The sequence below is a fragment of the Callorhinchus milii genome, unplaced genomic scaffold, assembly GCF_018977255.1.
Source record: "Callorhinchus milii isolate IMCB2004 unplaced genomic scaffold, IMCB_Cmil_1.0 Scaffold2, whole genome shotgun sequence".
NCBI classification, from domain to species: domain Eukaryota; kingdom Metazoa; phylum Chordata; class Chondrichthyes; order Chimaeriformes; family Callorhinchidae; genus Callorhinchus; species Callorhinchus milii.
This window is the reverse complement of record NW_024704743.1, coordinates 110,619,626-110,687,966: the sequence shown is the minus strand read 5'-3', so window position 1 is coordinate 110,687,966 and position 68,341 is coordinate 110,619,626. Positions and strand designations below refer to the sequence as shown.

At 42.4% G+C, this 68,341-nt stretch overlaps 3 protein-coding genes across 6 annotated transcripts; all 3 read left to right on the top strand.

Annotated features, from left to right (window-relative positions):
- The first annotated feature begins 16,806 nt into the window (after positions 1–16,806).
- mrpl53 (mitochondrial ribosomal protein L53) lies at positions 16,807–29,638 on the top strand. Of its 3 annotated transcripts, NM_001292872.1 has the most exon segments (4): positions 16,821–16,921; positions 20,489–20,601; positions 29,205–29,325; positions 29,327–29,629. In NM_001292872.1, coding segments are annotated over 4 exon segments (507 nt in total). In that variant the 5' UTR covers positions 16,821–16,832; the 3' UTR covers positions 29,511–29,629.
- Positions 29,639–34,323: 4,685 nt separating this feature from the next.
- On the top strand, positions 34,324–35,792 carry LOC103180750 (fatty acid-binding protein, heart-like). Its single transcript, NM_001292866.1, is given in 4 exon segments — positions 34,324–34,457; positions 35,055–35,227; positions 35,326–35,427; positions 35,582–35,792. Coding segments are annotated over 4 exon segments (402 nt in total). The 5' UTR covers positions 34,324–34,384; the 3' UTR covers positions 35,636–35,792.
- A 5,522-nt stretch (positions 35,793–41,314) lies between these two features.
- LOC103180749 (fatty acid-binding protein, heart-like) lies at positions 41,315–47,028 on the top strand. 2 transcript variants are annotated; one of them, NM_001292864.1, is given in 5 exon segments: positions 41,403–41,466; positions 41,557–41,799; positions 43,795–43,967; positions 46,533–46,634; positions 46,820–47,021. In NM_001292864.1, coding segments are annotated over 4 exon segments (402 nt in total). In that variant the 5' UTR covers positions 41,403–41,466; positions 41,557–41,726; the 3' UTR covers positions 46,874–47,021.
- Positions 47,029–68,341: the final 21,313 nt, after the last annotated feature.

Here is a 68,341-nt window from a genome sequence, read left to right as displayed (position 1 = left end):
TCTTGGTGAGAAACACAGGAAATTGTTTAATTAAATCCACCACCTTTATATCCAAGTGCGACAATTGTACAATTTTATAATTCTATATGCCAACAGTTCTTACAACCGGAGATTGTAAGCAAGCTTCCTAATTACTGCCCCAAACCCAAATTATCAATTCCAAACAACCACAGCAACTCAGATCTGTGTTCCAAATATGTGATTTTCCAGAGTCAGGCACATAATAATGCCAACAAAATATTACTTTCATGGCACAGAACACATGAATGTCATTCCTCAGATGATATCAGCCTGATTCAGTTGGTAGCACTCGCCTCAGTCAGAAGTCAGAATTTTGAACTCAACAGTCAGGATTATCCCTCCAATACATTGCTAGGAGAAATGCTGCATTGACAGAGGTGAATCCTTTGGATGAGGCGTTAAACTGAGTTCCTATAGGTGGATGTTATAAATCCCATTATCGTGTTCGCCTACAAAATACAGTCTACCACAGTAAAATCTTGTGAAGAGCTTTGAGACGTCCTCCCAATGTAAAAGCCCCTATATCAAATGCAAGAATTACTATTAGTTTCCAAGCATCAATGGAATTAGACTGCATGGCCAATTAATCAGTAGCACACATTTTCAGGTAACACTATTAAAGTCCCAATGTAGTTATGCTTCTAACTGCTCATCTGTCTCAGCAGCTATTGAGAAGGGTTTGCAAATTTGTAACCCACATGCTCTGAAATGGCTACTAATTTTATGTCACCTTTGGTGGTGGAACATAGTCAACTGGTTTGTGGTTACGCAAATGTGGACCTAGATGTGTGATGGTTTGGTATTGTGGAGGAAGGGTGTGCAGAAACATGTCAGGCCACAGAATGCTTATGAATGAGGTTAGAAACAAAACCATTGACAATAATAATCCTTGCATTTGATATAACACCTCCTCACATCATTGCGATATCTCCGAGCTCTTCACAGAATATACTGTAAAGCAAGTCGACTGTATATTTTGTGGGCGAAACGCAGAGGCCAATTGCGCACAGCAGTGTCCCACAATCAGTCGTGGATTGAGCGACCAAATTATTATTCATTTTTGAAGGGATTATTGCTCCCAGAAAGCAATCCACCAATTGACAAACAACTGGGTTTCTACTTACTACTAGGTAAACAGAGGCGTGCGCAGTAATGAAACTTGCCTAACTTTTCACCTTGCCCGGGAATCGAACCCGGGTCTTCTCGCTTGTGAGGCGAGCGCTCCAATACACCACAGCACTCCACTATGAGCAAGAGAGAAGAAATCACCATTTCTCTGAAAAAGCGTGACAAGATAGAAGCCAGTCGTTATTAGTGAAAGGAGTCTAGAACTCATCCCTGAGAGGTGTCAGACAAAGCTCATCATCAGCATAAGGGAAAAGCAATGTGGGAAAAATAAAACTGGTCGTTCATTTCATGGCTGTTTGTGGAACACTGCTGCATACAAATTGGCTGCTGAATCGCCCACTAAAATACACAGTCACACCACTTTACAATAAATCCTGCAAAGCGCTTTAAAACATCCTCCAGACGTGAAAGGCACTATAAACAAATGCAAGGATTAGTATGTTTATTTTAACATGCATTCTCATCTGCCAGAAATCCAGGTTTAATTTTGAACCTCTTCAAGGAAAGGATTTTACAGTACTGTTTTAAATTTTACTTCCCATGCCCAAATGCATTGTATGCACAGTATGTATTCATATTAGATTTGCAAGATTACGGGAACATTACACAATAAAGTCAATAGTTATGTTTATGGCACTGGAGGCGCAGTGCAATCTAACGTGTCTAACCATCTTGTGTTATCACAGTTTAGAATTGGAACACAATTTTCAATGTGCACACAGCATTCTCAAAATCTCCAAGGACATTTCCTTATAAAGTTAAAGTAAGTATTCCCACCTTCTAGATATTGCCTCCAACTCCCCCCACTCCCCCCACCTACCCCCACACACACAGCCTACAGATGATTATTTCCACAGTTATTTCCACAGCTTTTCAGTATATTATAGGTGTTGCTAGTGTAAAACATTTTTGGGGGGTCAGTTGAGTGAGTAGCACATGTGGAAATCCATTAATATACTTAGAAGTATTGAAACCACACGGAGCTTTATGAACACACATGGACATTTCCCTGTGAATGGAATGCACACACTCTCTCCCTGGAGAGGCATACTCTGCTCACTTTCGTATTAAGTGCAGCCTGGCTACAAGCAAAGGCTTGTGGTCCACAGGGTGTGCGTTGGGGTACTGCTGGAGTTCAACCAGCTGAAACCGCATAGCTTGTCATTGAAAAAACTGTCTGCCAACCTTTCCTGCTGCTTGTGCAGCCAGGACCATCCTATTCATTAAGGCACTGTTTTTCAGGAAGAACAGGAGCTGGGTGGGAAGAATTTCTGCTCATAATGACTATTCTGCCCCCTCCAAGTCTGCTGATGACCCAGGCTGGCAAGAGTATTGTCATTTGATACTGTGGACCTGTCTGGCTCAGGAACGATACTGAGACCATCACAGAGAGTTGACCTGATTCCAATATTCTGTTGCCCAGCTCTAAGGAGACTCTGCTTACCTTCCCCCCAACCCACCCACTTTAGATTTCTAACATTCCCACCAAGTAATAATAATCCTTGAATTTGATATAGCGCTTTTCATGTCTTCTAGACGTCTCAAAGCGCTTCACAGAATAGACTATAAAGTGAATCGACTGTATATTTGTGGGCGAAATTCAGCAGCCAATTGCGCACAGCGACGTCCCACAAACAGTCGTGGATTGAAATGACCAATTTATTATTGTTATTTTTTCTTGAGGGATTATTATCAGGCGTGTGGAGTAAAGAAACTTGTCCAAGGTTTCGCCTGCCGGGAATCGAACCCAGGTCTCTCGCTTGCAAGGCGAGTGCTCTAACCACTGAGCTACAGGACTCCACAAGTAATAATACCTCCTCAGGCATTAAAATGTCCTAAATAATGTCATCAACATGATACAGTATTTATACTGCTCTTGTCTCTTCTGTTGCACTATTTTCACTGTCATTTATCAACACATTATCTTCTGGAATTGTGATCTGTTGAGAATATTAACACTATATATATACACACAAACACACTTCCTGATAATTTCCTGATAAACCCACTGAAAATGATATGACTACTACAAACTTACATTTATATTGCCTTTATATAGACTAGGAGACTCTCTGGAATTTCATCCCAGAGTCCCTCCATCTCAACCCCTCACTTCTTTCAAGGTCCGTATCAAGAACCTACTTCTTTTACAGCACTTTCAGTAGTTTATCATTGTTGTGCTTCAGAGAGGAAGGAAGGATATTTGGATCCATGGTCACAATAATCTGAGTCCTGTAGCTCAGTGGTTAGAGCACTCGCTTTGCAAGCGAGAGACCCGAGTTCAATTCCAGGCAGGGCGAAACCTTGGGCAAGTTTCCTTACTCCACACGCCTAATAATAATCCCTCCAAAACCAAAAACAATAATAAATTGTTCATTTTCAATCTACGACTGTTTGTGGGACATTGCTGTGCACAATTGGCTGCCGCGTTCGCCCACAAATATACAGTCAATTCACTTTACAGTGTGTTCTGTGAAGCGCTTTGGGACGTCCTCCCGACGTGAAAAGCGCTATATCAAATGCAAGGCTTATTATTATTATTTCAGACATATTCCCTCTCCCCATCCCTAACCCCAGCTCGGGTGCTGAGCCAGTGCCTTGGGACAGCCTCATGACTTGAAAGGCATTACATGAATGTAAATTTGTGTTGTATTGTATTATCACTATCTGCATTTAGCATGAAATAGTATGCATTTCCAATCTCTTGTTCCTGAATTGAACTTAATTTTCATGAATCCTAATTTTGACTGAAAATATATGGAAAGAGACTAAACAGAATTTCTTCCGCATCGCACTTGGAAAGTTTCGTGAACAAACTAAACTTTGAAAAAAAAAGTCACTCTCACTACAAAAGGATATGCTGTGAAGTTCATGTAAACATGTATACTTTCAGCATCTTTGTTCTGCAAAGCTTTGCGGTTAGAAACAAAATATAAAATACTTGAATCAAAATATTAGAATACTATTGGGTTTCAATCATGTAAACACCACTATGTGAAATAGTTTGAATTCTGCTCCATCTCTTGCTTTGCAACAACTTTTTGAAATGTTCTCCAAAGAATCCAAAGCCCTCTCATCAATTCATGAGCTGACTAGTAAGCCAAAGATGTAGCCTCATGACCAGTCAATGCATGCCAGCAGCAGAAGGGGACCATTGATGAAAGCTAATGCACTGTGAAAAATCATTGAGGCCCCAGTCCTTTCTTATTGCTCTACTTAGCAGTGGAAGCACTGGCCTTGTTCTGCTGGTTTAAGCCTGGCATGTCACAGGCAGCTTAAGGCTGTGGAGATGCAAAGCAAGTAAATGCAACCGGCCTAAAGTGAAATACAATGAATGAATAAATCAGCACAACAGGTTTGTCGCTGTAAACTAGACGTCAAAACCACAGCATCGTCTGAAGCATCATTCCTGTGGCTTCACTGCTTTTGTTACAAAAAAATTCAATGGACCAGTATCGCAAAGAGCAATTTCCAGGCACCTGGAAAGGAATAAAAGGCTAGAATGCATTTCAGGAGATCTGAAGATGTAATAAACCATGTGTTCATTTCAAGCAGTTTATAAATGCCATCAGAACCCTGAGATTGAACAATTTCCTTCATCTTCCCCCCAGGTATAATGGAACCTTTTTATATTTAAATTTTGTTTGCCACAAAAATGTCACGACAGCAGGAGCTGGCTGATTAAGGATTGCTGACTGACAGGTTGAAGAAATGGGGAAATCAATTATTCTGCAAGCAATTACGTATTGGAATTGTACACATTTATTAGCTATTGCATGAACTCGCTTACTGCAGACCTTTTTCATGTTACAAGTCTGAGCTACATCATCACAAAAATTATTTTGATTCTGGAGTTTATTTTCAATAATGCTGAATTGGATACGAGATTCATTTTGGAGGTGTGAAGAGGCCATTGTTATTTTTTTTAAAATTTGCATTGATGCAGTACTACATCGTGTTGAAATATGTCAAAAGCACCTCACAAAATGAAGTCTACTGGTGATTATATAGGCATTGATCTGGGAAGTTCATTTCCATATTAAATTCCTTCATATTAAAAATAATTCTTAGATTTGATATTGCACATTTCATATTGGGAAGATGTCTCCTCGGTTTTCATGGGACTTAATGAAAAATGAAGTAACTGTATGTTTTGCAGGGTACTTAGATTTTGTTGCACTGTCTGATCTAAACCCCTGTGGACGATCCATTCAATTACTTTTTACACGGTCGTATCACACCACCATTAAAAGCAAACCTTAATGACTGGTGAGGAGGAAAAATATTTTATAGTGTGTTTACTAGTCTATAACAAGGAAGAAGGAACTTGAATTTTAATAGCGCCCGTAATATCAAATGACTCCGAACAATTCAGTTAACAGCACATCCATTCGCTGTGTATTTGTTAGGCAAACGTGGCAGCCATTTGAGAACAGCAATGTTCCACAAACAATCAGGAGGTGATTGACCAATTAATCTAGGCACTGGTCCAGATTAATTGGTTGCTGGTCAGCACGCTGGGAGATTCTCCCTTCTCTTTTCAAATAATGCCAAGGGATCTTTAACATTTCCCTGAAAGGGCAGACAGGATTGTTCTGGAGTGTCAGCCTCAGCTATGTGCTCAATTCTCAAGATGGGGCCTGAGTGCATAATTTAGATGTGCTGTATATCAGAATATAATTTGTGCATGTAGATTAGTTAACCACTTTGACACATAAAGTGACACAATTCCATTGTAAAGCTGAGCCTGAGAGTAATTTTAATCAAAACCTAAAGAGTACAACAGCAAATTGGTGGTTGCCGTGTCAAAAAGAGATCCTTCTCGCAGAAATTCAAGATGATGTTGCACAACCTTTATAAACCAGTCCAAGATTATAAATGCAAATGCTTTATAACTTGTTTGAGGAATAACTGGATTTGAATTGTCACCTCCCATGAACTGGACACCACTGAGGGCACATTTCAGACCTCAGTTAAAGCAACGAGCTGTAAATAAACACTCCGGGACTCTCCCTCCCCCCCCATGAAGGGCACTATATAAATGCAAGTTGTTGTTATTAACGAGTTAGCACTGTACTGTCACATATTAAGTCACTACTAAATAAACCAAAAACACATTGGCATTCGTTGATACAACTGATTTCCCCAATCCGTTACACATAATCATGTGGCTTCAATGAAGCTATATAATGCTCTGATCATGCAGCATGAGAGTATACGCATACAGTTCTCGTCACCGTGACTTTAAGGGTCTGCCAGGCCCTAGAGGCAGTGAAGAGGCGAGCAACAAGGATGATCCCCAGTATTACGGGTAAAGAACTATGAACAATGATTGGACAAGCTAGGGCTCTTCAGTCTTGAGAGAAGATATTATAGAATCATACAGCACAGAAGGAGGCTATTTGACCCATGGTGCATGTGCTGGCTCTTTTAAAAGAGCTATCCAATTCAATCCCACTCCCCCACTCTCTCCCCCCATAGCTCTGCAAACTTGCCCTCCCCAAATAATCACCCACTTGTCTCTTAAAAGTTGTTATTGAATCGGCTTCCACCACCCTTTCTGGCAATGCATTCCAGATCCGAACAAATCACTGCATGAAAACATTTCTCCTCACCTTCTCTTTCTTTTAACAACTATTTTAAATCGGTATCCTCGGGTTACCGACTCGCCTGCCAGTGGAAATAGTTTCTCCTTGTTCACCTTGTCGAATCCCTCATATTTTTGAAAACTTCTATTAAGTCTCCACATAACCTTCTCTGCTCCGAGGAGAATAATCCTAGTTTCTCCTCGTAACTGAAGTCCCTCATTCCTGGTACCATCCTGGTAAACTTCCTTTGCACCCTCTCCAATGTCTTGACATACTTCCCAAAGTGCGGTGCCCAGAATTGAACACAGTACGCTCGCTGAGGCCTCTCCTCATTCTTCCTCCAAAAATGCATCACTTTGCATTTCTCTACATTAAACTTTTACCAGTCTGTCTATGTCCATTTGCAGTCTGCTAACTGTCCTCCTTGATGTTTATTACTTTTCCCAGCTTAGTATCATCTGTAAACTTGGAAATTGTACTTCCCTATACCAAAGTCCAGATAATTTACATAGATAAAAAAANTTAATCATTTATATAGATCAAAAACATCTCAGAAGGGATCTCACAATGTATAAAAATTTAAATACGATGGAGAAAACAAAACCCAGAACCATACATTAGGATGCACCAAGTCAGTAGAACAAAAGGACATAGGTTTAGAGTTGCAAAGGGTAACTTCAGGATGTTTTCCTTCATCCAGAGGGTAATCAATGACTGGTTGCCAGGAAGGGTGGTTGAAGTCAGATCACTGGATTCACTGAAAAAATAGCTTGATGCTATGATGGGAAGACAGTAGGATGGGTGTGCTGGAGGGATGAGATCAGATGGGCTGAAGGGCCTTCTTCATCCAAACATCTCTTAAGATTTACCCATTCATGTGTTCTGGTTTTAACGTGGCATTTACCTGAGCAAGAACTGTTCTCTCTATCAATGTGCAGGTGGTATATGGTGCCAGGAAGGAATCCCAGAAAACTGCTGCGACATATTTATTCCTTTCACTTTACGACGAGATTCTGTGATTGTCCTTTGTCCATGCCATCCAAGGCAACGTTCACTCTCTCAAACAAGCCACAGCCTCGAGCAACAAATCATTACAGCCACAAGCATGGGACAGGTTTGTTGAGATTCTCGTGACCACAGGATAATCAGCCGTGTGTGTGTGTATGTGTGTGTGCATGCCTCCAGAGGCACAATTAGTAGTATTGGGTTGTCTGTAAGACATAAACTTGGGGGATGGATTGGCTTCATTGCGGCAGTGACAGCAGCTGTAGGCTGTCTCCCTCATGTCCCCTCCTGAGTTAGCTCATTATGATCAGGTTGGATTTTCACAAGTGAAAACAGCAGGATCAGATGCTGCTGAAGATTAACTCTCTGTGGTCGGCCCTGCACACATTATTGTTCGGTTCACAGGCACCTTTATTCCGGAGAGAGCATTCATACTTGCCTGCTCGCCTTGGGCGTTGAACCAAGAAATCAAAAAATGTGTTACAATGCTCAGATGTGACCCATTTGTCCTGCAGCGCATCTAAAAATGAATTTAATCTTTGATATTTTAACAAAGGTTCTCCAGTAAGTCTTTTGATGTGAAACTGCACAACCTCTCTCTCTAAAAACTCTGATTATGAATCAATAATTGGTGAGAAGTTTCAGCCTGCTGTTCAGTACATCTGATTATATATTTAAACTTGAGTTTCCTACAAACGCTAAAAATGTATTGGATTTTGATATCTTTTCTCTTCGCACACATCTGCACTTCCTTATTTTCTGTTTCTAGCTTAAAAAATTCTGGATGACTTTGAAACACGTTGACAATACAGCTAATGTTTCCAATTTTAGCTTGGGAGGGGTCCACATACACCACACGCACGCACTTTTATATTTCTTCCCAAGTGGGTTAAGCTTGCAAAATATTTGGACTCCATATGTCTCTGTTTTCCTAGCAGTAAGTAGAAACCTGATAGTTAGTCAATTGGCAGATCGCTTTTCCGGGGATAGTAATTCCGTCCAAAAAAAAATTAATTTGGTCACTTAATCCACTACTGTTTGTGGAACACTGCTGTGCGCAATTGGCTATTGCATTTCGCCCAAAGAATATACAGTCATTTCACTTTACAATATATTCTTTGAAGCGCTTTGAGACGTCTAGAAGATGCATTAAGGCACTATATCAAATGCAAGGATTATTAGCTTTTAATGATGTATCATCCAAGAGGGGATGTTCAAAAACACTTCTCACTTGGCTTATCGCTATAACAGGCATTGACATCAATGTTCTGCAGGAAACAGAGTCGCACAAACGCAAATATGCTTTGAAGTTGTGAGTACAAATGCTATAGTACTTGTGAGATACAAACCTCCAACCTATTGCACCACAAAAGTGTTACAATGCTCTCAGTCATTTGAAGAGAAATAAAAGAACTGTAATTATTTGAATGATAAATGTTGATGAAAATTCATTTTCCTATTCAAGTATATCAGAGTGGCTAAAAGGTTCATTGTGCATTAAATATAAGCTGCACTTTTTGATAATGGAATGGATGCAAAAATATTCAGTATGCAGTATGACAAAGATCAAAATAATTGATTCCATTATCAGCAGTGCCACCCATAATTGAAAACACATTAGCATAAGATGGATTCTGAGGAGCAATTTATCATCACAGTTGTAACCAATTTCAGGCAGATGTGTAGATGGCAATTCAGATATTAAAATTGCATTCCCATGCATCAGATTTGCTATGCAAATCTTCCCTTTTCTTTTTTAAAATACAGCTTTGTGCTCCACCTTTCAACGTAACATATGGGTCATCATTCACTGCAGTGATCAATTTCCACTAATTGAGTCCGAGCACTTACACAACTATTTACCTGATCCAAAAATGGATCTAGTTTTCAAAACCCTTTGAACTAATATTGTTCTCAATTCACATGTTCCATCATGCATGGTTTTAAATGTTCCTTATTCTGGAAAATGCGTATGAGTGGATTTTGCTACTGTTGCAACAGTACCTCACCTTAAAGGATAAGGCAAGTTAGCTGACAGACATTAAACATGAGTTGAGAGAAACATCGATAACAATCTAAAGTACTGTATGTGCAGAGAATGTAGGGAAAACAGCCTGTGTTGAGTACCATCAATAAAAAAGAGGCCTTCCTCCTCAGGGAGAGAAACATGACACTCCAGCATCGATTTCACAGAATAGATTAAAAGAATGAATCAAGTGATTGTGCACATGAATTTCTGAGACCAGGAAAAAAAAATGCATCACTGATTAACCAGTACTGATTCTATTTTATGTAAATGAAGAATTCAAATCAATTGTCATTTTAACAAATTGCCATTTCAACAGTTTACTTACAATGCAACCCCATGTATTCTGCAGAAACAGATCTTCTGACTGTATTTTTTTTACCCTACAGATGCTGAAGTTTTGCTTTCTTTCTACTATCAAGTGACACGTTTTTGACAGGTTTCCCAGCAACAATGACCCAAAGTAAGATATTATCCACCTATGTTTGCTAGAACCAGCAGCGAAGCACTCACTACAGCACTTGTGTCTCCAGCCCTGACAAGAATCCTCAACCAGTAAAGTACTGGCAGCATCCAACAGCCTGTAAATGAGCAGCTGGGCTTGCTGTGTTGCCTGCTCACATCGCAGTTGAGTGGGAAAAGGAAGAGCTCAGTGCACTTGTATTCAAAACACATTGACAGAGAAATCGCTCACTATTTACTGCGGATGTGTGTGTCTAAGGATTTAAAAAAATTGGACTATCATAGCAACTCTCTTCTATCATTAGAAATGATTGACAGCACATGAGTGGGCCTGAGGTGCTTTTATACTAATGTTGAAAGTACAGTCTGTGCACTGATGAAGATGTGGGACTAACTTGTGCATGCATTGTCTCAACTGATACCACACTCTGGAGAGATTGTAGTTTGGCAGTCATACACACATTTTTTGCCAGTGTGGCACATTACATTGGAACCAGGAATGCAGTGTAAATGGAGCATTAAATGTCAACTCTGAATAAAAAGTATACATTTTACAAACCATTTGCTCACTCCTATGTTCAATTTTTTTTGTGGTCAGCCAGGTGTCTGACACATGCAGAAACCTATCACCGTGCTTAAGAGTACCCAAACCAAGCTGAGAATTCAATGCATCCCACCTACACATGGAAATCCCAGAGATAAATTGTTGGACTGGAATGCACACTCTCTCCCTGGAGGGACACATCCTAATGACCTAATTCCAGAAAGTATTAGTGCAGGTTGGCAAGAGTCAAGGGGTTCCCAGAGTGTGCGTTGGAGTACTGCTGGAGTCTAACCAGCTAAAACCGCATAACTTACCATTGAGACCACTGCCTGGCAAGCTTTCCCACTGCTTGTCAAGCTAGGACCACCCTACCCGTTAGGGCTCTGGCTTGCAGGCTTAACAGGAGCTGAGTGGGAAGAGTCCCTGACCCATTAGCAATGTGATATTTCTATTGCCTGCATGTTAGTCTTTAAACTAACAAATCTTTAAATCCACAACTGTTTGTGGGACACTGCTGTGCGCAATTGGCTGCCACATTTCGACCACAAATATACAATCAATTCACTTTACAGTTTATTCTGTGAAGCGCTTTGAGACATCTAGAAGATGTGAAAAGCGCTATATCAAATGCAAGGATCATTATTATTATTATACATTTCTGTTGGAATACTTTTTGAAGAAATTGATGTATTGAAAAAACTATATTGCGCTATTTTATAACTGCAAATGTATCTTGGTTTCACATGAAATTTCAGCCCTGAAGGGAAATTTTCTGAACTTGATACTTCTGGTTGACAAGGGAAGGGGAAAACAACGAAATACAGTATTAGTTTCCTATTTCTTTTTACAGTTTTTTTTAGTAGCTTTCTACTGTAATGAAAGAAACCACATAGATGATTAAGATATACAATAATCCTTGCGCACGATATAGCACTTTATTGAGTTCTCTAGACCTCTCAAAGCACTTCACCGGATTTTACTCTCAAGTGTAGTGACTGTGTGTTTGATAGTTGCATTTAAAGTTAAATGAAAAATGTGCAGAAGAATTGTGCTCCACTTACATACAAGATAGAAAACCTCCATTAAATTAGATTTGGGAAATTAGGAGGGGGAAAACCCTTTTCATAAATGCACAGTGAATATGTGGGATAGTTATTGAGGCAGCTCTTAATCTTGTATTCATTTGATTTGGCTGTAATGTACAGTCAGTTTCAGATCTCCTGTTCACACCATGTTTATTTATACATAAACTGTTGGTGTGCGCCTTTCCCAGCTTAGTTTCTGGTTCAGATCAATCTCAATCAATATTTCTGCCTGCTAACACAAACTGATTTCCGATTGGATTTATATAGGCTAGCATTGATGCCCCATTAAATAAATTGTAAACAACACTGTAATGAAATGAAGAAAACAATTTTGGATCATATTTATAATAGGTACTAGGTATAAGATGTTAAAAGTGAACTTTAGCAAAACGTGAAATTTAAAGTTGAAACATTGCTTACTATAAAATATATATTCACTTACCTCTGTATCAATACCACAACAATTTAACAATTTAGTAATAGCATTCAGTAATAACATAAACTGTCACCGTATCAGTGATTAACACAATCACAAAAGCAGCTTTAATGTAAGTTATTGAATAGCAAAACAATTAGTTTTTGCAGCGTCCTTGAATCACTATAAGTTAATGCCGTAAACGCATGTAAATGCAAGCAGATATTTTAACTTACACATGAGTGTAGACCTAGACAATTTGATTTCAATTAAAACAATTAAAGAAAGACTTCAGATCAGTGGAAATTGCTTCCCTTCCACCATTCCAAACACAGAGAATAACATAGATGTTGAAAAATAACGAGAGGTTCAAATGAAGAAGACCCTTTGATCTCATCCTTTCAGATTACACACGCCAAAGTCCTCCCATTACAGCATCCAGCTGCTTTTTAAGTGAGTGCAGTATTCCATCCCACCGCCTGATTGACATCCTTTCATCACTTATATATTTAGTTTCCTGTTCCAGTAAGTTGTTAAAGAGCAAGTCCATAATTTCTTAAATGAATCCAGTGTCCTGGCCTCAACTACTCTTCCTGGTAAACTGTTCCACTTGCTAATTACCCCCCTGGGTAAAAATAATTCTTCCTCACATCTGTCCTGAAATTGCTCATGGCAACCCTAAACCTGTGCCCTCTTGTTGTGCTTTCTTGGTGTTTTTCAAAGTATTGTTCTGGGTTTATTTCACCACTAGAAGGTTTCCTCTGAGACATCGCTTTTCAAGGCTTTGGAGCCTCGGCTGTCAAATCTTTGCTCATAACTTATTCCTCTAAAAATAATGCAAATAATAGCATTTGATATAGTGCCTTACACATTAGGAGGAGATCTCAAAGTGTGTCATAGGATTTACCGCAAAGTGTAGTGACTGTGTATTCTGTATGTGTGTGTGTGTGTGTGGGGTGAGAAATCAAACTTGCAGGTGTGGCAATTGATGCGTTGTCAATTAACACATTCTTCTTTAAAAAAATGTGGACAAATATCTGATTAGGAACCAAATAATAATAATAATAATAATAATCCTTGCATTTGATATAGCGCTTTTCACGTCGGGAGAACGTCCCAAAGCGCTTCACAGAATATACTGTAAGTGAATTGACTGTATATTTGTGGGCGAACGCGGCAGCCAATTGCGCACAGCAATGTCCCACAAACAGTCGTAGATTGAAAATGACCAATTTATTATTGTTTTTTGTTTTGGAGGGATTATTATTAGGCGTGTGGAGTAAGGAAACTTGCCCAAGGTTTCGCCCTGCCTGGAATTGAACTCAGGTCTCTCGCTTGCAAAGCGAGTGCTCTAACCACTGAGCTACAGGACTCCACAGTCAATATTTTTTTAAAAAAATACACATAGGGGGATAATTGTGTGGAGCGTGATGGTTCCTATGCTGCAAATTGAAGAATTATGCTAAGGAAGGTCAAGGATTTGTAATGTAGGACAGGATATTCTGAACGCTTCGTCAATTTATTTTGGCCGGCAGAGGATTGTGCAGAAATGTTGCAGTTTGTTTCCTCAGCCCTATGAAGTGGGTTGGTAAGCGCTCCGGGACGCTACCCCCGCATGAAGGGCACTATATAAATGCAAGTTGTTGTTGTTGTTGGTGGTGGTGGTGGCAGCATTGGCAGATTTTATGCAATATGTGAAAGAAAAGGAATTGAAAGGTTTACAAGTGCACAAAGTAGACCATTTGTCCCATTAAGTATGTACATGTCTTAGCTTCTGTAATACCACCCCTTTGCTCTTTCTGAAATCCCCTTTAATGTTATTTTCTTGGTCAGCGCTTTCTTGGTGTTTAGGTGCGGTGACATACCTTTATAAAAGCCATTAAAACTTGGTGAGAAGGATGACTTTAAAATGTCTTTGGACTCTCCTCCAGAATGCTAAATTTAAAAGCCACACCACAAACTCCCACTGTCATACAGCGAAGAGCAATTTTATAAAGAGAATGTTTTGCATTATTTTTTCTATCACCAAAGGAGCTGCAAAATGTGTTGTATCTCAGAGGCTGTTAAGAGTGAGCACTTAGAATAGAACTTTTAAAAGCCCATGTTTGACAATATTCATAGCAGTGTACTTACTGTATTTGCTTGATCAAACCTCTCTACTGTTCAGCATATTCTTACAGACACTTTGCATTTCCAGCAACTGTTTGAATCCTAAGCCGTCTTTAACTCCCAAACCCAAGTGCACTAAATCTACAGTCATTAATTAAAATTAATGAGGCACTTTCCTGACATTCAGGTTAATACAGTTCCTGCAAACAAACCTCGACAGAGAGCAATTAACATTATGTTTTAGTATAATCCATTCAAGATACACAGTAAAACCACACAAATGATAGGTTCAATAACACAATGAACACACGTTTGGAACTAAAACGTTGGTGTGCAATTATTACTTCATATATATACATATATGTGGAGTCCTGTAGCTCAGTGGTTAGAGCACTTGCTTTGCAAGCGAGAGACCCGAGTTCAATTCCAGGCAGGGCGAAACCTTGGGCAAGTTTCCTTACTCCACACAGAGCCTAATAATAATCCCTCCAAAACCAAAAAACAATAATAAATTGGTCATTTTCAATCTACGACTGTTTGTGGGACATTGCTGTGCGCAATTGGCTGCCGCGTTCGCCCACAAATATACAGTCAATTCACTTTACAGTGTGTTCTGTGAAGCGCTTTGGGACGTCCTCCCGACGTGAAAAGCGCAATATCAAATGCAAGGATTATTATTATTATATATATATATATATAAAACCACCGGAGTTTGAGAAGAGTAAATACATGTGCAGTAAGTCCTGGACCCAGAATTGCCAGCGTTGCCCTCAAAGGTTGAACAATCTGACAATCTGCTGATGGTCTAATCGAAGTTGCTTCACACAACGAAGCTGCTGCTTTAGCGCAGTGGCTGCTGTGGGCAAAGACTGCAGGTAAAAGGTGTGCCAGCAAATTGGGGGGTGAATTACAGAAATTCGTGGGTGGGGGAGAGGAAGGGAGAGAGAGAGAGAGAGAGAGAGAGGGGGAGAGAGGGAATTCTGTTGCAGAATGACCGATGAGCTGAATCGGTGACCAGATATTGCACCGCACCCAGAGATCAATAAAAGGAAGTCGGGATCGATACAGGAGGGTCGATACCTGAAGGAGGTGCATGTGAACCCCATTCATTTCAGATCCAAAGGGGTTGCAAACCCCTTTGGATCTGAAATGAATAGGGTTCACATGTGTGTGTGTGTGTGTGTCCCCCACACACATGTGAACCCCATTCATTTCAGATCCAAAGGGCTTTGTGCAGTCACCGTACGGAGTCGTTACAATACTGTCGAGAAGGGGCTACAGTTGTAAAGGACACTGACCCGAGCAGATCGTGTCTTCGAACGGCTACAAAGTGCAGCTTCAGCTTTCGACAAATGTTTCCAAACACTGTGCACGAGTCCCAGAGACTCATTCATTCGGCGTTGTCGAACGCTCCGAGTAACTGACTCGAGGTCGAGTGCAAAACACTCCCGAGGGAATCTGCATTAAAAGCTCCTGCAACTCTCGCCTGTGCACAGATTGTAAAATATTTAAGGCCATCTCTCTCTCTCTCTCTCTCTCACACACATACACACACAGACACACACACAGACAAGTGTGACAGTTCCAGGTCAAACTCCTGCCTGCAGACAAGGTCCTTTGCTGATGAAACTGCACACTGGAAATTGTCCCCTTTTACTGCACAAAGAAGGGACCATTTACTAAAAGAGAGCAAAGTCAGTAACGACACGAATGCAATGCACGGAATTACACTGCTTTTACTCTGGGTAGCAATATTACTCTTGGGAATAACTATAGAATAATCTTACCGTGGGACATAATGATGTGATGGGGTGCAATAATAAATATTACTCTGGGATTACTCAAAAAACAAAACAAAAAAACAAAACTAAACAAAAAAAAAGAAAGTCCTGTGCAAGAGAGAGAGAGAGAGAGAAAAACACGAGACAGAGAGAGAGAAAACTTACCATGAAGACAGATGGAAGAAGCGAACAACCAGTCTACGTTTTCCACCAACTTAATGTAACATTGGGAGGGAGGGAGGGAGGGAGCAAAAAAAAAAGAGGTGATAACGTGATTTTCTTTTTTTACTGTGGACTCCAGGAGACAGCAGCAGCAGCAGCTTGTGGGGCAAGTGGACAGAGTGACAGTGGCGAGGTGCAGGTTGCAGGCAGTGGCAGTGTGTGAGCTGCAGACAGACAGACAGACAGTGTGAGGCTCAGTCACTGCAACACTGTCACTCACTCACTCACTCACTCAGCGTTCCACGAACAGCTGGTAGAGTCCCCCCGCCGGGCGCATGCGCGGCTTCGCTCCACCCCCCCCCCGCCACCCCTCCCACACTCCCGCCCGCTGCTGATTCTACGCATGCGCACCTCGCTGTAGTTCAGACTTCACGGGAAACTACACTTCCCGGCGTGCCCCCCGCCCCCCGCCCCCCCCGGGCCGCCGGCAGCGCAGGCGGGGAAACATGGCGGCCGGGCGGCGGGTGGCGCTCAGAGCGGTCAGGGACGTCACCGTGCGGTTCTGTCCCTTCGACGGCAACGTGCGGTCAGTCAGGTCAGAGGGCAACCGCGACGGCTTACGGTTGACTATCGCGGCCCTCACGCGGCGGCGGTGTGTGTGGGGGGGTGTGTGGGGGAGTGTGTGTGTGGGGGGGAGGAGGAGGGGAGGAGGTGACCGCAGCCACGATGGAAGAGGGCGGTTTCCTGACCTGAAGATGGGGAGGGAGAGGGTCAAGGCGGAGGGTCAGAGGCAGAGTGTCCCCGGGGTGTAGTGGCTGAACGCCCGGACACCGCTGGCGGATCAGGGGCCCCCGGGGCCACCAGGCGCGTCCTGGTCCGCGCATTCGATACAGCGCCGCATCGCGCCTTCGAGACGTCTCAGAGCGCTTCACTGAGAGCCCACCCGCTGACCACACGTGTGGCGGCTGCGTATTTTGTGGGCGAAACCCGGCAGCCGACTGCCCGCAGCCCCGTGCAGTCCCACCAACAGCCGTGGATTGACAGTCGAGCGGAGGCAGCGGGTGGTGGGTTGGGGCAGTGAGCAGGTGGGAGAGGTCGGGAGGTCGCAGGGCATTGAAGGGATTTGACTGTGAGGATCTTGACATCTGTCGAGAGAGAGAGAGAGAGAGAGAGAGGGTCTGTCAGGTGATGGAGGAGAGGTTGAGGGTCGGTCAGGTGAGAGAGAAGAGGCTGGGGATCCAACAACAACATTCTTACTTTTGTTTAGCTTTCATGTTGGGAGGACGTCCCAAGGTGCCGGACAGTCAAAGATGTGCACCCGAGCTGGGGGTCGGGATCAGGAAGTGTGGAGGGTAAGGGGTTGGTGGGTAGGGAGGGTGACCGAGGTGAGAGAGGAGAGGTTAGAGAAATCTGCCTGTGGAGGGGAGTCCGCCTGATGAGAGCCGGGAACGGGATCCAGCGTCCAGGCTTTGTGCAGCCTTCTTGACAAGCTCCGTTGTTAGCCTTAGGACCCACAAAAAAATTGTGGGTTCAAGCCCCATGTCATGGTCCAGGCTGACACTCCAGTGTATTTCTGGGCAGTCTTACATTGCCAGAGGATGTCCTTTGGGTAAAATGTTAAAGTAAGGTCTTTTCTGCCTGTTTTTGGTGGACATTTAAAAGTTATATTACCTGTGTCTTGGTCAAGAATTCTCCAGACTAATTGTGGTTCACTGTATGAGTGTTTTTCGAAGACTCTTGAGACTGTACCCCGCCTGAAGGGGTTATATAAGTGTAAGTTGTTTTTGTATTTGGATACTTAGTGGCATAATTGACTGTCATGTTTTTCTACCCAAACTTTGTTGACAGTAATTATTTATGAAATGCTTCTGTTTGTTTTGATATATGACACTATAAAATGCAACTTTCAAACCTGTTACAGTTACTGTAGAGGCTTGTAGCTCAGTGGTTAGAGCACTCGCCTTGCAAGCGAGGCACCTGGGTTCAATTCCAGGCAGAGCGAAACCTTGGGCAAGTTTCCTTACTCCACACACCTAACAATAATCCCTCCAAAAAAAATAATAAATTGGTCATTTTCAATCCAGGACTGTTTGTGGGACACTGCTGTGCGCAATTGGTTGTCGTGTTTTGCCCACAAATATACAGCCAATTCACTTTACAGCGTATTCTGTGAAGTGCTTTGAGACATCTAGAAGACGTGATAAGGTGCTATATCAAATACAAGAATTATTATTATTATTATTGATAAATATCTGCATAAAGAAACTTATTTGTGTCCTTCTTTGCAAACAACTCCAAACTTGTTATCCTGTTATCCTAAAAACAGCCGTCATCACCCCCATCTTGAAAAAACCTTCCCTGGACCCATCCCTTCTCTCCAGCTACCGCCCCATCTCTACCCTCCAATTCCTCTCCAAGGTCCTGGAACGAGTCGTCGCGTCCCAGCTCCGCTCCATTCTTTCTCGCCATTCTCTCTTTGAACCCCTCCAATCCGGCTTCCGCGCTGCCCACAGCACGGAAACAGCCCTGGTCAAAGTCACTAATGATATTCTGAACATCTGTGATCAGGGCTCCCTCTGCCTCCTTGTCCTCCTCGACCTCTCTGCCGCCTTTGACATGGTCGACCACTCCATCCTCATACTCTTTATTTAATCTTCGCGGACATGCCCTTGCCTGGTTCGATTCCTATCTCTCTCACCGTGGCCACTTTGTTGCCTCTAACGGTTTCTCCAGTCCCCACACTGTCACGTCTGGCATCCCCCAGGGCTCTGTCCTTGGTGCTCTCCTCTTTAATATCTACATGCTCCCCCTTGGTGACATCATCCGCAGACATGGGGTCAACTTCCATATGTATGCGGATGACACCCAACTCTATCTCTCTGCCTCCCACCCTCAACTCCAGGACCACTACTGTCCTGACAGACTGCCTGTCGGACATCAAGTCCTGGATGAGGGCAAATTTCCTACAATTGAATGTGAACAAGACTGAGGCCCTCCTGATTGGCTCACGCCAGCGCCTTTGCACCTCTGGCTCTGGCACCATCAACCTCCATGGTTGCACACTTCAACTCACCAAGCCAGTCAGGAACCAAGCTGTCTTGTTCGACCCTCAACTGTCTTCCCCACTCTGCCTTCCCTCACCTCCGTAACATAACCCGACTCCGCCACTACCTCACCCCTCAGGCCGCTGAAACTCTTGTTTATGCCTTCATCACATCCAGGCTTGATTTTGCAAACGCCCTGCTTGTCGGCCTTCCCAACTCCTCCCTCCACAGGCTGCAGATAATTCAGAACTCTGCAGCCCGTGTCCTCTCCCGCACCAAACTCCGTGACCCCATCTCCCCCATTCTCACCTGAATCAATTGGCTCCCTATCCTTCAGTTCTATCCAGTTCAAGATCCTGGTCCTCACCTACAAAGCCCTCCACGGCCTCACCCTACCTCTGCGACCTCCTAACCCCCTATCAACCTCCCCGCTCCCTCCACTCAGCCGGCTCCGGCCTGCTCCACGTATCCCGACCCACCCATCCCACCATTGGTGGGAGAGCCTTCAGCCACTCTGCCCCCAACCTCTGAAATTCCATCCCCCAATCACTCCACCTCACCCCCTCCTGAGCCTTCTTCAAGTTCCGCCTCAAGACCCTCCTCTTCGACCATGCCATCAGCCACCCCCTTCCTTTCCCCTCCCCTCCCTTCTCTCCCCTGACCCCAGCTCGGGTCTTAAATGCTGTTACTGTCCAGCGCCTTGGGATGTCCTCCCGACATGAAAGGTGCTATACAAGTGTAATCTTGTTGTTAAGCCAATTCCACACAGCCAGCCCTCTTGAGATGGCTCTTTAAGAGGCTAACAAACCTGTGCAGCCTATCCTCTATGTGTGACACCCAGAACTGTCCAGATATTAGTCTGGTCAATTAGAATATTAGATATTCATGACCAGATATCAGTCAGTTCTGGGTGTGCTTCCCTCCTGATCAGATCTTAGTGAATACTCCGGGTTTAGGATCTCCTTTGTTAGTGCACATCTAGCAAACCTTGAAAGGAGAACTATGTGGATGTTAAATAATTCTAGTTCTATCTAGGTTACAAGGGATAATATGTGGTTGACGAGACCTAAGAACCTTCAATTTATTTTCTTAACCAATTCCTGTTGCTTTTTTTTTAGAGAATTTCTTGCTGCAATAGGAACCGAAAAGGCACGCCTAACCAATTCCAACTGTCAGATTGTAGCAGATGTAAGACATGATACGTCAGAGCCCGTTGTAAATGTCACTTTCAGTGAGTATTGAAATTGTCTGAAATTTCCTTTCTTTCTCCAATTGTCATCTGTGATCACTTTGGAACCAAAAATAACAAAGTGAAGCTGATCTGATGGCAGATAGTCAGAATCTTATTGCTGCTAAGAGCAAGTTTATAATTGTTACATTGTTCGTGGTTCGAATTGTTAGAGATGAGCAACTTTGTTAAGCCTTTATCTGCAAATACCTGGAACCCGTATTGTCGATGCTAACACTGGAATACAGTTCTGGGGGTGTCCTCATTGTCGATGGTGTCAGCCTTCGGAAGAGACATTAAACAGCGGTCTGAGCTTCTGTCTTTTGACTGAATCTGATAGATTTTTAAAAAACAGAGGGATTAGGGGATATGGGGATAGGGCAGGTAATTAGGGTTAGGTCTGAAGATCAGCCATGATCTTATTGAATGGAGGGACAGGCTCGAGGGGCCGAATGGCCTACTCCTGCTCCTAATTCTTATGTTCTTATGTCCCATCTGCCTGTCCAGGTTTCTGAAATATCTTAAAATAATGACCTTTTAAGACATTTCAGATACCCTTTTGTCTAAAACAAATTATCTTTTCGACAAAATAGAATCTGAAATGTCTTATCACTGCTAGTAACTTTAAAATTAGAGAAAATATTGCTAATGGATTCAAATATAGCAAAAGTGCAAAATCCCTGTATTATCCTGTAAGAAGATCCCTGTTAGACAATTATTTGGGGAGGACAAGTTTGCAGGGCTATGGGGAGAGAGAGAGAGGGAATGGGATTGAATTGGATAGCTCTTTTCAAAGATCAGGCACAAACACGGTGGCCAAATGGCCTCCTTATGTGCTGCATAATTCTATGAAGAGTGTAAGGCTGATTGCACAGCAGCCAAATTATTTTAAAACAATTCGTTTTGAAGGGAAGGGGGAGCGTTCAGGCCAGTGATAGTGTGCTACTTTGTTGGTTCACATGGAGAACAGACCCAAATCACCATTTGTTTACATTCACAATTTGTTTCCAACTTCACATTTGGTATTGGTAAAAAAAACTGCAATGTAATGTAACTTTAAGGCTGCCAGAATGAAAGAAGGTAAAACTCACATTTGTTGTATCAGTCATTTTAATATTTAATATGACTTGCCCAAATTGCAGCAACCTTGAATAAGTCATATAAAATCAGCTTTAATCAATAATCTCCCCTCGAATGTGTAATGCAATGCAGCCGGTAAGTACATGTGTGGTGGTTCATTAATGCAGCTGGTAAGTGCGTATACTGTACTTTGTGACTGCAGCCAGTACGTGCAGGAGTAATGGAGGACAGAGGAGAGGCATTACAAGTTAGAGGATGATTGATACAATGAGTGCAAAGAAATTAAGTAGTTTTGATAGGAAACTGAATGAGACCTGTGTGCATATCTGATTTAGGCAATTGTATGATTTATAAGACTTATGTGAGTTTTACTTATCTCAGAATCTTGTTTTACTTGAGTAATTTTACAAACACTGATTTATTTTTATGGAATCATAGAATTATAGAGCACAGAAGGAGGCCATTTGGCCCATCGCGTCTGTGCCAGCTCTTTAAAAAGAGCTATCCAAATCAATCCCACTCTCCCGCTCTCTCCCCATAGCCCTGCAAACTTGTCCTCCCCAAATCATTTTCACTTCTCTTAATTTCCACCCCCTCCAAGAAAAAACATCAGAATGCAAGAACCTTGCTAAAAGTCAAAGAATGACAGGCAACTCCTCTTCAAAAATAAAAAGTAGCCTAAGGTTACAGTGGGATACTTATTTGTATATATAGAGTCTGACATCTCAAAATCTTGAGCAGATGACAGGCTTTCTATATTTCAGATGCTGCTCCTAAATTGAACACCATCAATGAGTGTTAGTACAGCTATTGTACTAATATTATGCTTGTGTAGCCTGTTCTGTTACAGCTGCCTGAGGTGAATTCTAAGCCACTGATCCATTCTACTTCTGTTCAGATCCATCACCGAAAACTAATTGGGCCCATTTTGTAGACAATATAGTAGGATTTCCATCTTGTCCTGCAGTATTTCTGTAAATGATAAATATTTAACTGCAATTGGGTTGACCTTTTAACACAACGCACAGATGATGGTCATTAAATGTTGGCAGTATTTTAATTTTAGGAGATTTAAATTATGATTGATCCAGGTATTTGTTAAGGTTTGTTAAAGTTTCATTTCAAAGCTGTCTAAAGCTTTTATTAATGGCTGAAATGAATTTTTCAGTGAGGGTTTAAATGCTTTTTCATCTATAATTCTGAATCTGCAAAATGTATACCCTCGATTGTATTAGAGTTCTCTGCTTTTCGCATGTAGATTTTGTTCTATAAAGCAGAAAGGCACCTGCACATTGTGTAATTCTGCAGTTCCCCTCTGTCAGTCATGCAGCCGCTCCATGAGATCATTCTTTATTCATCTGTGCTGGAATATGTCACTCTGGGGAAAGAGTGCGCATTCCATTCCAATAAATATCGGGAATTTTCATATGTTGGGTAAATACATGGAACTCTGTTTATTTTGGGTACTCTTAAACATGGTGATGTGCTTCCAGACACCCGGCTGATCAAATAAATCTGTGACGGATATCGCATGGATGGAGTGAAAAACATAGATGTGAATGTGGCAAGTAATCATGAGATTCAACTGATGCCCCAATTGTTAATATATCCATAGGTGAAATATTAGATGGGAATGAGAGTGGCACATATTCTTCCTGTTCACATTGCTGCCGATTAAGGCAGAGCTTCCCAGTTAAGTGCTCCAGCACACATGAAGTACTGATTACTTGCCTTTGACCATCAATGATGTTTCTTACAATTGAAAAGGGCTGCTAATCCCATAAGGTTTATTTAATGATTTGGAAATTAAGCGGTGCAGTTTTTTTTTAAGTTCCAGGAAGTGTTAAAAACAGCGGTGGTTGCATCTATAGTTGATCTAGAGCACTCGTGGTACATCTACTGAATTAGACTTCTGGTTTTTGTAAAAGCTGCAGCGCTGAATGGCATGTTTCCATTCAAATGGTGCAAAGGATTATGATGTACTGATAATAATAATAATCCTTGCATGTGATGCAAACTTGCAAACTCTGACTGTGAGGAGGCGCTGGATTTCCTCGAGTCCAAAATCGAGGGGATTCATTCAGCTGCCTCCGCCCTCCCAACCGACACTCCCTCCCCATCTCCCCTTCATGCTCCAGCCCCTACTCGTAAGTTCACACAGCAAGGAAACTGCTCTGGTCAAGGTCACAAACGACATCCTGTCCCTCTGTGGCCAGGGCTTCCTCTGCCTCCTCGTCCTCCTCGACCTCTCTGCTGCCTTCGATACCACTCCATCCTCCTCCATCGCCTCTCCCCTCACCTCAACCTTTAAGGTTCTGTCCTTGAATGGTTCAGGTCTTATCTCTTACACCATATCCAATTTGTCTCTGCCAACAGTTTCTCTTCCAGCCCCTGCACAATCTTGTGTGGTATTCCTCAGGATTCTGTCCTCGGTTCCTTCCTCTTCAACCTTAACGTGCTCCCCCTTGGTGACATCATTCGCAGACATTGGGTCAACTTTCTCATGTACATGGATGATACTCAACTCTATCCCTCTGCCTCCACCCTTGATTCCAGGACAACTGACATCCTGACTGACTATATGTCTGCCAACAAGTCCTAGATGCGAGCCAACTTTCTACAGCTGAATATCAGCAAGACCGAGGTCCTCCTGATTGGCTCATGCCAGCGCCTCAGCACCTCAGGCACTGGCAGCATCAGCATCCACGGATGCACACTCCATCTCACCAAGCCAGTCATGAACCTGGGCGGCTTGTTTGACTCTGAACTGTCCTTTCTCCCCCGTATCCATGCCATGACCCGCACTGCCTTCCCTCACCTCCGCAAAATTGTCCAAATCAGCCACTGCCTCACCCCTCAGGCCGCCGAAACCCTCATACACGCATTCGTCACCTCAAGGCTCAACTACGGAAACTCCCTCCTTGTTGACCTCCTTAACTCTTGCCTCCATAAGCTGCACATCATCCAAAACTCTGCAGCTCGTATCCTCTCCCGCACTAGGCTCCATGACCCCAGAACCCCCACCCTCACTTGGCTCCACTGGCTCCCCATCCCTCAGAGGATAGAATTAAAAATCCTCATCCTCACTTTCAAGGCTTTCCACGGCCTTGCCCCCTCCTACCTCTCTGACCTGCTAACCCCCTATCAACCTGTCCACTCCCTTCATTCAACAGGCTCTGGGCAGCTCCATGTCTGTTGCCCGACCATCGGCAGCTGGGTTTTCAGCCTCTCTGCCCCCAACCTTTATAATATATAATAATAATACTTGCATTTGATATAGTGCCTTATCACGTCTTCGAGACGTCTCAAAGTGCTTCACAGAATATACTGTAAAGAGAATTGACAGCACATTTTGTGGGCAAAACACAGCAAACAATTGCGCATAGCAGTGTCCCACAGACATTCATGAATTGAAGTGATCAATTTATTATTAGTAGTAGTATTTTTTTTGAAGGAATATTAACCCCCGGAAAAGCGATCTGCCAATCGACTAGCAACTGGGTTCCTACTTACCGCTAGTTAAACAGAGGCGTCTGGAGTAAGGAAACTTGCCCAACAACTTGCCGAACCCAGGTCTCTTGCTTGCGAGGCAAGTGCTCTAACCACTGAGCTACAGGATTCCCTTTGGAATTCCATCCCACAGTCCCTTTGCCTTGCTCCCTACCTTGTCTCCTTCAAGGCATGACTCAAGACCCTCCTTTTCGACCATGCCTTTAGCCGCCATCCTACCTCTCTGCCCTCCCTCATCCCAACCCTGCCCACCCACGCTCGGGTCCTGATCCCTTATTGTTCAGCGCATTGGGACGTCCTCCCGACATGGAAGGCGCTTTACAAATGTAATTTTGTTGTGGTTGATATACCGCCTTATCACGTCTTCAAACCAATGATATGGTATAATTGCAGCATATGGTTTTATTGATGCACTGTTTACTATACAATATGTCAGTGTGGCTTTTAGCTCTTTAAAATTTTGGTGATGGGTGTTGCCAGTTCTGCATATTTTTAGTCTCTATATTTAAACTCGTAGTCTTCTTGTGTCCTTCCTTTTGTAAATCTGTTTCCCTTTTCAGCATTATCGTTTGTACTTGTGTAGAATTTATTTCACAATGGTAGAGAGTTACGTAAATATATGAAGCCTGTAATCTGAATACAACCACTGCTACTGAGAAAAAAGATACGGGAATACTTATTTATTCAAAGAATGTTCTTGTGCATGCCAGCCTCCCTAATACCACTCCGCATAAAGTCCAACCTGTGCAAAAGTTTGCAATCAGTGTTTCCCTACATTAGGCTCTTCATCTATAGCCATATTCCACTGCCTCCCAGGAACCTTTATGATCCTTCTCCTTCTAAATCCTTTCATGGTCTCGCTTCTCTCTGCAATCCTAACCTGTTGCTTTTACCCTTTGGTCTTCAAATTCTGGTCTATTCCTTAACTACTGGTGGCCAAACTTTCAGTCAATCATTTTACATCATCTGAACTTCTCTTTTAAAATCTCTTTGCCTTGCTTCCTCTCTCCCTACATTCAAAACCTTGCTTTAAAAAAAAACTTTATTTCACCATGTTTTTGGTCACTACCTTTAAATCTCCATTTGAGGTGGTTAGTGCTCTCCATTAGATCTATTAAGTACATCAAGATTTTCACTCTTCATAAAAAGAATATATAAGTGCAAGTTGTAAAATTAAGTTTTATTACTTCAATGTACTCTATAGTTTAATTTTTATAAGCACTAAGAATGAACATAGTAAATCTAATGATGAATTTTGCAGTAATGAGCAATTAATCACTGCATGTGACAAAGATTTAATTTGAGCGTACTGTGAAAATTCTTTACCATATTTCATTATTTTCTTTCTATATTAATTAGATTATGCCCTTTCTGTGCAATTTTCAGGATTTATCTGGTAGGTTATTAATGCTAGTAATTTTCAGGATATTGTGTTCGGCAAGAGAGGATAATTATGCTTTTAAAGTTTATTATTTTTTGGAAGGAGAAAAAGAAATTGCATTTGTCCATTTCACTTAGTTGAAGTTGCTATCAGTTAAGTACTAAAAGGTTCTGCAGATGAAATCTAGCCTATCATTAGCAATGCTGATGAGTCCCAAAGCAGATTCAAGCTAGTTTTCATTTTACTGTATATGAATAGTTTTCAAGCCACTGTATAGCTGGTTATATTCGTTTATTGATTATTAGTCACTCTGAATGTACAGTGGTTATTTTTGATTGGAAGTGGTCGGAACAATAAGAGACAACAACAAATTATATTTGTATAGACCTTTCAAGACAAACAGAATCAAAACTGTAATACTTGTGCATATTTATGCATGTACTTAATTTATTACCTGACAACAACAACAAGATTCCATTTATAGAGTGCCTTTCACGTCAGGAGGACGTCCCAAGGCGCTGTACAGTTGGGTCAGGACCCGAGCAGGGGGGAAATGGTCAGGGTGAGGGGAGGGAAGGGAGAGAGTGAGGAGGGGGTAGAGAGTCGAGAGGGGAGCCGAAGGCACGGTCAAAGAGAAAGGTCTTGAGACCGGCCTTGAAGGAGGAAAGGGAGGAGGCGGCGAAGGCACTGGGGGATAGAGTTCCAGAGCCTCAGGGCTGAGAGGCTGAAGGCCCGACCACCGATGGTAGGGCGGTTGGGGTGGGGGATGTGGAGCAGACCGGAGCCAGAGGAACGGAGGGCACGGGCAGGTAGGTAGGGGGATAGTAGGTCAGAGAGGTAGGAGGGAGCAATACCGTGAATGGCCTTGTAGGTGAGGATGAGGAGGATCTTGAATTGGACAAGCCACCAGCTAATCTTAGATGTAGCTAATCTTGTTGCTTGATTATAAAACAAGGTCGTATTCATTCTATGTAGGAAGCCAAATATTCTGATGCCTGATTAACATTTGGCATATTTCATCTGCAAAACCATGTGACAAGTGTAGCTCAACCACCCACCCCTTCCCGAGAATGATATTACTCAGTGATTATCTGTATATCAACATTTTTAATAGGAATATCTTTATAGAATTGTGTAATCTCATTAATGATCAATGCTTTTTGATGTTATGCTACTTTTTTTAAGGTGAAAATAAATTCCATTGTCTGAAATATTATGATCAATTGCCACATTAAATCTTCAATTAAATGAAACTGTTTCACCATTTTCAGCTATCTCTTTGAATCCAAGAATTTATTTTCTGGGAACGAATCTCATTGCCTAGTTCAGTGCCTGTAGCTTTCTTTTGCATGATGACTATTCATCAGCTAGTTCAACAGTGAAGGCTCTTAAAAGAGCTATCACAGGCACGATGGGCCGAATGGCTGTCTTGTCTGTAAATTTCTATGGTTCTAATCTGCTTGCACTATGTTTTCAGATCGGTACGCTACTCCTACAAAATGTAACAGGAGGTAGCAATAGTTGGAGGTTTACTAGGTGCTCTGGTGGCTTCATAAAAATAGAATTTTTGACAAATGGATCATCTGGAGTGATCTAGGAGCCCCCACCTCACCAACATTAGTCAAATGGATAACGAGCATGTTGTTTGGGCAGGACATTACAATAACAACAGCAGCAGCTTGAATTTATATTGCGTCTATCACGCAGGGTAGCGTCCCAGAGTGCTTGAAAGTGGTGGAGCATGACGCTGAGCCGGGGTGGGGGAGGGGGTTTTCAGGTAACCGTTAGCACGGTCGAATAGGAAAGTCTTCAGGCGCGACCTGAAAATCGGGAAGGAAGGGGTAAGGTGGAGGGATAGAGGAAGAGTGTTCCAGAGTTAATAATAATGATCCTTGCATTTGATTTAGCCCCTTATTATGTTGCTGAGACATCTCAAAGCACTTCACAGAATATACTGTAAAGTGAGTTGACTTTATATTTATATATAATATATAGATATACACACACGTAAATGAGTTCTGGACTATCCTTGATTAGAGAACTTTGCATCAGCTTAGGCTCTGTGACTCAGTTACTAAAAAACAATAATAAATTGTGCATTTTCGATCTACGACTGTTTGTGGGACATTGCTGTGAAAAGCGCTATATCAAATGCAAGGATTATTATTATTATATGTATACTGTAATGTCTGTAATTCAGTACATTGATTAGAAACTTGTCACTGTGCCTTATATAAGTCGTTGTGCCATTAAAGCTGATTAGCTTGATAATTTTTAGAATTCAAACAAGTTGAATATGCATAGCCTAGAATAATATCCAATTTCACTCCAAAGATAGATAAATATATATTCAGAAAGTTTGTGTTCTGTTTTCTTGCACCTACAATTACTTCTAAGCAGCTTAATTATTGCAGTGGATAAGTGAACACGGTTTGCAATTCAGCAAAACATAGTTTCATTTGATTTTGTAAATTGGAAGATATATTTATGGAACAAAAGCATTGGATTAAATTAAAGGCGATGAAGTGAAGATTCAAAAGTTATAGGAATGTTTGTCTTAAATAATCAGCTTGGCTTTCTTCTTGGAGAATTGTTCTGCAGCCTTGTAACTTTGTATTCTTTTTTTTCTCTGCAGATGATGGAGAGAAATTAACAATGAAAGGAACAAATTTGACCTTCAAGGAGCTGATATCATTTTTCAGTGAGCGGTGCGCTATGAAAGACCCACAAGCACAAGAAACAATGGTCTCAAAGTAATAGTTCTGCACTTATAAAAAAAATTATGTTGTGTATTTATGCACATGTAACACATGAAGTCCGTTCTGCACATCGATTGGAAGAGTTGAATGAACCTCACATTTATAAACAAATTGTTCACTTGCAGAGGAGGTTAGCTGTCCAGCACCTCATTCAACATTCAGCCGTATTTTATTTTCAATAATATTTTCTTTGTGGACTGTGACCTGTGTCAATGCTGTATGCAGTATCCTAGATATTTTGTCAATATGCACCATTGTGCATTCAAACTTACTGTATCATATGAACCATATTAAAATAGGCAATAAACAACTGTGGTCTGACTGAGATTGATCTTGCCAATATAAAATATTGGACAACAATGTAAATGATTATCCTTTTGTGATTGCAAACTGGTGAATCTGAAAACTCAGTAGAAGAACATTAAACATCTTCCGATTGTTTCCCTTGGTATTTAATCTTGGGGGAAATCACAGACAAAATGTGCTCCTATTTCATTTTAGAGCTATTTCTAAGTCAATGACTGACTAATTTATACCTTTTGCTATCTCTAAGTGTCTGAAGAAACACTTAACAGCACTGATTGTACAGTGTATTAGAGGTTTTTTTTGGTTAGCTAGGTGTCTGGTGCTGGTGGAAGCTAAACACTAGGCTTAAGAGTAGCTAAACCAGACAGCATTCCATATCTTGGTGTCACCTACATTTCCCCGTGTTTGAGAACGTGGAACTTCCAACAGTTTGATGCCCAATGGCAGGAAATTAAAATTTCTCACAGCGGAGAGCAAATCAAATGTTTGAATAGAATGAATGAAAAAATGGTTATACACAATGACTAAGTGGAAGATTTTGATAAAAGTATTTGGTAGGAGCATTGCTCTCATTTCAGTGAAACCTTTTCAACTGATGAGTTCCAATCATAATCGATCATTTACCTACAAAATAAACAACCACTACATTTTACAGTAAATCCTGTGAAGCACTTTGAGACGTCCTCCTGATGTGAAAGGTGCTATATCAAATGCAAGGATTATGCTTACACACTGGACTCATTTTTTAAGATTAAGGCTGTTTACCTTTCTTTAGCTGTGGTGTAAATTTAACATAGAAAACATTTTGACAATATTGCTAATATATGCAGAATAGGATATGGAGTTAATTCCACATTAAAGGGCTTAATGGGGTTTGGGTACAATTTCTTAGAGTGGGGTTTTCTCTTTGTACAATCATGTTAGTCTCTATGTGAACATAAGTGTAGTATGTTGGCACATGTGCAGTTTGAGAGCTGTTTCCCACGAGTATATGCAGGTGGTTCATTTGAAATTCTGCTTTTGTTGTGGGTGGGCAGGAGTGTTTGAAGCAATCAGGCTCTCAATGGCCAACTTTTTTCTCTCTCCTGTTGATTAAAATCATCCCAAGGCACAAACTGGGAAAGCTGCCAGTAGGAGAATGAGGCTGAACAGTTTGTTACAACTGCTCTTTAAAGTGGCCCTGTACCGCAATTGCAGTATTACACCAATAAATGTTGTTTGCCTTCCTAGAATACAGTCACTTTGACTCGAATAGGGCAGCCACATTAGCTTCTCTGAAATCTATTTAAGTTTAGCTATCCCTTGCCGCCCTCTGGGAAATTACCACCTCCCACAGCTAATTATACAAATGACTACACTGCCTTTAAAGAAATATATATCTGTAAATGGGTATTTTTTTATTTTGGAATTTAGGGGAAAATTTCAGATTTTACTTTGTCATCAAGAATAATGAAACCCATTCAATGATCGTATAAGATATTTAATCTCAATATTTTATTAAACAAGCCATTAGCACCATCTCCTGGCTGCTGATAGTAAGTGCACTGGATAGTAAGTGGTTAACTGATTACTGTGGACAGCAATGACCACAAATGTGTGGACACTGAAATAAAGAGTTTGCTGTAGTTCATTTATTTCTCGGGTATACAATGTGTGGAAAAGAAACAAAGGAGAAGGAATAATCGAGAAAGTAGGGAAGTTGCCAAACAAGACAGCAAGCATTCACTGTGATTTGTTTTTAACCCACAGATTTTGCTCCCTTTACATCTAACTGCAACGATTTGTTCTTTTTGCTGTCGTTTTGTTCAGCCACAACGTCAAGTGCCACATATGCATGGTAATTTCACTTTGTCTGGAATTGGAATGTGCACTCTCCTCAAAGTGCCTGGCAGTGGAATAACAGAATCGAGTCAGTTCTCTGCGGTGGGTTTGGTAGTCCGGTTCCTGAGCCAGGCAATACTCAAAGGCACTGTTCATAGAATCATAGAATTATACAGCACAGAAGGAGGCCTTCGGCCCATCGTGTCTGTGCTGGCTCTTTCAAAAGAGCTATCCAAATCAATCCCACTCCTCCGCGTTCTCTCCAAGGCCCTGCTAACATGTCCTCCCCAAATGTTAATGACAGACCAGCCTGCCTGGCTCATCAGCAGGACTTGGAGGGGCAGACTTGGGACAGGGATTCTTCACACTCAACTGCTAACCGTGCAAGCCAAAATCCTAATGAATAGAATATAATTAAGAACGTCCAGCATGGATTTATGAAACAATGGTCATCCTTGACCAACCTTATTGAATTCTTTGTAGATGTAACTGATAAAGTAGACAAGAAATGTAGGAGAAAGATTAATATTTGGGGTGTGATATGTGTATCAGATGATAACCCTGTTGTCTGAAACCAACGTGATTCAGTAGCAATACAAATGCCCTGCGGGAGGTGCACTTGTTCAGGTTTCGAAAGCAATTGGAACTCAACCTTGTTGCACTATTTCAATCCTTCCACAATGTAAAAGCAACATGCCCCAGGGTATTTTTTACAATCTTCATTCAGAAATTATTATACATTCATACTTGCAGACTTCATACTTGCAACTTTTTTTGGTCAGCCAGCTGTCTGACACATGCGGAAACCCATTAAGAGTATTCAAACCAAACTGAGAGTTTGATACAGCCCATGTATGCATGGAAATTCCAGAGATATTTATGTGATATAGCACCTTATCATGTCTTTGAGACGTCTCAAAGCGCTTCACAGAATATACTGCAAGTAAATTGACGCTATTTTGTGGGCAAAACGCAGCAGCCAATTCTGCACAGCAGTGTCCCACAAATAGTTGTGGAGTGAGTGACCAATTTATTATTATTGTTATTATTTTGTTTTGAAGGATTATTACCCTTAAAACGATTCGCCAATCGACTAACAAACGGGTTCTACGTATTGCTAGGTAAACAGAGGCCTGTGGAAACTTACCCATCGTTTTGCCCTGCTGGGAATTGAACCCAAATCTCTCGCTTGCAAGGCACTTGCTCTAAACCACTGAGCCTCAGGATCAATATAATACAATAAATTCATGCTTGCAATATTCCTTTCTGCAAAACAGATTGATTGCTAGTGCCATCGGGTTAAGGTATGTTTGATAAAGTGTGCGGGCTAGTTGGCAGGGATGCTTCCTCACAGGAGCACAAATTGTCTACTCGTCATTTGCACAACCAACGCATATGGTAGTGTCACATCTGACTTGGGCTGGGTTTATTCTCCTAGTGGAATGGATGTTTGAGGTCCAAACAGGTATCAGAGCATCATAATCTTGGCATTAGCCATTCTCTCAGTCATTTCAATTATAGTTTTAAATGGTACATTTAGAAACTGCATTCATTTGCTAATTTCCATATCCTCCGGATGGGGTGGGGGGGAGAGGGGGATTATTGCCAGACATTAAAAATTCCACTGTACTAGTTTTGGATTTAATAAAAACGGGGATCAAATGGATTTAATTCCAGTGTTGGATTCCTTGAATTGAAATTAAAACAGGACCAAACCTGAAATTATTTTAGCTTTGGCGCTTTTTAGATGCATTCAAATTGTTTTGATTTGTGACACGTGTTGTCATTGGATGGGAAAAGCTGGGAAACTGAACGATAAACCAGGAAGATAAAAAGAAAAAAAAACTATCAGTGCAGGAAATCTGAAACAAAAGAAGAAAATACTGGAAACAAACAGCGGAAAATCAGCAAATGTAAGAGAAAGATTAATATATGGGGTGTGATATTTGTATCAACTCAGCACCCTGTTATCTGAAACCAAGGGTGTACATTTTGACTGTCCAGGGCTTTGGGACATCCTCCCAGTGTGAAAGGCGCTATACAAATGTAATTTGTTGTTGTTGAGTAGTATTACAGATTCCTTACAGGAGGTGCACTCATTCAGGTTTCGAAAGCAATTGGACTATTCTCTTGTTGGGCTATTTCCATCCTTTCATGGTGTAAAGCAACATATTCAAGGGCTCGTTTCTTTATAGTTTTCATTTAGAAATTGTTACACTGTACCTGAGTTATTCACAGAAAACCTGAGCAGACTCAGTTTAATAGACAATCAATACGTTTTCAATTAAACTAAACATCCAGGATTTGCATTTTGTCCACAAAATATACAGTCAATTCACTTCACAGTATATTCTCTGAAGCTCTTTGAGCTGTGATAAGGCGCTGTATCAAATGCAGGGATTATTATTATTATCGACAATGAGAAGTGCAGACTTGATATTTTAAACAACTTTGGCAGAAACTCAACGGTTCGTACATGGGAATGAGCACCCGTTGCTCTCTTTTGTGAGTATCATTTTATTAATTTTGGATTACGCATTCTAAACTCGTGCATTTATTGCCATGACAATACCCTTACAGAGGCGATTGGTTTTGATACTATGCTAATTCACGTGTGATGAGATAGAGAAAAGTGCAGGGCTGCTCTCTCACGTGCTGCCTTTCTGGCCACTATTCCTGCAGTTACTGGCATTAAAGAGGCATTTGCTGATGCTGAAATATTTATTGTTTTGGGAGGTTTTTTTTTGTTCTGTGTTGGATTCGATTTAATCACTGTTTCGCCTGACCTTCTCAGGCACGATTGGTCTGTGATCTCCACACGTGGTGCCTGTGAGAAGCTTCAAAACGTGGGGAGACAGAGAGGCAGCTGCAAAGTGAACCCAGTGTTGCAGGTGGATCAGGCTCAGTACTGTACATACAGCAAGTCACAATGGCTGCACGTTTCATGGGGACCTGGAAATTAATCCGAAGTGACAATTTTGATGACTATATGAAGGCTTTAGGTGAGCAATTCTTCCTTTATTTGTGTTTTTTTTTGCTTAAAAATCTTGTTTGCAACAACAACAACAAGATTACATTAGTATAGCGCCGTTCACTTCGGGAGGACATCCCAAGGCAATGTTATATTCCGATAGCATCTAATCCAAGGATTGTTGTTGCAATACTCAACAATTTTGTTTGGTGAGTTATAAACTTGACTGCATGTCCATGAGAATTTTTGCCCACAAAATATACAGTCAATTAACTTTACAGTATATTCTGTGAAGCGCTTTGAGACATCTCAACAACATGATAAGGCACTTTACGAAATGTAAGGATTATTATTATGATTAATTGTATTGCGATGTCACCACTACCAAATATTTATGTTCCCATGATTACACTATAGTCAACCTTCCAAAGTGATAAACACCTTTTACTACATTCAAAGGTTCAGTGCATTGAAATCAATACAGTTCTCTTCCTTTATGCAGCGCAATCGATTCATTGTACACTCATTATACTTCCACTACACTGTTGTTATTGGTATTTATAGTTACTGTATCTTCAAATAGACGCTATTTTACACTGCAAGACTTTTAACTTGCCCCTTCTCTTAGGAGTACCATTTACCTTAAGGACCCTGGGTACTTTGACCAAACCCACAACTATCATCTGTGTGGATGGGGACACTGTCACTCTCAAAACCCAAAGCAGTGTCAAAAATACAGAAATCAAGTTCAGACTCGGGGAGGAATTTAACGAGATGACAGCAGACGGCAGGGAAACCAGGGTGAGTAGTTCATGAATAACCACACAAATTATTTTAAAATACTGTATCTCCTGATAAAATTTAAGGATAAATTTTTTTTCCTTGCAAATTTCCAACAGACCACAGTCACTATGAATAACGACAAGATGGTCCAAGTGCAGAGATGGGATGATAAAGAGACAACTCTTGTGAGAGAACTGAAAGATGGCAAACTAATACTGGTAAGAGGCTCTCCCCACCCAGCGGTTGTATCACTGGAGACCGAGTGCTGTGGCTTAGTTGTGTATCTGCTATTTATGCTTTCTGATTTGATTCTCAAAACAAAGCAGATTTTTTTTTGCAAGAATGGTGACACTTTGTCTTTTTTTAACTCAGACTTGCACCATGGGAGATGTGTTCAGCACCAGATATTATGAGAAAGAAGCTTGAAGGCATGGACTGGAGGAGGAGAAGGAAGGGCTCAGTTCAATGAGCCCCTGTCCTTTGCTGCTATTTTGTTGTAGCCAACTTAACACATTGTATTTTGTATAACCAAAGTACAAACATTGCCAAATCTCTGCAGCTTTAATAAAGTGGTGTATTGAGCAAGAGAAGTCTGATGCTGTTTGATGTGCAGAGTGGGTGTGTATGGGTGGGTGGAAAAAAAGCTGAGTTGAAATTGGAATTTCCTAAAACACACTGACTATTGATCAAGCATCTTGTTCACTCACAGCTAAACACAACCTCTGCACATACATCTGGCAGGACAAAGCTGCAAAGGGACCTTGTAGTTCCGATAGAATTTTTTAAAAATGGATCAGAGATTGTCAATTTTTCTCCTTAAAGATCAGTCCTGATAAAGTTGATGAGGATTTTTGAATTTAAAAACACTATTGCAGCTGGATCTGAATACAAATCACATTGAATCTGCCAATTTTCCTAACTTTCGCCTCCAACAAAGACCACATGCAGAGCAGGTCACAACCATCGATCTGCACACTGAAGGTGGTGTTTGGGCATCTGCTGTGCGCAATTGGCTAGAATGTTTCGCCCACAAAAATATACGGTCAATTTACTTTACAGTATATTCTGTGAAGTGCTTTGGGAAGTCTCAAAAATGTGATAAAATGCTATATCAAATGCAAGGATTATTCTTATCATTATCTACTTCAGAGACTTAGATGTCCAAACATCAAATGCTAGTTGTGTTTTCTCACCAAAGTTAGATCAATTGGATTTAAAAGGTTTATACTCTTAAGAAGCTATACACAGAGAGATTTTTTACAAATCCTGTAAGCAGCACTGTACTTTAAACTGATTTTTAATGGGGGGAGTGAACAATGTAAAGGCCTCAAAACTCAACGTTACCCCCAAACCCAAAGCTTGTTTACTTCTTAGGTTTATTTTCGACCGCGCCTTTGGCCACCTTCCTCCCCCTCCCCCGGCTCGGTCCCGGGATAATCGACTGTAAAGCGCTCTGAGACGGCGTCCGGCGTGGAGGGCGCTATATAAATCAAAGTTGTTGTTGTTCTTCTCGACACTATTCAAAATGGTGACTTCCTTGAATGTATCAGCAAAAAGCAAGGGAAGCTTATTTTAAACCATTGTACAAAGGAGCTGTGAGATTCTGGGCATCTCGTAAGGAATCCATTATCATCTGGCACCAGATTGATGGTAATCTAGACGAGGGATCGTTCCAATTTATTTCTCAGTGGAGAAAAAACAAGATTGGAGAAATGCATTGAAGTGGTCAATGGCATTGGATTTAAGTAGTAATCATGATTAGTAAAACATTAGGCTAGGTTTTCTCACCACAGAAGTGATTTCTATTCTGTGTCCCTGCGTGTTTGCAGAGTGATTTCTATTTACTGGGGAAAAAGGTAATAATAATAATCCTTTCATTTGATATAGCGCTTTATCACGTCTTCTCACCAATTTATAATAATAATTAGAGTAATAAGACAAGTAAACATAGGTAGGTGTGGGTGGAAATTGGAAAGGTGTATTTTTCTGAGAGTGAGAAGCTAACTACAGGACTTTGAGATCTCGAGGTGATGAATAAATGTCAGTAGATGAGATATAAGACTTTACAGCAGTCATTTGAGCAGATTCCTAAGAAGGTACAGGCTCCAATGAAAGTTTGTGGGATCAGCATGGATGAGGGTCTCAGGAGCCTGCGGGGAGAGGAGTGGCAGATGGATTCATGTTTTGCATTTTGTCACCTTCAGTTGTACAACAAAATTTGTCTTCAATGATCGGGCTAAGGAGGTATAGACTTAACCAAGTGACAACTGCAGAAGAATCCTCAGATCTGGCTCAGCTCATTAATTCACTGGTGCATCAAGTTGTTTGTTGTCAGTACGTGTTTAGAAAGCTCAGTTATGATATTCCTGTCTGTTATTTGAACTGTCAGTGGTTATATGGCACATAGCTTTTGGTGGTTTATTCAGATTGCTCAGTGTTTCTAGTTGTAGTTTTCCATTGTATATTCAGTAATCTGAGTAGTATGGTTCTTGAGCCAGGCAGTTCCGCAGTATTGCAGGGCATTGCCGATGACAGCACAGCCAGCCTGGCTCATCAGCAGAACCTGGAAGGGCAGACCATTCACTGGGGGCAGAGAGTCATCCCGCTCAGCAACTGTTAATCCTGCAAGACTAATGGGTAGGGTGGTCCTAGCTGGACAAGCAGTGGGAAAGCTTGTCGGACAGCAATATCAATGACAAGCTATGCGGTTTTAACTGGTTATACTCCAGCAGTACCCCAATGCACATTCCGGGGTCCCCAAGCCTTGGCTCTTGCCGACTTGCACCTAATACTTTCTGGAATTAGGTAAGCAGATGCATCCCTCCAGGGAGAGTCTTCCAGTCCAACAATCTATCTCTGAGATTTCCATGTATAGGTGGGATGCATGGAAATCTCAGCTTGGTTTTGCTACTCTTAAGCATGGTGATTGGTTTCCATACATGTCAGCCGACTGACCAAAAGAAATGTCCTTTAGGATTTTCTCTTGGACTGCTTTATATCAGAAAATTGCTAAAATTCACAACATTGGTTCAGATGAAAAAGTCCCTTCTATCCATTTGATCTCATCCTTCCAGAATACCTACCTAACTGTACTCCCATCACAGCTTCAAGCTATGTCTTAAATTAGTCCAGCGTTTTGGCGTCAACCACCCTTCCCATAACCCTTTCCAGTCGTTAATTATCTTCTGGGTAAATAAATACTTCCTAGTACAAAAATAGAAGTCATTGGGAACACTCAGCAGGTCAGGCAGCATCTATGCAGAAAGCAAAGTGAGTCAACGTTTTGGGTCCATGACCCTTCGTCAGAACTGGGCATGTTGGGAGGGAGAGGCTTTTAGGGGCTAACAGGGAGGGGAGAGGCAGGGCAAGTAAGACAAAGTTTCTCATTTTTCCACTTATAAACATTCCCTTGGTGCATCTGAAAGTATTGTTCTGGGTTCACGTTTTCAACCCCATTTATAATATTTTATACCTCAATGACAACAACAAATTATATTTGGATAGCATCTTTCACATTGGGAGGACGTCCCAAGGTGCTGGTCAGTCAGTGATTTTGAACCCTGGCAAGGGGTTGGGATCAGGGGAGCTGAGGACAGGGAGGGTAAGGGTAGGAGGGTGGCTGAATGCGCACTCAAAGAGGAGGATCTTGAGACCTGCTTTGAAGGAGTCAAGGGAGGGAGAGATGAAGGGAGTGTTGCACAGTCTAGACACTGTGTAGTATTGGAGGAGTGCTACAGGGTAAGTCTCATCCTTTGTATAAGACGTGTGGCCAAAAAGAGTTTGATCTGGCCAAAATTCTTTCAAATAAATTGGTCATTCATCTCGTGGCTATTCATAAAATAGCTAATACATTGGGATCATAGTGTTATACATTTCTAATGTTGTGGTATTTAAATGCTCAAAAATGATCAGTGAAAAGGAGCCAAGTATAATAATAATTACAGTTGAACAAAAGAGTTTTACTTATAATCTGGTAGAGATCAAAGCCATACATCACAGGTTTACTACAGGGTGAATTGTAGTATCACAGATGACATTGAGTAAATGTCACCTGTGATACTACAATTTGAAGATGTTTATAATTAAATAACGAAACAAGGAATCATTTGCCTTTATGAATTGTCTAATTGGTAGCTCCCTCTGTTACAGTGAAATAAATGAATTGGCATTTGACCAGTCGTAGACTCACACTGAACCTAGAGTGCAACATTGAATTATTTTGGTGAAATGCTTTTAAAGTGTTTTTTTGACATATTTTGTGTGTAGCAAAGGAAATAGCCAGAAAGGCAATGCTAGGCAAAGGCAAACAAAGGCAGACTGTGAAAAGAAAAAAAGAAAACTTACGTTAAAAAAATTACATAAAAAAACATATAAAAATTTGAAATAAAAGCAGAATAATCTAGAAAAACGCATTCGTTTGACCAGCATCTGTAAGAGAAAGATTGACTTGATTAACTTTAGAGCACTATCCTTTATCAGAAAGCAACTGCATGCTTTAATCCAACACACAGTGCACCAGGGGCACCTGCAAATCCTCCAAGAGTTCAGGTGGAAGAAATAACCACAGGTTTGGAGCAGTATTGCAGATGCCCTCTAGGGGGCGCATTTGTTTTTGTTTCAAAAGTAATAATCCTTGTATTTGACATTGTGCCTTTCACATCAGGAGGGCATCTTAAAGCGCTTCATAGGTTCTACTGTAAAATGACGTACCTGTGTATTTGTAGCTGAATGCAGCAGCAATTTTGCACATACTAATGTCTCACAAACAGCCATAATAATATTAATTATTATAATAATAATCCTTGCATTTGATATAGCGCCTTATCATGTCTTCGAGACCTCACAAAGCGCTTCACAGAATGTACCATCAACCATCACATGGTTGCCAATGTGATGGTTGAGTTCTGACGAAGGGTGGTAGACCTGAAACGTTGACTCACTTTCCTTTCTCCATAGATGCTGCCTGACCTGCTGAGTGTTCCCAGCGACTTCTGTCTTTGTTACATGGTTGCCATCACATTAGGTGGCTGCCCAGACCCTAGAGCCAGTGTAGAGATAGGCAATGAGGATAATTCCCAGTGTTCGAGCAATAAACTACACACAATGATTAGATTAAACAGAGCTCTTCAGTCTTGAAAAGCGATGTCTCAGATGAGATCTTATAGAGATTTATAACATTTTAAATGGGATTCAAAAGCTAAACCCATAACTAAACTTTCAGATGCACCAAGACAGTAGAGCATAGGTTTAGAAGGGCAAACCGCAATTTCAGGACAGAAACCAGGAAGTATTTCTTTACTTACTGGGTGGTTAACTGGAACAAGATACCAGAAGGGTGGTCGATGCCAGACTTCGACTCGTTTAAAAACAGCGTGATGCTGTGATGGGAATTCTGAAAGAATGCAATCTAATGGACCGAAGGGTCTTCATCAACCGAACCAATCTCGTGATTCCATGATAAATCTTTTCATACCTTAACGGTAATCAAGCAAAACTCCAGAGTAGTTATTGATCTCAACAACTCAACAATTTCCTTGATGTCTTGCTTTGGGTCGTGCAAAACCCATGATTTGGGGTCACTTATCACCACGCCCCACCGGTTGGCCCAGTGTTCAAGGTGGCTGGTGCAGCGCAGAAGGTCCCAGTTGAGTCTGCCAGCAGCACAACTTTTATCCAAACCAAGGCAAGGGCTGAGAATTGGGATTAAAAGATTAGTCACCATTGGGCTGAATTGCCTTTCCTTCTTCTCCTAATGTCCATAACCTGCCGGTCTGCAAGCCTTAGTTGTCACCAGTCAATACAGTAACACGCAACTGTTGCTGAACATATTCCAAAACATGTGCATTCACATGTAATATTACAGACAACAATCTGACAAAGAAGGAACGTTGATAATTATTTCTTTTAATCTATGCATAGCAATAGGTAAGTGTTGAAAGTCTATCTTGGGGTGGGGGTGGGGGGGGGTGTCAAGCAGGTCAATGCTGTGGGCTGCAACTGCACATGATCCTAACCCTGAGTGGCCTGGGATTGGTTGGAGAGGGTTGGACTTGCTGAGCTGGGATTGTGTGCTGGAGCCCTGGTGGTGCTGTGCTCTCTCTGGGTCTCTGATGGCTGTCTGGGCTGATTGGACTGTGATCTCCACACGTGGTGCCTGTCAGCAGCTTCAAAACCGTGCGGAGGCACAGAGGCAGCTGCAAAGTGAACCTGGTGCTGCAGGTGGTTCAGGCTCTGTGCTGGGCAATACTGGGCTATAGTGTGCTGGGCAATACTGGGCTGCACTGGGCAATAGTGTGCTGGGCAATACTGGGCTGCACTGGGCAATAGTGTGCTGGGCAATACTGGGCTGTACTGGGCAATACTGGGCTGTACTGGGCAATAGTGTGCTGTGCAATACTGTACTGTGCAATACTGTGCTGGGCTGCACTGTGCTGTGCAATACTATACTGGGCTGTACTGTGCTGTTCCGGGCAATACTGTGCTGCGCTGCACAATAGTGCACATACCGCGGGACACGATGGTCGAGCAGTTCGTGGGGAAGTGGAAATTAATCGAAAGCGTCAAATTTGACGACTATATGAAGGCTGTGGGTGAGTGATTCCCTCCTCTGATGTTTTGTTCGATTCCTGGAGATCGTCAGCCTTCCCTGGGCTGCTCCGCTCTGCTGCCTGTGCTGTCCTGTCCTGTCTTGTGTTGTGTTATTCTGAACTGTACTATCCTGTGCTGTGCTGTGCTGTCCTGTGCTTTGCTGTCCTGTGCTGTGCTGTCCTGTGCTGTCCTGTCCTGTGCTGTCCTGTGCTGTCCTGTGCTTTGCTGTGCTGTCCTGTCTTGTGTTATTCTGACCTGTACTATCCTGTGCTTTGCTGTCCTGTGCTGTGCTTTGCTGTCCTGTGCTGTGCTGTCCTGTCCTGTCTTGTGTTATTCTGACCTGTACTATCCTGTGCTTTGCTGTCCTGTGCTGTGCTTTGCTGTCCTGTGCTGTGCTTTGCTGTCCTGTGCTGTGCTTTGCTGTCCTGTGCTGTGCTGTGCTGTGCTTTGCTGTCCTGTGCTGTGCTTTGCTGTCCTGTGCTGTGCTTTGCTGTCCTGTGCTGTCCTGTCCTGTGCTTTGCTGTCCTGTGCTGTCCTGTGCTTTGCTGTGCTGTCCTGTGCTTTGCTGTGCTGTCCTGTGCTTTGCTGTGCTGTGCTCCAAAGTCTTTTTAACATGAAAGCTGCTGCTTCAGTGCACACGAGAGGTCGGTGCCGCTTGCCTTTCGGGACGGCATCGAGCACCGACCACTGGTTCGGTACAACACTGGGCTTTGTGCACAGAATCTGCATTTCTTTCTGCTCCTGGCGCCTTGGGACACATGTTAAAACTGTAGCGGTCCCAATATGTTGTTTTAATTGGAAGCAGAAACAAACTCCTGTGGTGGAGTCTTAAGATTTCTTTTCCGGATTATAAAACCATCTCTAATTATCAATGCAAATGAAGAACAAAGGGAACAATGTATTTATTCATTCATTCATTCGAGTGGTTTCACGTTTTTAAAGCTTATTTAAAATAATTTTCAAAATAAAATAATTTAAAATTTTTTTTAAAAAAAACTCTTTGTTCGGACACTTCCGTACACTATTGGCTGCGGCTTTTTTGCCCACAAAATGCACAGTAAATTCACTTTACATTGTGTTCTGATTGGCTCTCGTCAGCGCCTCCATGTCTCGGGCGCTGACAGCATCACCGTCCATGGTTGCACACTCCACCTTACTAAGCCAGTCCCGAACCTTTGCATCTTGTTTGACCCTCAACTATCCTTTCTAACCCATATCCGTGCCATGACCCCCTCTGCCGTCCCCCCCCCCCCCCGCAACTCCGCAATATTGCCCGGCTCCACCACTGTCTCGAACCGCAGGTCGCCAAAACCTTCATTCATGCTTTCATTACATCGAGGCTCAACTATGTAAACTCATTGCTTGTCGGCCTCCCCAACTCCTCCCTCCACAGGCGGCAGATCATCCCGAACTCTGGAGCCCATGTCCTCTCCCGCACCAGCCTCCATGACTATCACCCCCATTCTTGCCCAAATCCACTGGCTTCCCATCGCACAGAGGATACAGTCCAAGATCCTGGTCTTCACCTTCGAAGCCCTTCATAGTCTTGATCCCCCCCTATCTCTGTGACATCCTAACTCCCTAATATCCTGCTTGCTCCCTCCGCTCAGCAAGCCTACTTCATGTCCCCTGCCTCACTCGCCTTCTGCCACTCTGCCCTCACCCTCTGGAACACCATCCCGCAGTCCCTCTGCCTCCCCCCTCCCTTGCCTCCTTCAAGACCCATCTCAAGACCCTCTTTGACCTGCTTCCCACTCCACACTCCCTGATCCTGATCCCCAGCTCAGGTCCAAAAAATTTTGACTTGAAAGGCGCAATACAAGTGTAATTTTGTTGTTCTGTGAAGTGCTTTGAGATGTCTCAACGACGTGATAAGGCACTATATCAAATGGATGGATTATTATTTGTTCAGCACTTGAGATGTAAATTGAAGTTCAATTGTCACTATTACCAATTAATTCAAGAGTTCTAATTTTTCCACTTCTCCCTTCTCTCAGGAGTGAACTTTTCCTTAAGGAATTTGGCTAAAGTGATCAAACCCACAACTATCATCAGTATAGATGGGGGCACTGTCACTGTGAAGACTCAAAGCGCCATGAAAAATACAGAAATCAACTTCAACCCTGGCGAGGAATTTTCTGAGAAGACAGCAGATGGCAGAGACACCAAGGTGAGTCCATCGCAATCCCATCAGGTTAAGTGTTGTTTGGGATCTCTCTCCTTTCTGTGGAGTCCTGTAGGGTAGTGGTTAGAGCACTCGCCTCGCAAGCAAGAGGACCTGGGTTCGATTCTCAGGCAGGGCGAAACATTGGGAAACTTTGCTTATTCCGCACCTAGCAGAAAATAGGAACTCGATTGTTAGTCGATTGGCGTATTGCTTTTCGGGGGGGTAATTAAATCCCTTCAAAAAATTTTTTTAAAAAGAATAATAATTTGGTCACTCAGTCCATGACTGTTTGTAGGATGCCGCTGTGTGTGATTCGCCCACAAAATATAGTCAATTGACTTTACAGTATATTCCGTGAAGCTCTTTGAGATGTCTCGAAGTCGTGATAAGGCGCAATGTCAAATGCAAGGATTATATATTGTTTCCCTCCCAGTCCTCTTTCACCTCTCTGTCTCCCAAATCCTCTCTAATTATTTACTAGGCGGACAGACACATGGTTAACTTCCACAAATCTATTACCTCCAGCTGTGACTCCAGGTCTGCTGATGTTGTGTCAGACATTAAGGCTTGAATGAGTGGAAACTTTCTGCAGTTGAATATAATAATACAATAATCCTTGCATTTGATATAGCACCTTATCACATCTTCAAGATGTCTCAAAGCACTTCAGAGAATATACTGAAAAGTGTTATGACTGTATTTTGTAGGCGAAACGTGGCAGTCAATTGCATAATTGGTTTGATCCCCGGCTGTCCTTTCTACTCCACATGACCACAACCATTGTCCTCCAACTCCGTTACATTGCTCTCCTCCAACCATACCTCACACCCAATACAGCTGAACATTTATCCACGTATTTATCACCTCCCACCTAGATTATTCCAATGCTCTCCTCATAGTATCCCTGGTTCCACTATGCCCAAAATCCAACTGATCCAAAACTCTGCTGCCCATAATTTCCATACCTCCATCATCCCAGTCCTTGCTAGACTCCAATCTGGCTTCCTATCACAGAATAGATCAATTTCAAGATCCTCACACTCATTTATAAATCACTAGATGCCCTGGCTCCTCCCTATCTCTCCAATCTGCTTCCATTGCACTCCACTACCGCCTTCGCTCAGCTGGCTCCGGCCTTCTGCTCGTCCCTTGTCCCCTCCACTCACCATCAATGGCCGTGCCTTCAGCTACTATGCCTCCAAACTATGGAACTAACTTCCTCGATACCAACTCCTTGTCTCCTCCTTCCCTATTTTCCGATCATACCTCTTCGACTGTTCCTATGGTCATCTCCCTTCCTCACCAGATCAGCAACAGGTTCCACCATTGTTAAGCGGTCTGAAACGCTCCTCACGTGAAGGTTGCTATGTAAATGCAAGTTGTTGTCTCAAACTCCTCAAAACTCTTTATTTTTGAATAGTGTCATGGGATCTTTAAGTCCACCTGAACAGACAGACGGAATCTTGGATTAATGTCTTGGATTAATGACTTGTCTGAAGGACTGAGTCTAAATAATTTGTATTATGTGGAGTCTTGTAGCTCAGTGGTTAGAGCACTCGCTTTGCAAGCGAGAGACCTGAGTTCAGTTCCAGGCAAGGCGAAACCTTGGGCAAATTTCCTTAATCCACACGCCTAATAATAATCCCTCCAAAACCAAAAATAATAATAAAAATTGGTCATTTTCAATCTACGACTGTTTGTGGGACATTGCTGTGTGCAATTGGCTGCCGCGTTCGCCCACAAATATACAGTCAATTCACTTTACAGTGTGTTCTGTGAAGCGCTTTGGGACGTCCTCCCGACGTGAAAAGCGCTATATCAAATGCAAGGATTATTATATTATTATCTCGCGCCTTTCATGCAGTGAAAATGATTCCAAATGCTTTACAAAGGCTGAAAGGGATCTTAAGCTGGGGTAGGTAGTGGGAGGTGGGCGAAGGCACAGTTAAAGTTGAGTTTCAACGTGTGGGCAAGGGATGAGGCTGAGCGATTCCAAAAAGGTGGGGTAAAGTGACTGAAGGCTTGCCTGTTGATTGGGCAGAGTGGGTGGGGGATAATGAATCCGTCCGGAATTGGCAGAGAGACTGAGGGTGGGGTCACAGGAAATCATAGTTATGATGGGTCAAGGTTGGGGAGACATTCAAAGGTAAAGGCAGGGATGTTAACGTGTAATTTGCTTGGGGATGGGCAGCCAGAGGAGCTGGATACGGATGGGCTAGCAGGATGTGCACTGTGGAGTTGTGGATGTCTGGAACTACGGAGGCTGGTGAGCAGGCGTTTGAAAAAGTTGAGACTCACGGTCACTAAATGTGAGATGGTGATTGCAGCTGTGTTTGACATGAAGAAGCGGGCAATGTTACTGAGATACAAGAAAGCAGACCTGGTCAGAGCCATTGGTTTAAAAGCGATTTAAGAATGGGGGGGAAAAAAAACAAGGGCTCCACACTGGCTCCGAGACCTAGCATGAACAACTAATATGGTCAAGGTCTTGAGGAGAGGAAGTAGAATCAACATCAGTTCTGTTGATGTTGAGTTTAAAAATAATATTTTTCTATAAATTCCCAACAGACTACAGTCACCATCGATAATAACAAAATGGTCCAAGTGCAGAGATGGGATGATAAAGAGACAACTCTTGTTCGAGAAATGAAGGATGGCAAACTAATACTGGTAAGAGGCTCTCCCCACCCAGTGGTTGTATCGCGCGATACTGAGTACCGTGACTTATGTAAAACAAGTTTATATAAACCCATTTGTTACAACTGACTTTGAGATCATCTTTGGATTTGATATATTTTTGAAAGAATAGTGGCACACACCCAGTTTATTCCCCTTTGTCTTATTTCTTAACTCAGACGTTGACCATGGGAGATGTGGTCTGCACAAGAACCTATGAGAAAGATGCTTGAAGACCCGGAAACGAGGAGAAGGGAAGGATGGGCTCAGTTCAGTGAGCTCCCTGCACTTTTGCTTCTTTTATTTTCTAGTGAACGTTCCCTTTGTATTTTGTATAACCACCATGCACATCGCCCACATCTTTATTAAAGTGGTGTCTTGAACAAGAGAAATCTGGTCCTCCTTCTTGGTGTGTGGAGTGGGTGGATTGAGTTGAAATGAGATGTGGTGGTGAATATGATACAATTGCTCAATTTTCAAAAGTTTTTTTGTAGGTCCTGAAAACCTCACTCTAATTGCTTTGGAATATGGTGTTTGATGACCCGTCATGTAATTACTAACTGAAATTTGAACAGGGCAGAAGTTGGTCACTTGCATTCCTACTGTTGCCTTTATCTCTCTCTGTAAACTATCACAGCTAGTTTGGGGTGAAGAGGTAGTTGGTTTTAAACCCACCCAATGTTGACTCCCAGTACGAGGGCACAACAGGTTTTCTAGATGAAGGATAAAGACTTGAAGGGCTATGGGGACAGGGCAATGAGATTGAATGAACACCTTGTTCTGAGAACTGATGAGGACTCAATGGAATGAATAGGCTCCTACCATTCTGTAAAAATGTATGTGATTAAATCTGCCAATGTTATTAACTAGACAGTTTTGAAAAGAAGGTATTTTGCAAATGTGATGCCAATAGTGGTAGGAAACCCTAAAGTACAATACTTGACATAAGGCTGGAAACAAACCAAATGAAGATGAGGGAAAACACAAACAAACTGAGTTACTGTTTGAAGTACAGTATGTGTGAATGCACAATGAAATGTGGGCTCAGTCACAATATAATAGTGTAGTGCTATCAGACTTGGCTTTTGCCGGTACAAGATCAGGAATTAAATATTCCAGGAAATTTAAAAACGTTCAAGGGAAAGGCAAACAGCTAGCATAGCAGTTTTAAATGGAGATTTTATCAGTGCAGTGAAGGATATTTTCAAATGTGGTGATTAGATGGCTCTGAAGTTATGAGAGTGAGGGAATATGTACCAGCCTGATAATGGAGTCCTATAGCTCAGTGGTTGGAACACTCGTCTTGCAAGCAATAGATGTCGACTCACTTCTCAGCAGGGCTAAATGTTGGGCAAGTTTCCTTAATTCACATGCCTCTGTTTACCTGGTAAGTAGGAACCAAGTTGTTAGTCGATTGTTGGATTGGTTTTCCAGAGGTAATAATTTCTTAGCACTATTCAATTGTCGAGAGGAATTTTTAAAATTAATTGTAACTGCTGATTTGTGGCACTTGTGGTGTGCAAATCCCAAGTTGGCAAAATTCCCCTCCCAAAAAGAGCTGAGAAAATGGCAGCCATTTCCAACTCTACGTCTTTGGGTGGGATGTGGCAGTCAGACTCGATTTCACAAACTAGAAGGTGCAGATGATTTTACATATAATAACAATTTATACAAATTTACATTTGTATAGAGCCCTTCGCGTGGGGAGGAGGTAGCTTGACAATCCTCCCTTGGTATCCCGAGCTGAGAGTGGAGGCTGAGGGCAGTGGAGAGGGAAAAGATGAAGGTCTAGAGACGATCTGGGAGTGGGCGAGTAGGAGGAACTTCCGAGGTGTAAAACATTGAGGAGGAAAAAGTAACAGGACAAAGACAAGTTGGAGCAGCTATGCGAGGATGACCTACAGATGTGAAAAAGCAAATTCCGAGGAGATTGCCATGTTTCAGAGTTAGTTTAGATCACTCCCCTACTACCTCTGAAACCCATATTCAAATGCTGCTGAATCTCATTGAATCAAAATGCTGTTTCCTGGCTGTAAGTTCCCTTTGTGCAATGATTATGGAAATCGTGACCCAATTCCTAATCTATTTGAGTCCACATTTCAGGCCTTGCTGAAAAATATAAGCAGATACAGTATCAAAACTAGGATATAGATTGAGGTGCATTGATTGGGTGAAATTTATAGAGCTTCACACTTGTCTTTGGTTGTACTTTCCCTCTCTTGAGCAGTGCCTGATGAATGATTCTATTTTCCAATCTTTTCTGTTTCTCTGCAATGGTTTCCCAGCTGATGTCCTGTGTCGTGGGTTTTGCTGTGTGTCTGCACCCCGACGATAACAATCCTCCACTTTCCTGGGCTCGAGTGCCAGTGTGTCAATCCGAAGAAGAATTCTGGCACGGACTAGTTTTAGTCAAATTGATTCTTATTTACGGCCAATAAATAAAAACAATGTTACATCTTAACACAGTATAGCCCAAAGGCAAAAAGGCTGGCTGCAAATGCTAGCTGGGAGTCAGGGATGAAATTAGACAGGGACTAGGTTCACATACACAATATGAGGCAGGTTCGTACAAGTTTGATGGAAGATTTCCAGTGTTTTTATTGCAGTGCTGACTCAACTCTTCCATCCAACTCTGACCTGCCTGCATTTCTTCAAGCACTAAAGCCAGTGTTTACTGCATTTGACAAGTGTGCTGTATCATCCCCCTGTTAATTCATATATTACTATATTTAGCAGTATTTAGAACAGACCAATGATGTTTCCAACCACTGTAAGTTGCAGAAATATGGAAGGGATAATAATAATCCTTGTATTTGATGTAGCATCTTATCACATCTTTGTGATATCTCACAGCACTTCACAGGATGTACTGTAAAGTGTAGTGACTGTATTGTAGGTGAACTATAATGATTATAATTCTAAATAATTTTAATAACTTTTCTGCCTCATTTTTCCACTCAAGTGCCAACTTTAGTATAGCAGTGTTTTTCCCAAGTAGCTGTAACATTAAAGCATGCTCATTATGCAGGCAGAGGTTATATCGTACAATAAGTCACTTCATTGCTGTGAGCAAATTTGCTGTAGTGTTTTCCTACACTTGACAGCAAAATCCTGTGAAGCGCTTTGAGGCGTCTGGCTAATATAAGACACTATTAAATGAAAGATTATTGTGAATCGGTGCCATTTATCAAAGGAGCAGCTTAAAACGCCTGTTAGTTTCTTAGCAATCCCCAAAACATCAAACATTTCCAGAACCCAACCCTGACTCGTCATTGAGTAACTTGGTCTGTGTACTTCAGAGTCACACAACAATGATACATGTGGTGCGGTGAGTTCTCATTGCAGCCAAGTTCTGAGTAATTGTTTCTCCACTGAGAGGAAGCTTCTTCCCCAGAGAGCATTATTGTGTAAGAATTGAGATATTAATTTAAAAAAAGTCTGTAGCAATTATTATAATAAGCAAAAACAAGTGACTGTTTAACTCATTCCTAGGTTTTTGTGTACAGAACGTTTTATGGACAGAATGTAATTTGTTTCTCAGCCTCAGGTACAAACATTTTGTTCTCCCCTTTTTCAGATGTACCATTTTACGATTTTATCATGTCACCATTTTAAGAGACATTGTTTACAAATGACATTGTTTTAAACTGTCCATATCGCTTGTCCACATGTGAACTTAAATCTGGAATTCACACAACTGGAAAGCTTAGCTCCTGTTAACCCTGAAAGCCAAAATAGGGTGGTTCTCGTGGGACGATTGCCAGACTTATTTATTTCACTGATGACCTTTGTATTTTTTTTAATCCTCCTAGCAGCCCTGAGATTCTTATTAGTGTTCAGTCAGGGCTGTGATATTAATTGTTGACAAAAGCTCTGTTAGAAAAAGTAAATCTTTTCCTTTCTCTCTTACACATTATTCTGGAAGAAATCAGTTTGTCAATATTAATTTAAATACCCAGTCTAAGAATGATTATGTTGCATATTTTATCGAAGAGAACGTGGGAAAATGAAACGTACTTGCACTTCGATGTGACTGAATTTTCTTTTCTGTGTGAACTGTGTGTGCTTGGGGAAAGGTGGAGACCGGATTGTGAGCTGTTGTTGTTTGAATGGGACATGCTCCCTCATTAAATCTACTTGCTCTGAGGCTGGATGAAGAAGAGGTGTTCGTTGAATGCTTGCTAATTTGAGGTAAAAACTTCCTGTTTGATTCCTTTAAAGATGGCCAAAAAAAAAACTACTTGGATGTCGAGCAATAGCCAGTGGAATCTAATAATAATAATCCTTACACTTGATATTGTGCCTTTCACATCAGAAGACATCTCAAAGCACTTTGCAGGATATACTGTCAGGTGTATCGACTGTATTTTGTAAGTGAACACGGCATCAAATTGTGGGTGCAGGAGTGGCCTGCAACTGGGATGTTACCCCATGTGAAGGGTGTTATATAAATGCAAGGAACGGTAGTTGAGGCCAGGACACTCATTTAAAAAGCAGCTTGATGCTGTGATGGGAGGACAGTGTGGTTGGTATTCAGGAAGGTCAATCTTAAATGGATTGAAGAGCGTTCTTCATCCCAACTGATCTTGTAATATGCAGTTATTGTTTGTGTGCGCTGTCCAGTTGCTTTAGCTTGACATATGCTGTTGTAGGTGCACTAATTCATTGTCTTTATTGAATGCTGTAAGTATCAAATTCTGGTACCATAAAGGATCCACTTACGTTCAGTAAAACTGGTTTGGTGCTGCATTGGAAGGAAGGTAAGGTGGGTCATCCGGAAGGAAGAGATTGGTTAGGCCCCAGGACCTTCACCATATGAATCGATCTTAACAACCAATTAAAAATGTGTAATGAATAAGTAGAGACCTGTAGCTCAGCAGTTAGAGCACTCATTTTGCAAGCGAGAGACCTGAGTTCAATTCCAAACAGGGCAAAACCTTGGGCAAGTTTCCTTACTCCACACGCCTAATAATAATCTCTCCAAAAAACAAAACAATAATAAATTGGTCCTCACATTGGCTGACTTTGGAAACTGGTAAAACAAATAAGTTGCTTTGTGTTTCATCTTGCCTTTGGTAACTAATTCTGAGCCTGCTGAGCGGAGGGAGTGGGTAGGAGATAATAATAATAATAATCCTTGCATTTGATATAGCGCTTTTCACGTCGGGAGGACGTCCCAAAGCTCTTCACAGAACACACTGTAAAGTGAATTGACTATATTTGTGGGCGAACGCGGCAGCCAATTGCGCACAGCAATGTCCCACAAACAGTCGTAGATTGAAAATGACCAATTTATTATTGTTTTTGGTTTTTGGAGGGATTATTATTAGGCGTGTGGAGTAAGGAAACTTGCCCAAGGTTTCGCTCTGCCTGGAATTGAACTCAGGTCTCTCGCTTGCAAAGCGAGTGCTCTAACCACTGAGCTACAGGACTCTGAGATCACAGAGGTAGGGGGGAGAAAGACCATAGAGGGTTTTCAAGGTGAGGACCAAGATCTTGAACTGTATTCTCTGTGATGGGAAGCCAGTGGAGTCAGGCGAGGATGGGGTTGATAGGGTCGAGGAGCCTAGTGAGGAAGAGGACACGGGCTGCAGAGTTCTGGATGATCTGCAGCCTGTGGAGGGAGGAGTTGGGGAGGCCGACAAGCAGGGAGTTTGCATATTCGAGCCTCAATGTAATGAAAGCATGTATGACGGTTTCGGCGGCCTGCGGTCATCTCAAAGCACTTCACAGAATAAATTTACAGGTTAATTTAATTCAGTAAATCAAAATTTTCACCCACAAAATATAGTCAATTCACTTTACAGTTTATTATTAGTATTATAATAATGCACTGTAAAGTGAATTGACTATCTTTTTGTGGGTGAAAATTTTGATCAACTGAATTAAATTAATCTAAAATCTTACACCAGCATATATTTAAAGAGAAAGGAGATCCTCATATTTTCTGGTCAACAATCCGTCAAATACAATTGGTCATTCATTTCATGGCTGTTTGTAGGGCATTGCTGTGAGCAAACTGGCTGCTTTGTCCACCAACAAAATACAGTCACAATATATCCTGTGAAGCATTTGAGACGTCCTCCAGATGTGAAAGGAGCTTTAGCAGATGTAAGGATTATTTTATTATTAAAGGTACAGTACATTTTTTTTAAACTAATTTTTTTAATGCTTAAAGTAATTCAGGTCCATTTGAGTGTAGTGAGCATTGGCAACTGCTAAGATTTTATTTTGGCAACGTGACAGACAGCTACTGTGAAGATTTCAAACCCCTGAAAGCAGAAAGACAGCTTTTTTTCAACTAGTGTAAGGCAATCAACACATATCCTTTGAACCAGAGCCAAATTTGTTGTCAAATAAAATCTTCAGTGGCTAGAAAATGCCTGATTTGTTTAAAACAAATCTGTTTAGAAGCCGTTCCATTTAATGAATAAATACAGCAAAATCAACTAAAATGGGGAGAGGCTCATTTCTGTGATGGGGATCTTATAAAGTCAACAGCTAATAGCTACTAATAATACAACAACAAAATTACATTTGTATAGCGCCTTTCACGTCAGAACGACGTCCCAAGGTGCTGGAACAGCCAAAGTTATGGACCCGGGGTGGGAGAGGGTGGAGAGCAGGGTGGGGAAGCAAGGAGATCAAAAGCATGGTCGAAGAGGAGGGTCTTGAGGTGGGTCTTCAAGGTGGCGAGGAAGGGGGTGAGATGGAGGGACTGAGGGATGGAGTTCAAGAGGTTGGGTGCAGAGTAGCAGAAGGTCTGTCCGCCAATAGTGGGACGAGCGAGGCGGGGGATGTGAAGCAGGCTGGAGCCCGCTGAGCGGAGCGAGTGAGCAGGGTGGTAGGGGATTAGGAGGTCGGAGATTTAGGGGCGAGAAAGACCATGGAGGGTTTTGAATGTGAGGAACAGGATCTTGAACTGTATCCTCTGTGTGATGGGAAGCCAGTGGAGTTGAGCAAGGATGGGGGTGTTAGGGTCACGGAGCCTAAAGAGGACACGTGCTGCAGAGTTCTGGATGATCTGCAGCCTGTGGAGGGAGGAGTTGGGGAGGCCGACAATGAGTTTGCATAGTCAAGCCTCGATGTAATGAAAGCATCTATGAGGGTTTCGGTGGCTTGTGGTATGAGACAGTGGCGGAGCCGGGCGACGTTGTGGAGGTGGGGGAAGGCAGAGCAGGTCATGGCGCAGATGTGGGGTAGAAAGGATAGTTGAGGGTCAAAAAGACCCCAAGGTTCCGGGCTGGCTTAGCAAGGTGGAGTGTATAACCATGAATACATAGAAATACACGTGTATATCAATAAAACAGGCAAAATGTGTAACGTAACTACTTGAATTTAAAAACACAGGTATCCATGGATGGAAACAAGCATCAAGGTTCAAAGCAGATATCAACAATATTCTGTGATGGAGCTAAAGAGAGGAAATCTTAAGTTGCTCAACTTACCCAGGATCTAAGGATGTCCTTTAAGAGATTACTGGTTAATTTATCAATTGGGAAGCAGAGAAGAATATGAAAGATAAAGGCTTGAAGGGGTGTGGAGACTGCTGAGATGTCTCAAAGATCTTCAAAGAATATGCTGTAAGGTGAATTGACTATATTTTGTGGGCGAAACATGGCAGCCAATTACGCACAGAAGTGTTCCATAAACAGTCATGGCCGGAGTGACCAAATTATTATTATTTTATTTATTTATTTTTTGAAGGGATTATAACTCCCAGAAAGCGATCTGGCAATCAACTAACAACTGGATTCCTACTTACTGCTAGGTAAAGAGAGGCGGAAGGAATAAGGAAACCTGCCTAAGGTTTCGCCTCGCCTGGGAATCAAACCCAGGTCCTCTCATTTGCGAAGTGAGTGCTCTAACCAATACACTATGGGACTTCAATAATGGCAATGGCAGCAAAAGCCATTTTGATCGACATTTGTCTTGCCACCAGAGGCACAAATCTAAACATAAACAATACTCCATTCCACAACAGTTAGTCACCGTTAAATCTTTAGTAACATACTTTGACGGTTAACTTCGCACCTTTCACTTACTCTTTACAAAGCACTAGGAAATGTCAGCAATTGTTCCCAATCACACTGTGGGAAAATATTCCATGTATGTGTGTTCAGGACGGAAATGTAGATAGGCTTATTTGATGTTTTCTTATTAGTTCCTGAGAAACAACTCTGGCATCCCTACATCACCCAAATTTCCCCTGATGGAAAACTTGGTCTTCCAAGTGAAAAAGATAAGACCTCCAACCACAATACTGTGCTATTTATCACAGTTGTCTGGAAATGGGCCCTTGGACCCCTATTCATAAAAGGAACATAGAAAGTGTGAGGGTGGAGGTGATGCTGAGCAAGGGAATAAATAGTATGTGACTCCAATAAACAACCACTTTGTTACAAGCGTTCCAGAAGTGAAACATGAGAGGCAATTATCTGGTGGTTAAATGGGATATTTATCACTAAAAGATTCTGTGAAGCGTGATGGAGGATCACAGAAGGAAAACGTATTAACATTAGCAGAGGTTGGAGTCTTAAACAGCCCTAACCTTAATGCCGTCATTGATAAAGTCATCTCAGTCCATTATTTCAGTCGAGACACTCATTCATGCACTCATCATGTCCAGGCTCGACTGCACAAATCCCTTGCTTGCCAGATTCCCCAATTCTTCCCTCCGTAAAATGAAGATTAAGCAGAACTCTGCAGCTCGGGTTCTCTCCTGCACCAAGTGCTGAACCGATTTTCCCCCCCACCCCACCCCATCCTCGCCTGGCTCCCCAGCCCTCAGAGGATCGAGTTTAAAATCCTCGTCCTCACTTTTAAAGTCCTCCACGGCCTTTCTCCTCCCTACCTCAGCATCCTCTTGACTCCATGCAAATCTTTCTTCTCCCTCTGTTTTCTAGGTACTGGCCTGCTCCATGTCCCCCACCCTATCCACCCCACATTGGTGGTCGCACCTTCAGTTTTTCTGCCCCCACCCGAAATCCCTCCGCTTCATCCTTTCCCTCGCCTCCTTCAAGGCCCATTTCCTCTTTGACCTACCTTCGGCCACCTTCCTATCCTCCACCGCTCTTGATTCCAATCTGCAGCTCAGGTGCAAACCCTTATCTGTCCAGCGGCTTGGGATGTTTTTCGAATGTGAAAGGCGCTATATAAATGTAATTCGTTGATGTTATTGTTACACCTCTTCCTTCTGGAGGTTTGCGTGCAGTTTGAGAGTTCCCTCTCCCTCTGCTCCGAACGCCTCCTCATCCTAGATGATTTCAACCTTCCCTCCACCCCCTCCTACTCTATCTCTGCTGACATTTCCTCCCTTATCTCCTCCCTCAATCTCTCCATCCGCATCCATTCCACCACCATGTCCGCGGTCACCCCCTCGACTTGGTGATCACTCGGGGCCTCACCATCTTGGACCTCACCATCATCGACAAAGCAATCTCGGTCCATCATTTCATCTCCCTTAACTGTCCCCGCTGCACCAACCCACCCCCATCTCCTACCGCCCCTGCAAAAAAACCTTCCCCCGCCCCTCTCGGTTGCCTTGGTGTCATCTGAACTCCTTCCCCTCTGGGCGTCCTCCCACAGTGACCTATCCTCCTCAGTCACTCTTCTCCACAGCTCCCTCTCTTCCACTCTCGATTCCCTTGCTCCCCTCTCTTCCAGAACTATCTCCTATTCACTTAAATCACCTTGATAAACCAGCCACCTCCGCTCCCTTAAAGTACAGATGCGTTCCGTGGAGCACACCTGGCTTAAATCAAATCTAACGGTCCATCAACGCATCTGGCTGGGCCATATCAAATCCCACTGCTCCGCCCTCGCCTCTGCTAAATCATCATTCTACTCCAAGACAATCTTGGAGGCTAAGGACAACCCCAGGCTCCTCCGCCCACCCTCTCACGACTCACCCATCCTCACCTCAAATGCCAACTGCGAGACGATGCTCGACTTCCTCGAATCCAAAGTCGAGGGAATCCACTCAGCTGCTGCTGCATCTGCTACCTCCTCCAGCCAGCCCCTACCCATCCCTCCCTCCACACCTTCAAACCTGTCTTCCCCCTCCTCTCTTATCACCACCATAACCCACATGAAACCGACCACCTGCTCCCTTGACCCCATCCCTAGTCCTTTCCTTACCTTTCAGCTCCAACTCCTTGCTCCTCAACTCACTGACATCATAAACTTCTCCCTATTCTCTGGTACTGTTCCCACCCCATTAAAAACCACTGTCATCACTCCTATCCTTAACAAAATCCCTCCCTGGACCCTTCTCTACTCCCTAACTACCATCCCATCTCCAACTTCCCTTTCCTCTCCAAGGCCCTGGAATGAGTTGTTGCTTCTCAGCTCCGCGCCTTCCTCTCCCGCCACTCCCTCCAATCGGGTTTCCGTGCTGCCCACAGCACAGAAACAGCCCTGGTCAAAGTGACAAATGATATTTTGGCCATCTGCAACCATGGCTCCCTCTGCCTCTTCGTGTTAGAAAATAAAATCAGCCAAATCTGTAAGGAAATAACGCTAATTCCTCTAACCAGATATCAGACTATTTTATTATTATTCGTACGTTATTCCCAGATATCCCGATGGGTCAGACCAAAGGCCGGTACAATCAACAGATCTTATACCAGAATAACACCACTATAGATATCTCGAGTTCAAGAGTTCAACACTGTGTCTTTCCAGCACACAAGCTTGATTCTTCATGCTTTCAGTCTTCTTGCTTACAGCTTTCAATCTTCCATCTGATATCCTCAGTCTTAGTGTTTCTAGCTCTCAGTCTTCCATCTCCCATACCCTTGTCTCCGCGACCCGGGACGGCTCCATCTCTCTTATTCTTGTCTCCACGACCCGGGACGGCTCCATCTCTCTTATCCTTGTCTCCACGACCCGGGACAGCCCCGTACACAAAGTTAACAGAACTCTTATACCAATGTTCATCCAATCATGGTGCGGACATTAGATCACCTGGTCGAAATCATGCTGGGTGTACGTGAGCACCTCATGGGGTGTACGTGCCTCACACACATACACATTGTCCTTAAGACCCCTGTTATCTGATCTAATTGTCTAAGATAGAGGATTGATCAGTTTAGGACTGTATCTGGTGCTCATTATTTTGTGGTGTGGGATCATTAGTACATTCCTTTTAAGTGACTGGTTATTTTTTATCAGTATCCTGGGATGGTACCAAGGCCCTCTAGTTTAAGCAACTTGCTCATTAATTGCTATTCTTGAGGGTTGCCTTCTGTCGCTTGGCAGGCCCTGTCAGAATCAAGCGACTTATTGCTCAGTCGAGATCCTGTGTCGACGGGTACCTTGGACCATTACCTCTGTGGGCTTGTTGTCATTTACTGATAAGAAGTGACCCCCTGCCCCTGTCTGTTATTCTTTCAAAAACAGAGAAAACCATATGAGTCCTATCCCATGACTGTCAGTCCAGTTGTCCCCCACACTTAACTTAAAAGTTAACCCATTCACAACATCTATTATGATTCTAGCAGTATACAAAAAGTGTATATTCTAACACTCGTATTCCTTGACCTCTCTGCTGCTTTTGACACCGTTGACCATTCTATCCTCATTCACCGCCTCTCCTCTCACCTCAACCTTCATGGCTCTGTCCTTGACTGGTTCAAATCGTACCTCTCCCACCACCTCCACTTCATCTCCCAAGACGGTTTCTACTCTTGCCCCCGCACTGTCTCGTGCGGCGTTCCTCAGGGCTCTGTTCTTGGTCCCCTCCTCTTCAATATCTATATGCTCCCTCTTGGTGACATCATCCACAGACATGGGGGTCAACTTCCACATGTAAGCAAATGACACTCTACCTCTTGGCTTCCACCCTCGACTCCAGAACCACTGCTGTGCTGAAAAAATGTCTGTCAGACATCAAGTCCTGGATGAGAGGTAACTTTCTTCAGTTGAATGTCAACAAAACCGAGGCCCTCCTGATTGGCTCCCATCAGCGCCTCCTCACCTCAGGCGCTGACAGCATCACCATCCGAGGTTGCACACTCCACCTTGTTAAGCCAGTCCAGAACCTTGGGGTCTTGTTTGATGCTCAACTATCCTTTCTAACCCACATCTGTGCCATGACCCGCTCTGCCTTCCCCCCCACCTCCGCAACATCGCCCGGCTCCGCCACTGTCTCACACCGCAGGCCACCGAAACCCTCATACACGCTTTCATTGTATCGAGGCTCAACTATGCAAACTCATTGCTTGTCGGCCTCCCCAACTCCTCCCTCCACAGGCTGCAGATCATCCAGAACTCTGTAGCTCGTGTCCTTTCCTTCACCAGGCTCTGTGATCTTCTAAACCCCTACCATCCTGCCCGCTCCCTCCACTCAGCGGGCTCCAGTCTGCTTCACACCCCCACTTCGCCTGCCCCACCATTGGCGGGTGGGTCTTCTGCCCCCATCCTCACCTGACTCCTCTGGCTTCCCATCACACAGAGGATACAATCCAAAATCCAAGTCCTCACCTTCAAAGCCCTCCATGGTCTTGCTCCCCCCTACTTCTGCGACCTCCTAACCCCCTACCATCCTGCTCGCTCCCTCCGCTCAGTGGGTTCCGGCCTGCCTCACGGGACCTGCCTTGCTCACCCCTCTGGAACTCCATGCTGCAGGCCACCTGCCTCACCCCTTCCCTTGCCACCTTCAAGACCCATCTCAAGACTCTCCTCTTCGACCGTGCTTTTGATCTCCCTGCTTTCCCCCCCCCCCTGCCCTACACCATCCTCGAGTCCCAGCTCAGGTCCGTAACTTCTTCTGTCCAGCATCTTGGGACGTCCTCCCAATGTGAAAGACACTTCACAAATGTAATTTTGATGTTGTTGTTAAATAGGGTTTACCTTGTCACACTGATCGCATTTGTAATATTTTTTTAAGTGCCATTGTACAACACTCCCAAGACATTATCCTACATGAAGGGCATTATCTAAAAATGTAAGTTGTTGCTTTTGTACATTCCCAATTTTTTTTTTCTTGTTCAGATGCCTAAGTCCCATAAATATAAACTCTTCTTTTGATAGGAAATGCCTAAACTGCTGGTTGTGAACTACTACATTTTGAGCAATGTGATTATTATCTGTGAGAGAATGGAGAACCTATTGGTGAAATGATACATTCTTATTATGAAAGTAAGGCAAAGGAGGGCTCTGGCCTCCACTGACTCATTACTGAACATCCTGGAGGCAAAGTCAGCTTCACAGCAACATGTTTATTTGGTAAAGCCCTTCATTTGAAGTCTTGGATTAAGCAGCTGGCTCTGAGTAAGCCTTGCACACGGCTTACTCAGCACTAAATGGATTTGAACCTGGTTGGCATGTCGCACCGAGACCCACAACCTTCTGACACAGAGGCGAGAGTGCTACCACTGCGTCAGACTGAGATGTCTCAAAGCGCTCACAGGATATACTGTAAAGTGTAAAACGATGGACCCAAAATGTTGACCCACTTTCCTTTCTCCATAAATGCTGCCTGACCTGCTGAGTGTTCCCAGCAATCTGTTTTTGATACTGCAAATTGTATTGACTGTGCAGCTGCTAGAAGGAGTTGTCTGGAGTCTATACAGTATTCCAAACAAATGTTCATATATCCAGGGTTTGATAACTTCATTGAATGGTATGCAGAGAGATAAGCAGATGCTCCACAGCTCCATTTGGTGGAATCATTGCTCAATGGGTAGGAAATGTGAGTGGGAGGATGGTGGCAATCTTCCCACAAAAGTATCATGTCAGGAAGCTTGCTAGGGGTTTCCGGTAACTGCTATCCTCAATCTTTGATTAAGGCATGTTTAGACAGTTATATAGAGAGACTTACAGATGCCCTAATTATGCAGATAACAACCAAAAGCTCAGTGGTTAGAGCAGTCGCTTTGCGAGCGAGAGACCTGAGTTCAATTTCAGGCAGGGCGAAACCTTGGGCAAGTTTCCTTACTCCACACGCCTAATAATAATCCCTCCAAAACCAAAAACAATAATAAAATTGGTCATTTTCAATCTACGACTGTTTGTGGGACATTTCTGTGCGCAATTGGCTGCCGCGTTCGCCCACAAATATACAGTCAATTCACTTTACAGTGTGTTCTGTGAAGCGCTTTGGGACGTCCTCCCGACGTGAAAAGCGCTATATCAAATGCAAGGATTATTATTATTTAAAAAGGATTTGTTGTGGACTACAGGAGTGCTGATACAATTCTCTCTGTACATGTGTGTACATGGTGTTCCATAGGCAGCAAATCATCCAGAACTCTGCAGCCTGTGTCCTCTCCCGCACCAGGCTCTATCACCTCCAGCCTCGCTCGCTCAACTCCACTGGCTTTCCATCACACAGCGGATAGAGTTCAAGATCCTGGTCCTCACCTTCAAAGCCCTCCCTGGCCTTGCTCCCCCCTACCTCTGTGACCTCCTAACACCCCACCAACCTGCCGGCTCCCTCCGCTCGCCCTCTCCCTTGCCTCCTTCAAGACCATCTCAAGACCCTCCTCTTTGACCGTTGCTTTGATCACCCTCCTCCCCCCCTGTTAATAACAGTGAAGCGATCAATATAATTTAGTTTCTTCTTTTGAAAAAGTTTCCAGTCACTTGTTTATACATGTTTCCAGTCATTGCCTTCAGGCACTAGTTGTGCCTATTGCCTGCAACCGCTCCCTCTCAGTCTGAACTTTAATACCTAGTCTTATAATTGGATGACATGGTTTGTAGCACACTCTGAAGATCTTGCTGATAGGATAAAGCAACACAGCTCTGGTGTGAAGCAATATGTGCCACATGGAATTAAACGTACATAAGTGTGGAGAATAGGGAGTACTGTACTCATTGATGGTCCGTTTATTCCAAGTATCTTAGAATAGGAGGCAGGGAAGAATTTGTCCCCCAAGTATGAAATTAATGTTAAATATTAAAGGTTGGATTTTGACTGGTCTATGTTTCAGATGTTGTTCACGCTGGCATTACGTGGGATTATTTTAACCCATCTATTAGTTGGTGAGGTTAAACCGAATTCTAAATATTATAATTTCCATCAACAGTAAGTGGAAACATTTCTCTGAACAATTATAATGTTTGCAAAAAGTCTCAGGCTGCATCTTACACACAAGGGATTGCAAGGTCAAACAGTGTGGGAAGCATAGATTACCCCGCAAGCAGATACAGATGGTACGAGGCTATCTTTCCTAGGCATGACCTAGGAGCAATGCCTTTGAAAGTTTAAAAACAGCCCACGATACAGTTCCTAAAACTCTGCTATGCTCAGGACATGACTAAGTGCAATGCTCAGTGCTATACCAGTGGCCGATGTACAGAGTAGATGACCTATGCCTGTTCTTTCAACCATCCAGGTCTACGTTTCTTATAATGACCAGAAACATCAAATGAAAACACATTACATTTTATTAGCAATAGACCTATGAGAGGATGTCTCAAAGCATTTCACAGGGTATACTGTAAAGTGCAGTTACTGTGTGATTTCTAGATAAATGCTCTAGCTTGCAAATGTGGTTGCAGATGAAGTTTGCAGATTGTGTTATACTTATTACTTATACAACATTTGCATTTTATAAGGTGAATTAAATAAAAAGTTCAAACTGCTACATCAGATACACCTTAAACTGTGTATTTGTAGGTGACCCCCAGCCATCCATCCCAGCATGGGACTCGGTTTAACATCTCATCTAAAGGACAGCAACTTCAACACTGCAACACATCCCCAGCACTGCCCTGGATCATCAGCCTGGACTATGAGTTCAAAGTCCTGACATGGGGATTAAAGATTGAACCCACAACCTTCTGACTCAGAAACGAGAATGCTGCCAACTGTATGTGTATCTTAATAAAAACTATCAATAATAATGCTTGTATTTGATATAGTGCCTTACCATTTGTTGAGACGTCTCAAAGCGCTTCACAGGATATACCTTAAAATGGATTGATGGTGTATTTTGGGGGTGAAACACAGCAGACAATTGCGCACAACAGTGTCCCACAAACAATCGTGGATTGAGTGACCAATTTTATTTAGGGATCGTTGGCCAGGACACCTGGAGAAACTCCCTCCTCTTATCGAACAGTGCAAGGATCTTTACCAGGATCTTTACCTAAACAGGCAGACAGGACCTTAGTTGTATCTTGTTGCAGTTGAGATTAATCTACACTTTTGGAAAATCTGCTGCTGTCACCGCCCACAATGGAAACGGTTGACCTTCACTTCTGGAGAAACTAATGAAGTATAAAAAATACCCCAAAGAAGCCTATTCACCTCACAAATAAATTATTACTTGGAGCTCAATCTTTCTGGGCACCATCTGTGCCTCAGGTGTTTGGCTTGCGATTGCACTGTTAACAGTATGACGTCTGTTTAAAGGGAATATTGCTTGCATTATGGTTTAACATTGTGATCTTAGAATAAGCAGACAAGAGAGAGCATGCTCTGTGCATTTTAGCAATGTTAATTGCTCAGGCATATTAAAAACTTGGTTTGTAGCCATGGAGACAACGTGCAGTGATTTGATTATCATGGCTGAGTTAGAGGGGAAGAAATTGAATTAAGTTGTAGTGAGTACTATATAAATATATGTATATATATTATATACAGGGTGACCAAAACGTCATGATACCATTACAATGTTTAATAAGTCTTAAAGAAATTATGATTTTTTTTAGATAATAGGATAATTATCATGACTTTATCGTCACCCTGTGTATATTATATGTAGTTTATTTTACTTGTTAAGTTGCACTGGACTTTTTTGGATAGTCATGTGTCTGACACATGCAGAAACCAATCACCATGCTTAAGAGCATTCAAACTAGATCAAGTTCCACTTGTGTATACCAACTACACAGGTAAATTTCCCTGTGTCTGGAATGAAATGTTACTCTCTCCCTAGAGAGATGCACCCTGCTTTATCCAAATTTGGAGAATATTAAGCCTAGATTGGCAAAAGCAAAGGTTTGGGGACCTCAAAATTGGGGTATCCACGAGGGGGAAAAACCTCCGGGAAGCATTCCAGGACACTACACTGTGTGAAGGGTGCTTTATAAATGCAAGTTGTTGCTGTTTCCACTCTGTGTACATGTGTGGCACCTGGGTGAGGAGAGGTCAAGCTCGATCGTGACACCCTCTCCAGTCAAATGGAGGTGCACCATCAGAACATGAGCAATGTTCACTGGGTGGGAGATACCTGAGGGCATTTGAGGTCTGTGTTATCGCACTCCAGAAAACAAGAGCTACCAGACCAGGAGCAGAGAGGAAGAGAAATTTACAAAACTAGTTGGACACACTACATTTTAAAACAAAAATTGGAAAGAGAAGCGAGTTTCTACAAGACCTGGCCAATAATCCTTCATTTTGAAGCAAAATTCACCAAATGCTGGATTGTTTAACTACTAATACCGAACATGAGCTGCTCTTAGACCTTTGTGAGACATTTTAGTTTTACCTACTGAGAATAACAATAATAATAATAATATTATTACTGATGATGTGTTGTCGCAATAGTAAACCTGTTTTGCTTAACAATAATTACTGTGAAGCATATCGAGATATTTTGAAGTAATAAGGTGTGGTAACAGTTTACATTCTTTGTAGGAATTGTATTAGACAGTGATGTACACAGTTGCGAGAATAATAATAATCCTTACATTTGGTTTAGCACCCAAACCGCTTCAGAGGATATGCTGTAAAATGCAGTGACAGTGTGTTTTTGTGTTACTCACATTTCCTAAACTCTGAAAAAGCATTAATATACCAATTTGATACAGTACAAAATTGCATTTATATAGCGCCTTTCACATTTGGAGGACGTCCCAAGGTGCTGGACAGTCAGTGATTTGGACCCGAGCTGGGGGTCAGGATTGGGGAGGGGGGAAGGCAGGGAGGGTAGGAGGGTGCCTGAAGACGCAGTCAAAGAGGAGGGTCTTGAAGACATGCATTGAAGGAGCCAAGGGAGGGAGCAAGGCAAAGGGAATGTGGGACGGAGTTCCCAAGGGTGGTGGCTGAAAGCCTGAATGCCCGAAAACCGAAGGTGGGGTGGGGGACTTGGAGCAGGCTGGAGCCTGCTGAGCGGAGGTACAGATAGGTTGATGAATAATGTTAGGCTAGCATTTTTCTCACATTGTTAGGTGAGAATTGGGTGTGTCCATTTGCTGTACTGTATGCAATGAGCAAAAGTGTCCACCCAAGTGAAAATTTACCTTACACTAGATATACTTAACAATGTTCCTCGATAGAAATTGAATGGAAGAATGCGAAGACCTAGAAATCTTCACATGATTAAATGGAGAAACTAACAAATCCTCTGAAGAAGTTTTCAATCTCACTTTCCAAGTGATAAATTATAGCCCATTTTCCAGGTTGTGACAAATTTGACCATTATCATCTGCAGATGTAATGATGATAAACCTTGCATTTTGATATAGCACTTTATCACATCGTTGAGACGTCTCAAAGCACGTCACAGAATATACTATAAAGTGAATTAACTGTGTACTTTGTGGGCGAAACGCGGCAGCCAATTGCGCACAGCAGTGTCCCACAAACAGCATGGATTAAGTGACAAAATTATTATTTTTTTGAAGTGATTATTATCCCCAGAAGATAGTCATCCACCAATTGACTAGTGGTCTAACCATTATGCTACAAGAAGTTGTCACATAATTGGGATGAAAAATGCTTAACAAATTCTGAGCAAAATGTAGGGACATTTTGTGGAACACTGTTGTGCGCAATTGGCTGCCAGGTTTCACCCATAAAATACACAGTTAATTCACTTTACAGTATATTCTGTGGATTTTAGATTGTTCCTCCTGATCCTTCTTGCTGGGATAAATATTAACACATGCTGTACAGTTCAAAGTCCTAATTGCCATTTACAAATAGAAACAAGGCTCTGTTTCGCAAAACTTTGCGGTTGAGTTAAATTCTCTTGATTTGCATCTTGTTGCCTTAACTCGTGCTTTAACTTTTTCTGGTAAAAAGATAAAACTTGTTTTCCGTAGAGTCAGGAGATTATATAAATCAGCACCTTGCAAGCTTAAAAACATGTAATAGAGTAAAGGCGATTACAACATAAATAACTGTGCTGAATTTCACTTGTTACACAGTGAAGGAGTATTGCCTGTTTGTGGTGGGTGCGCAATCATGCCTGGAATCATAGTAACTTATAAGACATCCCACAATCATAAAAGCTATTATGGAAGGAAATCTTACACAGAATGTGTTGGGAGCTCGAATGTTCCAGGTTTTATTCTGACTTTGAGAATTTAACAATTACACAATCTAACTTGTGACGTTTATTAATGGGATTCAGTATTAGAATTAATCATTCACTTTGTGGCTGTTTGTGAGACATTGCTATGCACAAATTGACTGCAGCGTTTGCACACAGAACACACAGTCACTGTACTTTACAGTATATCCTGTGAAACCTTTGGGATGTCATCCTGATGTGAAAAGCACAAAACCAAATGTAAAAAGCAGCTTGATGCTTTAATGGGAGGGCAGTAGCGTGGGTGTTCTGAAAGAATGAGATCAGATGTGTGATCTTGTGCGATCTTGTGATGGAGAACAAAATAAGAAGAGAGAAGTGATTGAATTATCAACAACAGCACAGATGAAGTGATCTGAGCTGAATCTAGATAGCCAGCAATATTCCAATTAGAGAAGACAACAAGATAGTTTCTTGTTTAGAAGTGTACAATTGGTCACTCACCCCATGGCTGTTTGAGGGACATTGTTGTGCTCAAACTGGCTGGCTGCCACGTTCACCCATAATTCAGTAAATCCTGTGAAGTGCTTTGAGACTTCTCACCGACGTAATAAGACACTGTATCAAATGCAAGGATTATTATTGTAGATAGCATAGCACCATTCACGCCAGAAAGATATTTCAAAGCGTTTCACTGGATGCAATATAAAGTGCAGTCACTGTATTTGTAGACAAATGCGGTCGCCCATTGGCTCACAGCAACATCCCACAAACAGCAATAAAGTAAATGACCAATTTTATTTGGGGGATTGTTGGGTAGGTCACTGGGAGAATTTTTTTTCGCTTTTCAAATAGTGGCATGGGATCTTTAACTTCCCCCTGAGCAGGCAGACTGAACCTCCATTTAATATTTTATCCTAAGGATGGCACTTCCGACAATGTCACATACCCCTGACACTGCACTGGAGTGTCAGCCTACACAATGGCTGTTCTAAGTCCCGACTTGGGGCTTGAACGTACAACCATCTGATTCAGAGGCTAAACATCACCAAAAAAAAAGCCTTAAACATGACTTTTCTCACTCATTGTCCCACAACATTAGCACATACTCCAAGTTTATAATTAGATAAATTCTATTGTGAAATTCTGTAGTCCATTAATTGTTTAAAACTTAACGCTATGTTACAGGCCCAATGCTCCATATCTAGATAATGTTCCTAATAGACACATTATTGCCCATTGGCAGATTTGTGACTTCACTGATGTTTCTATCCTTTGCAGATTGGGATCCTACTTTGTGTAAAATAAGTCCACACCCCTGCCTCCTCGTCTCCAACCACCCAGGGAAAAATACCATCACATGATACATAAAGACGATAGAGATATCACAAGAGAGGTTCAGATGAAAAAGATCCTTCAATCCATTTGATCTCATCCTTTCAGAATATTCCTGTGTGTTGCAGGGTTATTGACTATTTGGTGTATATTTTTACTTAAATTTGCAAAATGCATTCTGTGCGATTTTGATTGACATGTGAGAAAAATATAGTGATACAGGTAATTTTTTAGCGACTGCAGCATATACTGTACTTACCTTGAAGGGCAGGATTCAAACTGGGTGTCTGAATTTGTCTGAACAAACCGCTCGTGTTTCAGTGTGTGGGTTGAGAATTGAGCGTCAGCTTTCTAAGTGAACTCTGTAAACTTACTTCTCCCAAGCTGTAACCACAATTTTTTCATGAGCCTCTGAGCATAAACTTCTTTCAAGGTTCCTATCGTTGGAAGTATTTAATCTTTTCATCCTGAAAGGGTTGTGGAAGCCGATTCAATAACAAATTTTAACAGAGAAGTAAATAATTATTTGGGGAGGATAAGTTTGCAGGAGTATGGGGAGAGCGCGGGGGAGTGGGATTGATTTGGATAGCTCTTTTCAAAGAGCCAGCACAGACACGATGGGCAGAATGGCCTCCTTCTATGCTGTGTAATTCTATGATTCTATGATTGATTCTATGATTTGGGGAAAACAACAACAACAACAACAAGATTCCATTTATAAAGCGCCTTTCACGTCAGGAGGACGTCCCAAGGCGCTGGCAAGCATGGCAATGGGACTAAATGATGATGAGTCCTATTATAGAACCAGCATCGGAACGGTTGGCTGAATGGTCTCCATCTGTGAGTAACTTGGCTGCCGGGTTCACTCACAGAACGTCACTGCACTTTACAGTATATTTCTTTGAAGCACTGTGACGCGTCCTCCCAACGTGAGAGATGGTATATCAAATTTAAGGATTATTATTAATACATCTTAAGGGTTGTATTTACTGGCACTTCTGTAGTGATCATCAAGCATGTTACGAAATGTCACAAATTACTTATTGCTTGCTAACTAATATTGTAGCCAATCCGCACCCACACACCCACTCCACACACAGGAACATCACATTGTCGTAAATTTCCGTTGAGTGTCCGCCCTGAAGGTAACATTTA

Bases quoted from the DNA above. Each gene is read 5' to 3' on its own strand.
- LOC103180749 (XM_007896781.2), top strand. From the start codon at position 41,727: ATGGTCGAGCAGTTCGTGGGGAAGTGGAAATTAATCGAAAGCGTCAAA. The intron at 43,968-46,532 runs GTGAGTCCATCG...AATTCCCAACAG, and splicing joins CAGATGGCAGAGACACCAAG to ACTACAGTCACCATCGATAA. The intron at 46,635-46,819 runs GTAAGAGGCTCT...TTCTTAACTCAG, and splicing joins AGGATGGCAAACTAATACTG to ACGTTGACCATGGGAGATGT.
- mrpl53 (XM_042345457.1), top strand. From the start codon at position 16,833: ATGGCGGCCGGGCGGCGGGTGGCGCTCAGAGCGGTCAGGGACGTCACC. The intron at 16,922-20,488 runs GTCAGAGGGCAA...CTTTTTTTTTAG, and splicing joins GGCAACGTGCGGTCAGTCAG to AGAATTTCTTGCTGCAATAG. The intron at 20,602-29,204 runs GTGAGTATTGAA...TTTTCTCTGCAG, and splicing joins CGTTGTAAATGTCACTTTCA to ATGATGGAGAGAAATTAACA.